Here is a 66,012-nt window from a genome sequence, read left to right as displayed (position 1 = left end):
TCTCTAATGATTAGTGATGTTGAGCATCCTTTCATGTGTTTGCTGGCAATCTGTATGTCTTCTTTTTTTTTTTTTTTTTTTTTGTGTGGTACACAGGCCTCTCACTGTTGTGGCCTCTCCCGTTGTGGAGCACAGGCTCCAGACACAGGCTCAGCGGTCATGGCTCACGGGCCGAGCCTCTCCGCGGCATGTGGGATCTTCCCGGACCGGGGCACCAACCTGTGTCCCCTGCATCGGCAGGCGGACTCTCAACCACTGTGCCACCAGGGAAGCCCTGAGCCCTTCTTGAGACCAAGAGGGGACTCAGCCTAAGAGGATATATCAACAAGCAGAAAATAGCAAACAGAATAATGGAAAGAACTAGGTCCTTGATGACTTTGTTAAGTCCATGAATTAACCAATCGATCAATTAACCAATCAGCTTCTGAGAACTACTTCAGAATTTTCAATATGTGAGATAATAATTTTCCTTTTGACTAAGTCACTGTTATTTGGGTTTTAGGTTACTTGCAGCCAAAATCTGTATGAAAAATATGCATGAACTCTTGGGCTATAAACAGTCCAGCACTTCAATCTTGAGGCTCCCCTTATCCCTTCCTCTTTCCGGGTGGCTGAGTCACCTCTGACTCATCCAGTGAACCCCCAATATTTGAGGGAGTTCAGGATAGGCGAGGAGTTCATTCCCTTTCACCACAGGACATGAATCCTGAGTTTTAGCAAATTTTTAAGCCAGCCCTCATCCCACCTTCTGACTGCTTTCATCTAAGGAAACCAGAGCTCTGCAGAGCTAAGTCCATATGCTGATGCCAGGAATGAAATGTGTGTGCAGCACCAGCTTCTGTATCTTGCCCACATCTGCCTTTCTCACAGGGCTCTACCAACTCACCTCCTTCCTCCTGAGGTGGAACCTCCTTTCCAGCTCTTTCCCATCCTCTAAGGGCGTTTTCAGATGATTCTTCTTCTATGAAGCCTTCTACCACAATGGAAGACCACGCTCTTACTCCACTCATTGACCAAACCTCTGTATAACGTGTTTAGACAACTGTTGAGTCTGAAAGATTTTGTCTTCTAGTTATTTCCTATAAACTTGACATTGTTCCTCCAACCTGACTGTGAACTTTTGAGTGCGGGGTCTTGACTAGTCCTATATCCCCAAGAGCATCAACACAGAGAAAGCATTAAATAAATGCTTGTGTTCAATGAAAAACAAAACTTTCTCTTTAATCATAAAATCACAAACATTTTGAGTTACACCTTCAAAGGCTCTCTTGTCCAAGTGCCCGACTGCCAGCCACAATGATCCTAACAGATAGACCTCAAGCTTATTCTCCAACATTTGCAATAAAGCAGAACCCATCACTTTGTGCGCCATCTGTTTCATTTCTGGACAGCTCGCATTATTGAAAAGTTATTTGAATTTTATTATCAGGCCCAAATTTGTTTCCCTATAACTTGCCTTCAGTTGTTTCACTTTTATTTTCTGGGATACAATAGAATAAACGTATTTCATCTTCACATGGATAGCCCTTCAAATATTGAAGGCAGCTATTCTACCTGTTCTAGTCTTAATTTCTTCAAGCTATCTTCAGTTACTCAAATTATTCTGTAGAAGTTGTGGTTTTCAGCATCTTTTCCATTCCCACTTTTTTTTCTCATATTCACTCACTAAGAGAGTCATTTCTCTCTTACACCTCATTTATTAATTCAAAAAGTATTGATTGAGTTCTTCCCGTGTGCCAGGCGTATAGCAGAGAATCAGACGTGGAGCTTGCAGCCTCAGGAGGGAAGACAAGTAAAAAACGACACTGAGGAACCAAGTGTGTCTGCCTGGTCACTGCATTGCACAATGTTGGGGGCACCATTCACACATAATACAACACAAATTTCACCCCTTGGAGTTGTGCAATGGGGTAGACCAGTCACTGATGGGAGCAAGAGTGCATCAGGAAAGGCCTCCCTACAAGAAAGTATATTTAAACTGAGACCTGAAATATAAGTTAATTAGGCAAAGAGAGAAAGGAACAGCCTGCTGTGCTGAGGGAACAGCAGGTACAAAGACATGGAGGAGAAGGAGGAAGGTGTGAGGGTCAAAGGCAATAGAGAAAAATGAATCTTGAGAAGTAAGCAGGAGTCAGGCCATACACTTTCTATGAGACCATGTTGGGGAGGTTGACTCATATCCTAAAGAGTGTGGGAATCCATTGAAGGGTTTTAAGCAGGGAAATAACATGATTATATTTGCATTCTGGCTGCTGTGTGGAAAGTGGATTAGCTGAGAGTAAGACCAGAGACCAATTCAAAACCTGTTACAGTTATCCAAGCGAAAGAAAAAGAAAAAGGGCTTCCCTGGTGGCGCAGTGGTTGGGAGTCCGCCTGCCGATGCCGGGGACGCGGGTTCGTGCCCCGGTCCGGGAGGATCCCACATGCCTTGGAGCGGCTGGGCCCGTGAGCCACGGCCGCTGAGCCTGCGCGTCCGGAGCCTGTGCTCCGCAACGGGAGAGGCCACGACAGTGAGAGGCCCGCGTACCGCAAAAAAAAAAAAAAAAAAAAATCAGACAGTGGCCTGAACCAAGGTAGTAGCAGTGAAATAAAAAGGAAATTATATAGACATACTTGTGCAACAGTTCAGATGTAGCATCAATTAGATTTGATGTCTCACTGGATGTGGGGAATGAAGGAAAGGGAGAAATCAAGGATCTCTGAGACAAATGGTGGTGCCATAGACGGAGACTGGAAATCCTGGAGGAGGCCCAGGTTTTAAAAAAGCAGGAAGATGCAAATCCCAATTTGGGATATATTCAGTTGAGATACCTTAAGATAGCTAAATGGATATCTAATTTGATTTCAGGAGATATTGGCACAGATTTTGGAGTCATCGGTATGTAAACACTTAGTGAAGTTGCGGGAGAGGATGTCAACTCACTCAGAAAAACTATAGAGAATGAGAATAGAAGATTTAAAGCACCGAGGGATACAGTCATTTAATGGGTGGGCTGAGGAAGAGGTATCAGAAATGGAGACCAAGGAGGAAGAGCCAGAAGGATAAAAAGAGAAATGGATTGTGATGCATGGAAGCCAAGGGGACCAGGAGGAGTGAAGTGCTGCTGAGAATCCTCAGGATGTGCCCACTGGCAGATTAGGACCACCACTCTCTTTCCCCAGGATTATCTACCATGATGCCGCCTCATCACTGTCTTGCAGATCCTTCCGTTGCAGCCACACTACATTGTTGGCTGTACTTGGTGTTGTGGGTTGAAGCGTGTCTCCCAAAAATATCTGTTCAAGTCCTTTCAATTAAAAAAAAAAAAAAGATCTGGACTTCCCCGGTGGTGCAGTGGTTAAGAATCTGCCTGCCAATGCAGGGGAAACGGGTTCGATCCCTGGTCCGGGAAGATCCCATATGTCGCAGAGCAGCTAAGCCCGTGCACAGCAACTACTGAGCCTGAGCTCTAGAGCTCGCGAGCCACAACTACTGAGCCCACGAGCCACAACTACTGAGCCCACGAGGCACAACTACTGAGCCCACGTGCCACAACTACTGAAGCCCACGCGCCTAGAGCCCATGCTCCACAGCAAGAGAAGCCACTGTAGTGAGAAGCCCGCATACCACAACGAAGAGTAGCCCTCACTCGCTGCAACTAAAGAAAGCCCATGTGCAGCAATGAAGACCCAATGCAGCCAAAAACAAATAAATAAATATCTGTTCAAGTCCTAAACCCCCAGTACTTGGAATGTGATCTTATTTGAAAATAGGGTCTTTGCAGATGTAATTAAGATGAAGTTATACTGAAGTCTTGTGTGCCCTAATCTAATGACTGTTGTCCTTATAACAAAAAGGAAATTTGGACACAGAGACACAGACACACAGAAAAGATGGCCATGTGGAGACAGAGGCAGAATTGGAGTGATGTTGCCACAAATCAAGGAACACTAAGGATTGCTGGCAATCACCAGAAACCAGAAGAGGCAAGGAGAAGTCTTTCCCAGAGCCTTCAAAATGAGCATGGTCCCGGTGACTGCTTAATTTTGGACTTCTAGCCTCCAGAACTGTGAGCGAATACATTCCTGTTGTTTTAAGACACACAATTTGTGGTGGTTTTTTACAGAAGCCCTAGGAAACTAATACCCTGGGGTCAGCTAAAATCCCAATCTTCTAAATTTGAACTAAGACCAAGTTACCTCAACCTCATACTGTGTTGTACACTGAAGATTTTTTTTTTTTTTTTTAAACATCTTTATTGGGGTATAATTGCTTTACAATTGTGTGTTAGTTTCTGCTTTATAATAAAGTGAATCAGTTATACATATACATATGTTCCCATATGTCTTCCCTCTTGCGTCTCCCTCCCTCCCACTCTCCCTATCCCACCCCTCCAGGCTGTCACAAAGCACCGAGCTAATATCCCTGTGCCTTGCGGCTGCTTCCCCCTAGCTATCTACCTTACTACGTTTGTTAGTGTGTATATGTCCATGACTCTCTCTCGCCCTGTCAAAGCTCACCCTTCCCCCTCCCCATATCCTCAAGTCCGTTCTCCATACACTGAAGATTTTTACAGTAAATTTATGGCGTGTGCTCATCCAGGTCTGCTTTACTCTTAGATATTTGGACAACTGATCTAGCTTTTGATAAATATGGCTTCTAGACTTTTGCCCAAGTTGATAGAACATTAAACATGGTGTGTCAAGGCCACAGCGCATCAGCTAACAATCAAGGTCCTTCTGTCAGCTAGAGATAATAGACAACTATAGCTTAACCAGACATTGACTTTCTCAGATGCCTTGATGAAATCAAGATACTCAAGTCTGCATAATGGAAGTTCAAATCTACCAGTCCAATGACCATAGGAAACAAATAGCTTATTTAGAGCAGAAAGACCTCAGATCTGCCCTGTCCACACAAGACAGGCACTGTGTAAAAGCATCTGTTCATTTTGTTGAGCGAGCCTCACTTTCTCTGACCCACTGACAATCTTGCCCCAGCCTTCAGATTTGAGGTACTTTGTCTCCCAGGCATGAGTTTAAGGCCCCTCTAACATATGAGTCTGCACCCGCATCTGCCGACTCTTCCTGACTCAGGTGTCTCCCTAATGACAAGTGGCATGGCAGCCTTAAAGGTGAAACCTTCAACAGTGAAAATTTACTGAATCCTAGTGACAGCTGCCTTCTCCTCCACTTGCTCACACACCATTGGTTTAATAATCTGGCATTCCTCTCCCCTCCAAAGGTAGAGAGAGGCAGTGGGGGCAGTGTTTCCACATAGAAACTGGGAGTGAGTGGGAGACTGAGAAAGGAAAGATGCTCACATATTAGGAAAAAGATGTCACAGAAGCTGAAATTTGTTCAGTAGGAGATGGGACAAATACAACTCCATGTTTACTGCCAGAAACCAAAGCTCTGGGTGAGATCTTGAATTCATAGAGAGGAGGGAGGTTAGGGAAGTTCTTGACCTGCAGCTCCCTTGGGCTTTGGTGCATGACTGGGGTTGATTTTGCTGTACTGGGTTCTTTTATTCCCTCCCTTCCCCTACTGTTTTATAACACATGATAACTTTCTCGTCCCTCTCCTCTTACTTCCATGGGAAAATACTATGAATGAATAAAGTCATATTAATACAAATAAATAATCCACCATTCCAGAATCACCACATATTTATTCCTATATCCTGAATCAAATGGCTTTCCTATCCACAATCTCTTTGATAGATAAGCAGTCAGCACCTTCTCTCATGCCAGAAAAGAAGAGATCCAATGTTTTGGGTTTTTGTTCCAGATTTCCCAGAAGCTTCTTAGGATATTAGGACATAATTAGACAGACATGATTAGAACTAGAGAGTCAGCTTTATCATCAGCTATGTTAGTTAAGGTAATACCATAATAGCTTGCTGTGACAGATAAACCCTGAAATCTCACTAACTTAACACATTAGAAATTGATTTCTCACTCCCGGAAAGAATGTGTGTAGAAGGGGAGCAGCAAGCGGGGGGCGGGGCGGGGGTGTGTGTGGAGAGATACAGACAAGAACTCTGTTCTACATGGTCATCCCTGCTGATGGAGGTTCTGTGTCAGAGTCACCCTCAGAGACAGGAGGGACCCCAAACACACCCAAAATGTGGTTCAGATGACGAGACGGATCATCACACACGCGCGCGCACACACACACCTCAAGAGGATATGGAAATGTTTATTGATTACATAATGAGGCTTTCTGTGGGGAACAAGGTGGCTTCTCAAACAGGTCCAGGAATGGCTTGGGAGAGAGCAGGGGTTTGGGGTTTCGTGATAGTTAGGTGAGGGGGCTTGCTAAGGATTCCCAGGCACAGGCTGAGACCTGCATGGTTTGAACCTCCCACCAGTGCCAAGGGAGGGTGTGCTTAAGCTTTCTTATCAGTCTCCCGGGGCAGAAGAGACAAGGGGAGTCGCAGCCTCTACGGATGTCAGCAAACATCAAAAACGGAGTCAAACTTAATTCACTTTGCTATCGTCGACCCATAGCTTTCGTGGTTGTCTTGAATTGTCGACATGGCAGCCCGAAGAGAAGGTATTGAATGGAAAGGAAAATGGAAGATTTATGGAGGTTTTTATAGGTAAGGCCTGGGAATGTGGGCATTTCCTTTCTGCCCACATTCCACTGATTAGAACTCAGTCACTGAGGAAAATGTAGTCCCTGGCTGGGCATCCACTTCCCAGCGACAACAACAGAAGGGACAGAAATCTGCAGTGCAGAGCTAGCCTTTCCTGCCACAATGAATTGCAAGCAGTGAGGGATCTAGGCTTTGTGGGGCCCAAAGCTTGAATAATTTGGAGGCTGTCTCTAAGAAAAAATAAATTAAAAGTTACAGGTATGGACTTCCCTCGTGGTGCAGTGGTTAAGAATCCACCTGCCAATGCAGGGGACACGGGTTCGAACCCTGGGCCGGGAAGATCCCACATGCCACGGCGCAACTAAGCCCGTGCGCCACAACTACTGAGCCTGTGCTCTAGAGCCCGCAAGCCACAACTACTGAGCCCGTGTACCACAACTACTGAAGCCCGCATGCCTAGAGCCTGTGCTCCACAACAAGAGAAGCCACCACAATGAGAAGCCCGTGCACCACAACGAAGAGTAGCCCCCGCTCGCCGCAACTAGAGAAAGCCCGCGTGCAGCAACGAAGGCCCAAGGCAGTCAAAATAAATAAATAAAGTTATAAAAAAAAAAAAAGTTACAGGTACAAAATCAGAAAAGGCCTGCGCAACTCAGGGCTCTGAATTGAAGCTCCATTACCTTCACTGTGAAGGCCTCGCAGGACGATTCTAAAGTGGCCCCCACTTGCCACTCTTCAGGGTCACCGAGGACAAACCAAGAGGAGAGCGTTGTGGGTTCTGACAGGGCTACAGAACTCTTTCCTGGCGGGGGGTGAGGGGTTGGGTGGAGTAAACTGTGACATTGGTGACAAGCTATAGAGTTCATGGAACTCCAGTCCAGATCCTATGAAAACAATGGCAAATGTGCTATAAGAATTGGGAAAAAATATTGTTACATATTTTCTTGTTATTATTGTCATATTATTGTTAGTGAAAACAGATAAAATGTTACCACTTTTGAGACAACAATCCCTAAAGAAATTACTTCCCTTTGGTTTTTGCTCTATATGTAGCTACTCAGTGGCTTGGAGCAGGGATACCTTTTAAGTAACAGGTTTATAAGGGTGAAGCATGAGCAACATTATTTGGTAGTCTATGATTTCAGAAAGTCTGGGAAACAGCAGTATCCCTTTGTAGGCTTCCAGCCCTGAGATTCTCTGATTCAGGGATGTTCTCAGAATGCCCATCACTCAACCTATTCTCTGATGTACCTGGATAGGAGCATGTGATACAAACCAGAGAGGTTTTATGGGGTCTTAGGATCCCATAAGAAGTGTGACCCTCCACTCTCCTTATAGACAACAGCAGGACTTTAAAGATTTTTTTTTTTAATTTATTCGGCCATGTCGGGTCTTAGTTGAGGCATGTGGGATCTTTCATTGCAGAGCATGGGCTCTCTAGTTGTGGAATGCGGGCTCAGGAGTTGTGGCACATGAGCTCCAGAGCACTTGGGCTCAGTAGCTGTGGTGCACAGACTTAGCTGTCCCGCAGCACGTGGGATCTTTGTTCCTGGACCAGGGATCGAACCTGCGTCCCCTGCATTGGAAGGTGGCTTCTTAACCACTGGACCACCAGGGAAGTCCCAACAGCAGGGCTTTAAATATCTGGGTTTCAGCTCTACTGAGTAAGAGCTTCTACGGGATGTTCTTACTACCCCACTTTTCTTTTTTCCTTGATTTTCTTATTTATTTTTATTCAGCTTTATTATACCACATTGAATACAGTTTGGGAAGCTTCTATGGAGAAAAGTGATATAAAAATAAAATACTAAACACAATAAATAATAAAGTGAAATAACCAAAAATTTGTTTAAATGATGTAGCTGCTGAAATCTAGGCAGACGCTAGGTTATTAAAAGAAATTCTCAGGGCATCTTTTAACGCTCAGCCACACCCATCCACTCACCCAATATTTACTGAGCATCTTCTGTGGGTCCGCTTCCGACAGGTGTCGGGGATTGTGCCTCCAGGGGTTCACCCTACTCCAGGGGCAAAGCGTTTTCGGCTTGCCCTCCCGAGCTGCACAAGTTTGTGGCTACTTTGTGGCAGCCCCTGCTTGGCCTGCTGGGGCATCAGGTTGAGGAATGAGATGGGTTGGAATGGTTGGTGCGGTTACTGCCACAAGACCCACTGAGGGCAGAACGAGAGGAAATGGGCTGAAGCAGCAGCAGGAGGGATGGGGGTTTGGCAGAGGGAAGGCTTCCCCTCTGTCTGGGAAGGAGGAGCTGACTCAGGTGACAGGAGAGCTGGAAGGATCAAGGTGCCAGCTGCCCTCTGGCACCTAGATCCAGGGTGGCTTTCCCTGTGTCTCACCAACCTCTGGGGGCTGCTCCTAGCCCCAGCAAGTGCTGCTGTCTCCGCCACACCCTTTGGCGCTTAGTCATACAGCGCCTGGTGTTGCCTCCTCCAAACTGTCAGGGAGGTGGGGTCTCCGTCTTGCGCTTGTTACTAGGACGTTACTAGGTTCCCGCCAACGTTCAACAAATAGGGACTACTGTGTGCCCGGTGCTGGGATGTATCATTGAATAAAGCAGACACTAATTCCTGCCCTTGTGGAGCTTGCATTCCAGTCATTATAAATAAGTTAGATGGCTTTTTAGAAGGTGATCAGATCTATGGGGGAGGGGGGGATTAAGTAGGGTAATTGTTTTGTATGTACATCATACATCAATAAAAAACGGTTTTTAAAAATAAAGCCATGGAGGAGAATCCAGTGCCCAGAGTAAGGAGTTAGGGGTGCGAAGGAAGCCGGCAGTCTGAACTAGAGCTATAAGTGCAGACGTTATTGAAAAAGTGACACATGAACAGAACGTAAAGGAAATAAATTGTGCAGATTATCTGAAGGAGGAGCGTTCCATCCGGGAGGTCTGGGGGCTGGCGGGAGGCGGGAGGTGCTGCACTGTGCCCTTCCAGCCCTCAGGTTCATGAGTGCTCTGGCTCATTCACTGACAAGCGGCCGTGAGCCTCTCTGAGCCTCAGATGACTTCACTGCCTCCTCTTTGCCTTTGGGAGGTGTTCCAAGCAAGCTGTAAACTCCTGCTGACCATGTCAGGGCCCTGAACTCCAGAAGATTTTTTTCTAGGCACTCAATCAAGTTGAGCCTCCACTTACAAGTCTATAAAATGGGGATGATAACACCACTATCTCATAGGGTTGTTGGAGGTCAAAATCCACAAGAGGAGAGGTCGCAAAGGGGGAGGGGGCCTCTGAACTGAGCTGGGCGGTTCCTTCATTCACTGTGTGCCAGGAACTGGGCTAAGGGTTTACACTGATTAGCTATTTAATTCTCACAACACAGTATGACAAAGATGCCCTTTCTGTCACTGTTTCACTGATGGGAAATTGAGGCTTACAGAGGGCGACAGCTTTGAGCTGGCAAGTGGAAGAGCCAGAACGTGACCAGGATCTGTGGGAGTCCAGGGCGCTGGCCCACACTGCCTCTCCTGCTCAATCACTCAAGCCACACTGTATTTGCTGGTGTGAGCACAAAGAACCAGGTTCTGAAACCCAACCTAGACACAGCTTCTCTCACATTTCCTTTCAGTCAGCCCCAATCTCTGTGGCCTCCTTTGCTGGGATATAACCCAGTGGTTTCCACCTCCAAAGTCAGGCACTTGATTAATTTTGTCAAGTGTGGGAGGGAGGGAAGGGGATGCATTCTTAGAACTGGGGCCGAGGCTGGGGCTGGCGGGCTCCACTTTCAGCTGATGCTAGATACCACCAGCACAGGGTTTTTGAGAGAAACCCTGTGACTCAACCTCACCTCTCACAGCCCCTGTTTCACTCGAAGGCACACCGTCTTCCCATCAGCCTCCCTTGGCCCACAACTCTGCCCAGCTGCTAACGCCCCCCCGTGACACTACCGCACCCCCCCCCCCACCAGCTACTCGCGCTGCCTCCCAGCAAGTCACGTCCCAGCATGGGCGGGGGTCCTCTTTGCGGGCTGAAGAGCAACAGATCCAGTGGGTCCGAACAGCCCTGCCCCAGACCCTATAGCAGACTTGCTCAACCAAAGCCACCCAGTGTTAATCACCTTTACCCAGGCAGAAAGCAACGGGTGCAGTCCAAGACACTGCTGGGACAGCTGCCACTGTTATGAAAGGGCATGGGTCAGCAGGAAGAGAGAGCTCAGAAGGAATAGATAAGGGAAGGGGCAGGAAGACACATTTCCAGATTCCCAAACCCAAACTCTCCGTTTTAGTTAAGTCAACCTGCTTGCACTGATACAATAATAAGACTACTTCCTATGATACATAATAACAAGTGCTGTGTGCCAGGCGTTATGCTCAAGCTTTTACATGTCTCTTACACAGTTTTTCATTTGTTCCTCACAACAACTGAATGAGGTCAGTGATATTATTTTGTTAGTCTGGGTCCTCCGAGAAGCAGATGACAAAATGGGATTAAATATGCAAATGTTTTACGAGGGGAAATGCCTTTACGAGAGAAAATAGGGTGGGAGCCAGGCCAGGCAGAGAGAGCCATCATACCACGTCTGACCCCATCGAGGAGCGAGGGAGAGGAGTCTGGGCACAGGAGGCCTAGAGGTTCCACAGAGTTGCCAGGGAGTCCTCCAGCCAAAGTCACTAGAGTTCTGGTTCCCCTAGGAACCCATGCGCCTTAGCATCCCTGCTGTGCCCAGTCATTGGCTGGGGGCAGATGCAGGGGAGGATGGCCTCAGTGCAGGTGCAACAGTGGGTTTCAGAGCAAGCAGCTGGGGGCCCTTGGATGATTATGCTGTAATTGGATATCTGTGAGGCATCTGCTCATAATTAATAACTATTATAAATATTAATATTTAATTAATAGTTGTGGGGTGCCACAATTATTATCCCCATTGTACTGGTTGGTAAACTGAGGCTCAGAGAGGTCAAGTCACCTGTCCATAGTTTGAACCCAGTTGAGTATAACTCCAAAGCTTTCTCCTGTGCAGTGTGCATCTGAGTTATTGACCATCGTGTCACAAGCCTGATCTCAGACTCGGTAATCAGCAGATGGCTGAGTACACAATCACTGTCACAGAAAGGGTTTTGGGGGGGAAATGTGGTTGAACTCCTGAATAGTAAGAAAAAATCCTTGCATGTCTCCTGTGTCCCCCATAACACCTAGGACCCTGAGTCAGAGCTATCTCCTATGCCATGTGCCTTTCTTTCCCCACTCTCCCTAGTCAGAGGGGCCATGCCTCCCAGGTAACCTCCCATGGCACTCTGGGCCTCTTACAGCACCCGCCAGTCTATCTTACGTCAAAGTCATTTGCACACTGCAAACTCCCAAGTGCTCCACCTGGGACACTCGCTTCCCAGTCTGAGGAGTGGGTCAGGTAACCTGCTCAAAGTCAAATACCAGTAGGAGGCTGAACAAGGCTGAACCTCAGAATTGTCTTTGAGCCATTCTGCCTACACACCCAAAATTTATGCAAATAACCATAACTGAGTGAGCAGAGCTGCTGATGTGTGAGGAGAGGTTTTAGGAATCCCCTTGCCCCCTCCATATCTGATTTTTCCAGTCGCCCACAATGTGGCCAATGGTATGCATCTTTTGGTTTTGAGAAGTGCTTTGAATGTCCTCTTATTTTCAGCTGACTTATTCTGTCCCCAGATTACCCCACCGCTGGCAGCAAATCCTTTCATGGACCTCTCATTCCGAAAACAATATGCAAAGTGCATTCATTCACAATCGATACTGTCTTTTTGGCAGTGCTTACCAAAACCTAAAATGTGTATACCCTTTGATGTAACTATTCCACTTCTAGAAATCTATCCTACAGAAATCCTTACACACGTGCACAAAGATATTGTACAAGGTGTTTGCAACATTAATACTAACAGTTTAAAAAAAATGAGACATCCATCAGGAGCAGATAAATTATTGTATAGCCACACTACGGGCTGTTAAAAATGAATATAATGGTTCTGAGTTCAGTCACGGGCACCCACTAAGAAACGCTAAGTTAAAAAAGCAAGTTGCGTGTTGACTGACGGTATGAGAAAGTTCTGGGGATCGGTTGCACAACGATGTGAACATACTTAACACTGCTGAGCTCTACACTTAAAGATGGTGGTAGTAAACTTTATGTTATGTGTATTTCACCACCATATTTTTTTTTTTTTTTTTTGGCCGCGCCATGTGGCTTGTGGGTCTTTGTTCCCCGACCAGGGATTGAACACATGCCCTGGTAGTGAAAGCACCAAGTCCTAACCACTGGACTACCAGGGAATTCTCTCACCACAATTTTTTTAAAAAGCAAGTTGCCGAACAATATACCTAATGATTTCATTGCTACTTGTTACAGCCTTCAAAGGAATTTCTCACCTGTGTTTCTAAGCATATATGTATGTAGACAAATAATTAGAGTTTTTGGTAAGACTGGATAAAATCAAAATAAAATCAAGCCGCTAAAAGTAGTTATTTCTGAAGAGGAAGTTGGCATAGTTAGGTGAGGAGGGGTTATAAGGAGAAAGCTTTCACATTTCACTCTGTATGTATGTGTAATTATGTGTGTATATAATTTCTTTGAATGATTGGGCTTGCTTGTGTTGTTCTTTAGACGCATTCATCCAGCCAGCAGATACTGCGCACGCACCTTCGCTGGGTGAGCTGTCATCCTCAGAACCAGGGCTTCCCTGGTGGCGCAGTGGTTGAGAATCTGCCTGCCAATGCAGGGGACACGGGTTCGAGCCCTCGTCTGGGAAGATCCCCCATGCCGCGGAGCAACTAGGCCCATGAGCCACAACTACTGAGCCTGCACGTCTGGAGCCTGTGCTCCGCAACAAGAGAGGCTGCAATAGTGAGAGGCCCGCGCACCACGATGAACAGTGGCCCCCGCTTGCCGCAACTAGAGAAAGCCCTTGCACAGAAACGAAGAGCCAACACAGCCAAAAATAAATAAATTAATTAATTAATTAATTAATTTTTAAAAAAAGAGCCTGGAATAGGCGGATGAAACTGGATTTCTCGTCTACCTCTTCTTCTTCCCTGCAGACTGGCTCAGAGAATGACCTGCCCTCGTCCCACTGTGGGTGGGTGGGGTGAGAGGTAGGATTAGAGTCTCACTATGAGGACCATTTCCATAAAGCAGGTTTCTGATCAGAAAAGGAGACAGCTGAGTGCCAGAGAGCCACTGGCCCCTCTAGGTCTTACTACAAACACCAGATCTCCCCATACCACAGGCTCCAGTCACAACTAACCGAGGCTTCGTTCTCAGAGTCAGATGAGATTGTGATTCCTTTGAAAAGTAAACCTCCGCCTGGTGAATTCAGAACCACTGGCCTCCAAATCAGAGGCTAAGGGCTGGGAGAACTCAGCTCTTTCTGAACCTTAAGGCCTCACAGCCTCAGGAGGCTCTAGCTATTTGAGGAACAAGAGACAACCAGCTGCCGGAACTGAGGAAGGAACAAGATCACGTTTCACATGGTCCCAGGCAGCAGTGACCTGAGCCAGCAACTTGGCAGGAGCTTGGGCCAGAGCCACCCAGACTGGAGACTCATTTGCATGATTTTTGCAGTACTTTGCATCATGGGGCCCGGGAACACTGTTACCCTAGGATCAGAGAGGTCAAGACCAGTATTTGGTCACACAGGGCCTGGGGAACAGAAACAAAACTCAGGGGACGAGAGGACTCATGAAGGGAGGGGGATGGCAAAGGGAGAAAGCCAGTCCCAGTACTTCACTTGCAAATACTGGCAGGGGTGTCGGATGGGGTAGGAAACTTCACTGCCCCTTAGAGCAAGAAAGTTATGCAAACGAATATATTTGCATGGCAGCCTGGCCCCTAAAATGACTTACCACATGCAGGTTCCTGGCCTCAGGAGCAGCCACTCCCCCCCCCCCAGAGCCCCACATGAGATCCTACAGGCTTGAAGGCCAAGATTTCCTGACCAGAGGCTCTGGGTACTGACTTCCCTTCAGAGCAATCATTATTCCTTGCAGAGTGTGGATGGACATTCCAAGGTAACTCCAGGCCTGAGATGCTGGTGTGTGACAAAAAGTGTGGAAGCTTAGGTACACTAAAATGTGTATTTGTTACAGGGAAGCTCCTAAGGGCTTCAGGTTTAATACACATGGAGCCCATGGTGTAGGGACCACGGTGAATGGAGATGAGAAAGACCTGCAAAGAACTCTGGCTTTTCAGTGACACTCAGAGGGGAGAGGGGCAAGGAAGCCCTTGACAACCATTCACTCCAATTTTCCAGGACCCCCTAATCTCATGTAACGTTATCCTTTTCTATAATGATCTGTAAAATGCATAACTAAAAATGATCTAAGTTTAACGTATAACCTTGTAAGGATTCTTTAAAAATTAATGAACTTAGGGCTTCCCTGGTGGCGCAGTGGTTGAGAGTCCGCCTGCCGATACAGGGGACATGGGTTCGTGCCCCGGTCCGGGAAGATCCCACATGCCGCAAAGCGGCTGGGCCCGTGAGCCATGGCCACTGAGCCTGCGTGTCCGGAGCCTGTGCTCCGCAGCGGGAGAGGCCACAACAGTGAGAGGCCCGCGTACCGCAAAAAAAAAAAAAAAAAAAAAAAAGAATGAACTTAAGAATAGGTGGTCGTGGCGGGGTTTGGGGGGGACTTCCTAGGTGGTTCCAGTGGTTAAGACTCTGCGCTTCCACTGCAGGGGCTGTGGGTTCGATCCCTGGTCGGGAAACTAAGATCCCACGTGCTGCGCGGTGCGGCCAAAATAAATAAATAAACAAATAAAATAATTAACTAATTAGTTCAAAAGACTGGGCCGGGGGGGGGGGGTTTGGGGGTGAGGGGTAACAGGCGGCACTTCCCTGGAGGTCCAGTTGTTAAGACTCCAAGCTTCCACTGCAGGGGGCACGGGTTTGATCCCTGGTTGAGGAACTAAGATCCCGCATGCCCCACGGCACAGCCAAAAAAAAAAGAATAGGCGGGGGTGAAGAGAAGGAAGGAGCAAAGGGCAAGATGGAGGGATTAGGAGGTGCAAGCTACCATGTATAAAATAAATAATCTATAGAGCAGCACAGGGAATACAGCCTACATTATATAACTATAAATGGAGTGTAAGCTTTAAAAATTGTGAATCACTATGTTGTACACCTGAAACTTATATGATACTGTAAGTCAACTATACCTCAATTTTTTAAAAAAAAGGAATATGTGGGGAAATCCCTGATAGGCTAAGTTTTGGTTTTGGGGGAACAAACATGGCAAAAGAGGGGAATCCAGGTTGAAGGGGCTGAAAAGAGAAAATGAACAGAAAATACCGAGGACCCCCCACTGAGGAGAAGTCAGGTTTCCCATGGACAGATCTGATGGCTAAAGGTCCAGCTGAAGTGATGAGCAGACAGCAGTTCAGACCAGAAGACAGAGGGGTGAAACCAGAAAGGAAGAGCTGACTCTTACTCCGCAGAAACCGGAGCAGAAATCTGACGGCAACACCTCCACCATGCTGCTCCCTCATTTTCTACCATCAAATTTGTCAAATTTGCCAGCTTGAAGGCCTCCTGAGTCTCCACCAGAAAAGCTCTACCCTCCCCACTGAGGCCCCCTGCTCTGTCCCTGTCCCATGAAAGCGTTGATCCTCCCTGCCTTCCATCATATTAACCCCCACCTATGCCTCTGAGTCCCAGGAGAGCTGGACCCACTTCTAACTCAGCTGTGTCTCCCCAAAGTCCCAAGCGCTGGGTGTGGCACATGGCAGGTGCTCGAGACGAGCTGAATGGGAACGTGGCATTTCTGTTCCTGGAGGGAGTCTCAAAGAACAGCTCGGGCCCAGGAGGCCAAGGCACTGACCCTGCAAAGCGCGGCCTGTTTGGGGGAGGGGCCGTAGCCCTGCACACCCAGCCGGTGCTTTCCTCCTCTTGAAGTCCTGGCATGGCCACGTGTCACCCTCCTGTGTCTGGGTCAGGAAGGACCGACCCTTGCTGTCCTGAGCAAGGCATGCATGGAGGGCTTCGTCCAACAGGAGATGAGGATCCAGGATCCAGGACCTTCTGACTTCACTCATCCCTCCAGTCTCAAACCCTCTAGGGCCCTAAGAGGCCACTTGGGCTGGGGCAGTCTTGAACGGATCGACTCAGACCACAAAGTATGTGTCCAGGCCTCCGGATGCAGAGAAAGAAAAGACAAGGCCTCTGATGGTTGCACGCAGATTTTGTATCTCACTGGGCAGCAACTGGGTCTTACACTTGGTTTTTCCCAAAGCATAGCACATATAGTAAGTGCCTGGGTATTTATTTGGTGATTTAGTATGTTGGGTCCGACTGAGTGCAGGGAAAGGAAAATGAGTCCACCGAAAGGCCCCACCAGAGCCTGGTGCCCCTTCCAAAGAATGGCTACTCCCCAACTCAACCAGCCTCCCCCTGGGGTAGCCCCTAAACATGGGCTTCAAGAGACAGAGCCGGGGAGAGGCTGTATCCCTGGGGCTGATCAGAGGCTGGCTCCCAAAGCCTCCTCCAGCCCCCTCTGGCCCCCTGGAGAGCACCCAGCAGGTTTACATTCACCGGGGGTGGGTGAGACAGCCACTTTCCCCAGCCTCACCAACTCCACCCTCCTTCCTTGAATAACTGAATTTCCTGCGCACCCTGAGCAGGCCAGCCTACCCACTCTACCCACTGTCATTCCCAGCCCTCCGCGTTTCCTGTCTCCAACCCAGTCAAAAGAAAACCCCAGGGCTTCCCTGGTGGCGCAGTGGTTGAGAGTCCGCCTGCCGATGCAGGGGACGCAGGTTCGTGCCCCGGTCTGGGAGGATCCCACATGCCACGGAGTGGCTGGGCCCGTGAGCCATGGCCACTGGGCCTGCGCATCCGGAGCCTGTGCTCCGCAGAGGGAGAGGCCATAACGGTGAGAGGCCCGCATACCTGAAAAAAAAAAAAAAAAGGAAAACCCCAAATTTTCTGTTATTGTTTACCAACCCAACTGCCTCCTCACCCCAAGGCACAGGTGATGCCCTCAAGCTGACAGAAACATGGACTCAGCCTAGACCACCAACTCCGCTCCAAACCTGGGCTTCCCTGTGCCCTCTGGGCAGGGCAGCCCACCAGAGAGTAGGACACCAATAGTGATAAAGGCCACCTGGCCCCTGACCAAACATTTAAATCCACCATCTTGCTGCATTCCTCAACAGTCACAGGGCCTAGGAGTGCCACCCCCATTCCCTAGAAAAGGAAATTCACCTCTACTCAGTGGAGAAGAATCCAGCTGTCTCCCTGCTTGGCCTCCCTTCCCCCCTCCCTCATCAAGAGGACTTTGGTGGTGGTGGTGTTTTTTAAAAAACTCTAAACTTGGAAGCAAGAGACCCAAACCAGATTGACCTCTGCTTAGTCATGAGGCCTTGGGAGAGTCACTTTACTTCTCTGATGCTGAGTTTTCTTACAGGTAAACTGGAGGCTAGACTGACTCTGTCAGAGGGCTTTTATGATGGTGATGAGATCAAGGGAAAGAGCCCAGCACAGCACCAGTGCTTCCTAGGTACCTGCAAGTGTCCATAAGCCCTCTTTACATCTCACACCGCTGAAGGGTGTTCAAGAACCATCTCCTGTTGCCCCCTGGAACCATGCAAGCCAGCATCTGCCTTTAGGCACGGAAGTTCCACTGCCATCCCACCTGGGAGTTTAGCAGAAGGAGCTTAAGTTCTTCCTAGAGACAAAGAATCACAGGGCCACACCAGTGTGGAAGGTCAGGGGTGTGGAGAGAGTAGAAAGTCATGGCAAGACCCCACTCACCAAGCCAGGCCCCTCCTGCCCTTCATCCCAGCCACATTCCCTGAATGTCAGATCCAGTTTTGTGAACTGGGCTGACCTAGATGGAGGAGGAAGGAAAACACAAGTGTTAACGCGTGGGGCAAGAGGATGAGAAGGCTGTGAGATGGGCCTCTGTGGCAGAGCAGCGGCCCTACAGATGCTCACATCCCAATCCCTGGACCGGGGAACATGTGGCCTTACATGGCAAAGGGACTCTACAGGTGGGACTGAGGTGAAGGACCTCCTGCATTATCTGGGTAGGCCCAGTCTAATCACACAGGTTCTTAAAAGTGGAGACTCCTTCCTGGCTAGGTTAGAGAGATGCGACAACAGAAGGTCAGAGAGATGCGATGTTGCTGCCCTTGAAGATGGATGAAGGGGGCCGTGAGCCAAGGAAAGGAGAAAACTCTGGAAGCTGGAAACGCAAGGCAAGAGAATCTGCTAGAGCCTCCAGAACACAGCTCTGCTGAGACCTTAGATTTTAGACCAGGGAGACTATATCAGACTTCTGACCTCATAAATCTGACATATTACATCTGTGTTTTAAGCCACAAAATGTATTACAACAGCAACAGAAAACTAACATGGCCTCCAAAGAGAGCAGAGCACTGATAACGCCCTTCCCCTGTACCCCAATTCCCGCCCTACCACCCCTTATCCCCTCTTCCCCCGAGTTCTTATCAATCACCTCTGATACCCACATAAGCACAGACAACGTGACTGGATTTCTCTGAAAGCAAAACCTCATGCTGGTTCGTTCGAATGGTGGTTTCTAGAGTGATGGGTAGAGTTTCAAGGTAGGAGCCAGCCACATTCAGGAGTTGTGAGGGGGAGGCCATGGGACCCCAGGCATGCCCTGCCTCTGCCACAAACCCGAGCAGGGGGGATGCGATCCCACTGATGACTGGGGGGATGAGCAGGCCTCTCCTCCAGGCAGGAGACCAGGTCCTAGGGTGCGACCACCCCAGGCCTTGGGATCCTGAGTTCTAGTCCAAACCCATTAGCTCTGGGATCCCCAGCACATCCCTTCACTCCCTTGGTCGGTTTCCTCGCTCATAAAACAGGGATAACCATCCTGCCTTGCCTTTCTCCCCGACAGCTCTGAGGATCAAGAGAAAATGCAGTTGAACTTATCGATGACCATTTTTCCATCTGACTGGGAGGGAGAGCAGTGGGGTCAATAGACCGATTTCTACCTTGGGCCCCACTGCGAACCAATTCACTGTGCGTCTCAGATACCCCACCTCTGAGCCTCAGCCTTCTCATCTGTGAATCGAGGGGAATGGGTCATAGGAGCCCTGGGGCCTCTTCCAGGTCTGAGGTAGAGTATTCTGGCTTCTGCCTGACCCCTATCACCTCCTCCTGGAACTTGCAGGAACTACGCTGACCTGCTCCTCTGGACTCTTTCCCAGGATTTGAACCAATTCACCACCAGCAACTTCTTCACAATCCTCACACCAGCCAGCCCCCCAGGCTGAGGGTGTCAGCTCCTGCTTGTGGCTAAACAAGTCGAAGAACTGGGCTGAGAAGCAGCTTGGCTCCTGATTCAATACTTGGCAAAAGAGCATGGGCTCCCCGCACCGTGGTGGGCACCGGCCCTGCTCTTCGTGTCCCCATACCAGGTCCTGGCCAGGCCCTCAGTGGGGCGTGCGCTGGCTCCCTCTCGCCCGGGAGCCCTCCCCTCCTCTCCCAGGACACACGGACTCTGCCCTCCCAACTCACAGAACCGCTCTCCACGTGCGGAAAGAGGACAGGCGGGGGGTCAAGGGGCTGAGCCCCACGAAGGAAGAGAAAGAAAACCTTTCAACTATTAAATCTGTTTAGTAAAGACAATTTTGCTCATACAAAACAATAAGAGTTTACAACAATCTGAGTGCTGGACACGCCATCAGAGACGGGAGGCGCCGCGGGCACTCGGAGCCCTTCCCTCACACCCAGAGAAGACCCTGGGTGCGCCCCCCAACCCTGCCCCTGAGGGAGATGAAAGCTGAAGCATTACTGTCACCCCTGTCCCAAGGGACCATGGCACAGAGGACCTCTCCCCACACTGCTGCAGATTAATACTGGGGAGGGAGGGCCCTCCCCCTCCCCCCTCCCCCCCACTGGCCTGGACACATGACGCTGAGTTGTTTGGGGTCGGGGGGAAGGGGCTGATGGGGAGGGGGCAGGATCGGGACATCTTTGGTGTGAAGCCTCCACCGCCCACCCGCTAGGCCGCACGATGGAGATCTGCAGGAGGGCCGCAAGAGTGGTGCTGTCTTTGCCCACCAGGGGGTGCTGCCGATGCCCCAGAGCCCGGGAGGCACAGGAAACGCAGCAGCTCTGTGTCACTCATCGACTGCCCAGGCTCACCCATGCGGGCTGAGAGTGGGCCTGTTGAGAAACAGCAAAAATGTAAGAAAATAAACACGAACGGGTTAATAGTGGCAGGAAGGGGAAGCAGAGAGATGACGTGGCAGATGAGCGCCTCGGAGGACCAGGACCAGCACTCAGCGGGGAGTGGGGTCCTGGGCGGGGCTCCAGCCTTCCTGGTCGCTGTGCCAGTGCTAAGTCACTCCTCTCCACCTCCCAGGACCCGCTCACAGAGGCAGGCACGGACGGCCTGGCTCAGAATCTGGACACGCTTCCCAGGCACTTTGGCAGAGCCAGCGCGGGCAGGGCAGGCCTGAGGAGGGAGACAGTTCCTGAGCCCCAACGGAGGCCCTCCCTCTGCAGCCCTGCCTGCCCCTGGCCCCTCAAATGCACAGGCCCAGGCACTGATCCACGCACACGGGCACGGGCACACGCGCACACACACAACCACACTCACTCCTATCCGTCTGGCACACCGGTGACGTCTGAGGGCTCAGCAGAGGAGGTGGGTGGCCTCCCGGCCCCAGCCCTCCACGGCCTGCAGCTCCCGGAAGGCCTCAGCCAGCGGGGACCTGGGGCTGTAGTGGGGAAATTAGAGGGCTGGTGGCACGACACAGGGACGCCCCCTACAACAGTTTCCACAAATACCCTTTAACAAACCCCAAACCCTTGTAGTATCCAGACAGGAAAGGGTCTGGGGGGAAGGAGCAGGAATGAGGGCAAGAACAATAAAAGAAGTTTCATAAAAATTCTAAGTCAAATTATTGATAAAACTGCAAAATGAGCACAGGTTCAAGAGCACCTTGCTCCTTCTCTCCACGCCCTCTCAGCCTTCCAGGCTCTCCCTCTCAGGGGTGGCCAGAACCAAAGGCAGAATTCAGCCTATGACGAGGTCCGGGCTCCATGAGGCTGAGGAGGAGGGGAGGCGGGAGTGGACAGTTCTGTGTCTCTTCATTTAAAAACTAGATTCAGGTCACGAGTTATTGCTTGTCCTCCAGTGGAGCAGGAACGGGCCCAGCGGCTCAGTGAGCGAGGGCCGCAGCCTCCAGGGCCCGAGCTTTCTTCCGCCTCTTCAGAAGCAGAGGGTTGGATGCGTCTTCAATCTTTTTTATCTTGATCTGCTCATAGTCGACCCGCATCGTGGCCAAGGCACTGGTCATCTCCTCCTGGGGGGGGCAGTGACCGAGAGAGCCGTGAGAGGCGACAGGCAAAGCAAGGGCAGGATGCGGGTGACGGGCGGGAGCAGAGGAGACAGAGGGCAGGCTGGGTGATGGGCCCAGGGCTGGGTCAACAGAGCCTGGCCACCGTGCTGCCAGCGCTCTCCTAGAGCCCTCCAGCGGCCCCACGGGAAGGCAGAAAGAGCGCCAACCAGGAGTCAGGAGACCTGGGTTCATGTCTGCCCCAGCCGATCACTAGCTGTGTGACCTCGACCAGGTCACCGCCCTCTGGGCGTCAACTTCCTCGTCTGCAGAGTGAGGAGATGGTACCAGATGACCTTTCAGGTCCCTTTAGAGACCCAGACAGTAGAGGGCTTGTAGAAAACAGCCACGGCCAACTTTAGACCAAACACAGGACCTCTGCCCACAACCCGGCAGGGAAGTGGCTCAGAGCCACTGTTCCTGTTGTAACAGAGCCCCCCTGGGGTCAGCGAGTACAGAAGCGACCCCTCTGGGCCAGCACTGCCTCTCACACCCAAGCACCTCGGCGCGCACCCTCTGAGCCCCTCTTGGCCCGTGGTGCCCTCACCTTGACGTCCTCCCACCTCTCCTTGTCCTCCTTCAGGACCCGGCTGGTGTGCAGTGGGGTCTGAGGGACCTTTGTTGATTGCTGGGGACAGAGAAAAGGGTCACGGTGAAAGCCTGGGTGGGGTGGAGCCCCAAGGGACAGTCCGCATGAACCCAGGCCCCTCCAGCCCGCCAGGCTTACCATGATCCAGGGGTGGTTCATGAACTCGGTGATGGTCATCCTCTGGGTGGGCTCTGTCTTCAGCAGGTTCCGGATGAGCATCTTCACTGTGGGGGATAGCGAGGTGCAGGGAGGGGACAGAGATGGCTAAGGGGCCACCCCCCTTCTGCTTCTCCTTCCCACAGTTTTCAGGGAAAAACCTGATTCAAAGGGGCATGGACACAGACCACCCAAGGAGCTAGCCTTGAAGACCATTACGGCTCCAGCCCTGACAGCCCCACGCGCCCCATACCCCAGCTCTGCCACAGGCCCTTCACACAGACAGGACGTACCCAGCAGCTGTGGGCCGGGTGCAGATCCACAGCCACGCCACCCACGTGAGACCGCCCCTGCACACGCACACACACCTGCACACACGCACATGTACACGTGGGTTCTCTACCTTCCTCTGATACTTCTGACCATTCTGGGTTGGGGAATTCATACTGGCCCATTCGGATGCGACTCTTCATGCCCGGAGAGATGGCAAGGCCATGGTTGGAATAGAAGGGGGGATACCCACACAGCCTGAGCCGAGAGGAAGTGGGAAGAGAGGGACAGAGCTGATGTTATTTAGGGTCCTGCACCAGGACTAGAGCGCAACACAGGCTTCTTCTTGCAAAGGTCGCAGAGAAATTGGGACTCACTGACTCAGGTACAATATACAAAGTCAAGGACAGGGAGGGCCCGGGAATGCAACAGTATGTAAACCACACATTTTCCTGCCCATAAGCTAATTTATAGCATTTAGCTGTCAGAATCCACTAAACGCAGAGAGATGGGGACATGCGGGGGATTCTCAGGGCATCTCCCATCCAGAAGGGGAACGCTAATCTTTGCCTCTTCTTCTCATCCCACCCCTACCCCAGCCCAGCCCAGGCCAGCCCAGCCCCACTTCCCCCAGGCCCCTCCCCACGCACTCACAGGATGTACATGATGACACCCAAGGACCACATGTCACAGGACTTGTCATACTTCTCTGGGCCCAGCACTTCTGGAGCTGCAAACCAAAGGTCAACGTGGGTGGGCCTGGCCCTCAGAACACTGGGATCCACCGCAGTTCCTCGGCGGCTGGTGCTCCCCATCCAACCCTTCAGCCCATCTTGATGGGACCTTAGCTGGGCTGGGAAGGGGAACAGTCATAGCCCAGACCCAGGGCTGGACAAAGGAGACCAGAAGACCCTTCTCCAAGAGAGCCCTAGGGCTAGAATCTCAAGATAAAACAAGTCTTGAACTGCAAGAGCATCTCAGACTGCCATTTAATTTGACAAACGCATTTTGAGAGTTTATTCTGTGCCAGTCAGCTGGGGCTCCTGAACCAAATCTGCATCCCAGACTCCACTGGGAATCTGATGGGAATGGCAGCTCTACTCAGGAAAAGCGTGCACGTGTGCAAAATGCCGCCCATAATCCAGGCAGATGATTTCCTGCAATGCTTCAGTCCCAGCTGAGCTCTGACGAGCCCTAGTTTGGGTCAGGTCACACCAGAACCAGTGCTAGAAAGGGCCTGAGGATTCAACTCTCCTAGGACCTGTGGCCCTGGGACCGGCAAGAGGAAGGCTTGAGAAAAGCTCTGGGGAAGACAAGCTCCCCAGGCCTCCTCTGGACTTACCCACATAGTATGGCGTGTAACAAGGAGTGGTCAGAGAGTTGTGGCTGGTGGTTTCCTTGGCAAAGCCAAAATCAGTGAGTTTGAGAATGGCGTTGGGCCTTTTGGAGGTGTATAAGAGATTCTCAGGCTACAGAGAGAGAGAAATAAATAGAACCTCTGCTGAACCTGTGAGGGGCTATCACTCCCTCCCTCCTTTCCTCCCTTCCTTCCTTTCTGCCTCCATTCAACAACCATTTGTCCAGCCCCTGTGATCTGCACAGCTGACGGTGACGACCCTCAGCTCCCTGCCTCCCAAGAGCTTACAGCGTGCATGGGAGTCGGACACTGATGCAGAGAACCGCAGTGAACACTGCAGTGACACAGAGACCGAAGGTGCGGCGGTGAGGTGTGGCTGAGGAGCACCGCAGGGTGAGGGTGGCCTCACAGGGCTTCATGATTGGGGTGGGGGTTTGCCAGCAAGGGCAGGGCCTGTGGGGTAGAGAGTGGCACTCCGCCCCACTCTCGCTCAGGAACCAGGCAGCGGGGACGCACCGCAGGATGACTCTGGGGACCCTCCCTAGGGTCACCACGACCCTGACCCCTATGGCCTCCATGGCACCTGAGTTCGGGGGACTGAGGGGGGGGACAAAAAGAACAGCTGGTACCTTGACATCCCGATGCGCGATATTGATTGAGTGTAAGTACTGGATCGCCTCGCCGATGCTCTTCATGATCTCTGATGCCTCTGCAGAGAAGAGGGAATGGGGGAGCGGGAAGGAGAGTCACAAGATGTGTCATTAGGTTTGAACACCCAATACACCAATCCCCCCACACAGCCTAAGGCTCCCTACGTCCACCGCCGCCCCCCAGAAACCAGGGAATGAGGAGCAGCCCTGGCTCAGCTGAGGAAGAAGGCCCCAGCGGTGAGCCGGAGAAGGCAGCAGGCCTCCGCACCTCTCACGAGAGCCCCTTCAGACACCCCGTGCCCCTGCCTGCCCGAGCCCAGGCCCCACAACAGACCCTTTCTACCTCTTTCTGTGAATGCCTGGTCTCCTCGATCCTGGATTCGGCTGAAGAGTTCTCCACCATCCAAACTGAAACAAAGCCACAGTCAGATCTGAGGACATAGCATCCCACTAGCACTCTCCCCACTGCCCCTCCAAAAATCAGGCATCTACATTTTAAGCTTCAGAGTCCCCATCCGGCAGTCCTCAGAAGGTGGGGGGCCTGGGTGGGGAGTGGGATCAGGCTGGGCCAGGAGTAAAGCGGAAGGGCTGCTCACCACTCCATGACAATCAGCAAGCACTTCCTCCCCGCGTACAGGTTCTCATAGACGTCCACGATCCGCACAATGTGTGGGCACTGGGAGGCCCGCCAGTGCAGCTCCACCTCCCGGCGGGCCTTGGGGCAGTCCTGCAGCATCTGCAAGCCGAGCGCCTCCTGAGTAACCTCAGCGGGGCAGCCGCACCGCCTGCACCTACCGGAAGGCCTGGCCCACGCACTCGCCCGCGTCCCCACCGACACACCACCGACTCTCCCTACCTGGGTCCAACACCAGCCCTTAGCACTTTCCCTGCACTTCCTTCTCCTAAGCCCCGACTCAGAGCTCTGCAGCTCCCTCATCTGCTCTAAAAGGAACCTCAAGATGACCCCTCGTGGGGTCTCGACAGCTACTCTGAGACCACCCTTGACCATTCAGGAGAAAGGCCCAGCTATGGGCATGAAGTCTATTCCAGAAGGCGAGCAGAGTTGAGCATTGGGAGACAGAGGGTAAAGGACACCTGGGCAGAAAGACAGACCGAGAAAAACCCAGACAACAATGGAAAGGGGCCTAGAGACAGGGGAGACTCCAGATCAGTTAGAAAAGGTACCTCCAAGATCCCTAAACCCAGCATATCAAATCCCGAGCAATGTCCTTTCAACAAACAGATAGCCTCAGGAGTCAGCCCGGTGTGGTTTGAATCCTGGTTCTTACTAGATCTGCAACCTTGAGCAAGTTACTTAACTCACGGTCCTCGTCCTTGTCCCCTCTTCTTCCATGCACCAGGTGGCCAGGGGTATTAAAGCAGCCTGGCGCCCTCACCTGCCTCAAGTGCTGAATCTTTTTTTTTTTAACATCTTTATTGGTGTACAATTGCTTTACAATGGTGTATTAGTTTCTGCTTTACAATAAAGGGAATCAGCCATACGTATACATATATCCCCATATCCCCTCCTTCTTGAGCCTCCCTCCCACCCTCCCTATTCCACCCCTCTAGGTGGACACAAAGCACCTAGCTGATCTCCCTGTGCTACGCGGCTGCTTCCCACTAGCTATCTATTTTACATTTGAGAGTGTATATATATGTCCATGTCACTCTCTCACTTCGTCCCAGCCCACCCTTCCCCCCCCCCCCGGTGTCCTCAAGTCCATTCTCTACGTCTGCGTCTTTATTCCTGTCCTGAAGGGCTGAATCTTGACTAGTCTAAGCCAGGCCCTTTACTAAGACCCGACACTGGTCAAGAAGAACTTTATAGGAAGTCTGCTGAGAGGCCTCTTAAAAGGAGCACAGGAATGCACACCATCTCTCCTGCATATGACACCTGGTGCCATGGCAGTCATCTTGGTACCAAGAGGTACCCTGGGGTGGTGGGTGATGCATCAGGAGCACTAAGAGACCTTCTGGAAAGTGCATGAAGCTTGGTGAGCAAGATCAGATGGCCAGGACGGAGCCAGATTACAGAGGGCAGGGAAAAGCAAACACAGGAATTTCCAAAAATAAAACTAACATTCAGTTATGCTATGGTCTATGATATGCTGGTCCTTTCTTAATTGTACAATGGCTGCCCATTTTACAGGATGTGGAAACTGAGGCTCAGAGAAGTAGTGTGTCCCAGGCTCAGTTCCTGGGGAAAGGCAGAGCCCGGGGTTGGAAACCAGGCCTGGTGGATTCCAAAGCGTAAACCTTTTCCACGATAACACGCAACTTTCAGAGGAGGGGCAGAGACCGAGACTTGTCAGTCTCAGATCACCAAATGCAAACTGGCTTTGCAGAGGCAATCTCCCAACAGGGGCCAAGATAATTCAGTCTCCTAGGGAGCAGGCAGAAGACAAGGTCGCCATGGGGTCACACTGCCACCTGGTGGCCATATAAGGACACTGCACAGGTCCTGAGTTTTGCCACCTTCAACTTCATTTATTTGGATGGACCAAGGAAAAAGGTTATTTTCCTTTCCCATGCACTATGAGAAGGAGGAGGAAACGTTGGCCAATCTCATTTGCATGTATTTCAATTCAACAAGCATTTATCGAGCTCCTACTAGGCCACACACTGTGCTAGATGTCAAGACCAAAGAGAAGAGTCCCAATCTGAAAGAACTCAAACTGGGGGGTGAGGGCATGAGGGGAGGTAGACACACAGAAAATGCTTCTAATCCAGAGATAATGTGCTATAAGACTGATAAGTTCAAAGGGTTCAAGAGAAAAAGTTCTCAGAGCACCCAAAATAGAAAGACCTCTATCGCCCCCTACAGGCACATAGGAACTGAAGCCCAGAGAGGAAGAATTGAAGTTGTCAAATTTACTCAGAGGCAACATGAGGTCATTGGATTTACAATCATGAGAGACTTGGGCTTGGTCTGGAATTTGTCAATTTCTGGTTGCATAGCCTTGGAGAGGCTATTACCTTTCTAAGCCTGTTCCACATTTGTAAGTTGGGGGTGAAAATACCTGCCTGGCCCCCTCCCTCAGAGAGCCATTGCAAGCATCTAATGAAAGAATACCTCTAAGTGTGCTTTGTTATCAGAAAGGCACTCACCACTGTAAACCATCAGCATAACTGCCACTGCACAGGGGCCCTCTCCATCACCTCTGAGTTGAGGCTGGAACATCCTGATACAACCAAGAAACCCTGATATATACAAGTCACCAGCAAGACTATAGGCTGGGTTTCTGTCTGCAGCCCTGTGCCCACCGCCTGGAAACCAGCTCTGTGCTGTAACCAACCACAGCTGTGCTAAATGAGGACACACCAAGGCCCAAACCCAAGTGCACGCCCCTCGGCCCCTCCTAAACTCAGAGCACGCACCGCAGGTTCTGCTTGCTCTCTTTGCTATAGACACGTTAGCGTGTGTGGCATTAGGTAACAGAGAATCTACAGCCAGAACGCCTGGGTTCACATTCCACCTCCAGGTTTACACACAATTCCTTACCTGGCAGAGGAGCTGGATTGGCCTAGCACAACAAACCTGGTCTTGGCAATCGCACACAATTTGCATCCCAGTTCTGCACTTCCCAGCTTGTCAGGCAAGCCAATCTACATTTCTGAAAAGGGTTTCCTCATCTGTAAAACTAGATTCAATGTGGCAAAGTAAGAAAATTGGAAAAAGCAAGTATTTTTAAATTCTAAGAGAAACATAGTAAGAATTTCCCGTGAAGACTGGTAATTGACAGCCAGGTATGTATTTATCAGAAATCCTTGAATGGATATAAAAACCAGCCCACGCAATGAAGGCAAGACCTTCAACCCAGTCAGGAGGACAGGCTGGCTGACATCACAGGGGCAAAGCCATTAAGAGCCAAAGAGACTTTGTAGACAGCTGTGGGGTACAGAAGCCTGGAGAGAGGAAAGCAAGAATGTGCTAATCTGGAGTACCGGGCTAAGTAAAGATCAGCAAGGGGGCTGCTGAGCTCTGAGCCAGAGAAGAGTCACGGAGAGAAAACAGGATTCCCCGGGTGCTGCCAGGGGCCACCAGCAGAGGAACATAGCAGGTTCAACCAGAAGCCAAGAGAGTCACGTGGGAAAGGCTCCTACCTCTTTGGCCTGGACAAGGACAGTGGGGGCGAAAGGGCCCAGAACCACAGCCTTGAGGGCTCACGTCTGAAGGAAAGAAGGGTCTTCCCACCAAAAAGCCACAGGCCCTGAGACAAGGAATGCCTGAAAGGGATTATAAAATATTTTAAGCCCATGCTAAGCCTGGAATGGATACTGCAACTTGCCTCAGCCCCCCTGTAGTTTGCATCTGAAATTCCCTTGCTCTGTAGAGAAGGTCAGCTGTTGCATGTGCTAGATAGCAATGCAATAGGCAAGGTCACCTACCTACCAAGTATGGCGGGGGCCAGGGACCAGGCCACAGAGCCCATTGCCTGGGGAGGAACCTCTAGGGTAATGGTGGCAATGAGGGAGCTGTGGGAGCTCTCCCAAAATACTGTTCCATTACCATGCAATCCAGCAATCCCACTCCTGGGCATATATCCAGAAAAGAGGAAAATTCTAATTCAAAAGATACATGCACCCCAATGTTCACAGCAGCGCTATTTACAACAGCCAAGACATGGAAGCAACCTAAATCATCATGCCAACAGATGAACGGATAAAGAAGATGTGGTATATATATGCAATGGAATACTACTCATCCATTAAAAAGAACGGAATAATGCCATTTGCAGCAACATGGATGGACCTAGAGATTGTCATATTAAGTGAAGTAAGTCAGAAAGAGAAAGACAAACATCATATGATCTCACCTACACCTGGAATCTTAAAAAAATGATACAAATGAACTTATCTATGAAACAGAAACAGACTCACAGAGAAGAGACTTGTGGTTGTCAAGAGGGAGCGGGGTGGGGGAGGGATGGAGTGGGAATTTGGGATGCAAACTAGTATATATAGAATGGATAAACAACAAGGGCAGCACAGGGAACTCTATTCAATATTCTGTGATTACCTAAATGAGAAAAGAATCTAAAAAAGAATGAATACATGTAGATGTATAATTGAATCCCTTTGCTGTACACCTGAAACTAACACAACACTGTAAATCAACAATACACCGATAGAATTAAAAAAAAAAAAAAAATACTGTTCCATGCCCGTCTTTGCCGGAACGTGGAGGGCAGGGGATGGTGCCCCTTACGTCCGCCCCCAAAGCTTCCATCATGGGGCCACATGCAAAGGCTCAGGAGTAATCAGTTCCCAAGCCTAGGTGAGCCAGAGAAAAGCAGAGAAACAGCGGCTGGGGCCTGACGCACAGCTACCGGCAAGGCAGCTCTGAGGACAAGGCAGGAAGGAACAAGCCCCAGGTCCCAAGGCATCACCCCCTTCACAAGCTCCGCCGCTTACCAAGTGTGTGAACTTGGGGACGTGTTTAATCCCTTTGTGCCGTAGTTTCCTTACCTCTTAAATAGGATAATAATAGCACCTACCTATATTAAATGAATTAATACATATGCATTATGTAAATTACTAAGAACGGTGCTTGGCACATAGTAAGCACTGCATTAGTGTTTGCTAATATATTGTTCTGCCCCCCAAACCACCCCCCCCAGTGTGCCAGAGTCCCACTGGGGTGGGCAGCTGGGATCTCGCTCACACCCATCTCATTTAAGGTGCTATTAATAGCTCCAGGCGCTGGGTGGAGGGGGACCCAGAACACTGGGAGAGAAGCGGGCTTAGGCATCCCTAAGCCTCCTTCCCACACCACCTAACTAGACAGCTGGGGGTGGGGCGCACATGTCCTGAGAGAATGAAGCCATCCATCCCTTCCCAAGACTGATTTGGTGCCAAGAGTGATGCAAAAGTCTGAATCAGGCAGAGCGTGGTGCCGGGCGTGTGGTGCACCTTGGTAAATAAGACCTCCTCTGCACTCCCAGCAGGAAGGGCACCAACCCTGCTGTGGGCCAGGCTCACCCACTCCCCTCCCCACCACAAGGAGGGGGCTGACCTGGGCACTCTGCAGGCCAGAAGAAACGAGGAGGACTTGGGAAGGAGAGGTGCTGCTGTGGGCTGAGTCCTAGCAAGCTCCTTAGCACAGAGCTGGCAGCAAGCAAGGAGCAGCCGAAAAGGAGCAGGGAGAAGGGAGCCCCTGCTTCCAGGGAGCGCTCTGAGTTAAAACGTGTGCTAAGCACTTCCAACGGGGAACCCTCAGACCCGCCCCAGGAGGACGCATCCTATTTTATAAATGAGAAAACATAGGCTCAGAGGAGCTACGCGATCACTTCAAGGTCTGAGCTGGCTGTCCCCAGCAGGGCTGGAATCTGAACCCCATTCTCACCGCTCCCAAAGCCTCTTTCCCACCACCCCGTGGTAAGGCAAAGGGTACAACATCTGCCCAAGACTGTCCCTGATACCAACAGCCAAAACGGGGGCTGTACACAGGCCTTAAAGTACAAACCAACCTTTAACTTTGAAATTCCAGAATTCAAGAACTGGAGAATTTTAGAACTTACCCTATGGCACTAATCATAGGTGGAGCTTTAAGGCTATGTATATTCTAAGAGTTGTTTACCTTAACTAGAAATGGCTAGCAAACCGAATGCCCAGCAACAAGCAATAGAGGTTGCTTTTTCAAAAAGAGTTTATCTATACACTCTTCAATCATTAAAATGATGTTTCGGAAGAATATTTAATGCGAAATGGATTCCTAAATGTCTCAGTCACCTTGTCGCTATCAGCAGTAGCACTTTATTTTTTTTCTTTTGCAGCACAATTCCCAATCTGAAATTTCCTTAAATTTATCTGACAGTATGTGAAAAAGCAACCTACAAAGCTTTATGTACAGTACAGTTCTATATGTATATCTATCTATATTCGTGTGTGTATGTATATGTACACAGATGTATATAGTACGTGTATGTGTGTATATATATACACATATATGGAAGCGCATTCACAGTACAATGTTAATATTGGTAATTATATATCTGAAAGATAGGATTACAGGTGCCTTAATTTTCTTTATTATAACTTAATTTTCTAAGTGACTTACAATTAGCATATATACTTTTAAAGAGGCAAAGAAGCTTACTCTCCCAATTTTACTTGGAGGCTGTCACCCATACCCCCAGGCCCTGTGGCCAGGGAACAGCAGCTATGGGCTTCCAAGCAGTTCTGCCAGGTGGCTTAGCCACAGACCAGGGGCTGCCCAGTCGAGTCTTGAGCAAGAAAGCAGCTCATGCCCAGTGGGCGCTGGATGCTGCACAGTCCTCCTCTAAGGAGAGGAGAAGAGCAGAACTGTAGTGCAACCTACACAGTCACTCTCTGTCCTGCTCCAGCTCCACCTGGCCCTTGACCTAGCCTCCCCAGCTCTCCAGCTAGGAGTGGGGCATCCATGTCTGGCTCAAAAATCCCTGGACCCCTACTTTCAACCTGAAACCTACAACACTGGGCCCCCAGAGCACTGAACAGTGAACAAGGAGGTTATGAGGAGTCACAAGGCTGCAGGACCAGGACATGCTGTCCTGGCATTATGTGTTATCTCTCTAAAGAGCCAGGTCCCTCCAAAGCCCCCGTCCCTGGCTCTGCAGCCATCCAGGGGATGGAGAGACATGTGGCACTCACAGCACTTGACCTCACCTACCCAGATTGCCATCACTTGGCAAACCCGGAGTGCCTGGCACGTGCCACACGCTGGTTTGGAAGGTGCTGGGAAACAACAGAGAACACGACAAATAAGGCCTGTACCCCCATGGAGCTTACATTTTAGTGCAGGAAGTACACAACAAGATTTTTTTAAAAATTTTTTAATTACACACCATGTTTTGTGCTATAAAGGACATAAATTGTGCGCTGCCACAATATCTCCCAAATTTCAGAGAGACGAAACGCTGGAGAGAGGTGTCACACCTCTTTTCATCTAGCCCAGCTCGGGAGCATAAGACATGACAAACAGATAAGTCTTGGTTGAAATGATGGTTTTCCTCTACATCTATAGGGGCAGCAAGAGTATGTCCCTCTTCTAGAACCTCTGCACAGCTCAGAGAGGAGCAACTGATGGGCCTCCCCTAGGAAGTGATCTAAGCAAACAAATCTAACAGCAGATTTTTTTCGATCTTAGAAGGTCACTGAAAATAAAGACACACAGAAGTACATCACCGGGTCCTTCATGTTGGCACACACATTCCCAAACATTTGGTTGGGAGGTAAAAGCGGTTTTCTATTTTGCTAACTGATTTTCATTAATGTGATGGGGGAAAATCCCGACCTAAAACAAAGCTAAAACTTAAAATGGGGAAGGAACCCAGTACAAAAAGCCTTTAAAAGCACTGAGCCACACTGCCCAGAAGATGAGCATGACCTTCCCTGTGGTCCCCACCCTCGCCCTCGCTCTTACTCTCCAGGACCTTCCCTGGGGAGCCACAAAGGACCAACCTTCAACCAAAAGACTTAGAAGTTACACTGTAAATGACAACGTTTTTTAAATACTTGCAACACATGACAGATAAAAGGTTAACTTAACTCTGGCAAATCAATGGTAAAAGATTAACAATCCAATATAAAAATGGCCAAAGAATAAGAACAGGCAGTCCAAAGCAAAAGAAACACAAACCAAAGATGCTCGATGCAACTCATTAAAAGAGAAATGTTTATAAAAAACAGTAACAATAACTTCACCAGAATGGCAAATTTTTTTTTAATGTTTGACCAAAAACGAAACAAAAGAGGAACTTCCCTGGCTGTCCAGTGGTTAGGACTCCGAGCTTCCACTGCAGGGGGCACGGGTTCGATCCCTGGTCGGGGAACTAAGATTCTGCAAGCCGTGAGGCCAAAAAACAAACAAACAAACTCCTGAGTTTACGCAAAGATTGCTGAGGAAAAGGCACTCTCTCATACACTCAACAGGGATATAAACTAGTATATTTTTGGCTATATCTATCAAAATTGTAAATGTTCAAACCTTAGGCCCAATAATTACTTCGCTAGGAAATCATCCTACAAATACGTTCCTAAAGTATCTTAATGGCAAAAAAGCTGGTCAGAACCTAAACGTCTGCCACTGAGGAGACGGTCAGGTAAATGGCAGCATCTACATGTAACCGAATGTGGCACAGCCTCTGCTGGAAGAGCGCGGCAGGGTTGCATCCGCCGCTGTGAGGGGAACTGGGTGTTAATAAGTGGAAAAGCAGACAAAGAGCATGATGATACTCTGGCTTTTTTGTTTCTGTTCTAATTTTTTTTTTTAATGGAGCTGCGTTCACATTACTTAAGTAACTTTTAAAGTATGTTCACATAGACAAGAAGCAAACACACCAAAAGGTTCATTAGTGGTTATTCATAAGTGGCGGTAATATAGGTAGCATTTTCTTTTTTGTGTTTCTTAAATTTCCAAAAATAAAAATGTACTAAACAGAATGTAAAATATACCACTTGGGTGGTTTTGTTGTTTTGTTTTGTTTTGTTTAAGGCAGAGGGAGAAGATATACAGACACGTCGATGCTTAACATTTTTCTGGAGGTATTTACCCCCTAAAGCATCGACAGGGTTGACCCCAGGGGAGTAGGCACTAGAGAGAAGCTAGTACCATTTTCCATTTTTTCCCCTTTTCATTTTATATCTTTCTGTATTGTTTGGGTTTCTACCATCTGCGTGTATTTCTTCTTAAAAATTAAGTCTAGGGATTCTCAGGGGCAGTATGCTTTGGTCCTATGTTTGACCCCCAGCCTGAGTGCCCCAGAAGCAAGCTGACCTGCTTGTTAGAGCAGGAGGTGGGTGGAGATGGGGATACCATGCTGACCTCGGAGGGGGAAAGAGGACCTGCTGGAACTCAGAGTATGAGGGGAACCCAGGTGACAGAAAGACCTGGAATCTTCCTGGAGAGTATAGCCCAAATATGATAAAGAGCAGGCTGAGGCCCCAAACCGCTACTGCTGACCACTTCCGACTTATTTGGAAATGAGTCCTGCGCACAGCAGGGATGTCAACCACGGTGGCGTCTTGGAAAGGAAAGTGAAAGGCTACAGGACACAGATATTTCTGTTTCTTCCAGCCGACTTTGAAAGAGAAAGAAGAATCTTCGTGTATACCGCACCAACCATGCGTCAGGTGCACTTTATATATAGAAAATATGCTATATTTAAGCCTCCTAACAGGCCTCTGGAATAGAGCCAATGGCTGACTCCATTTACAGGTGTGGCAACCAGGGCTGGCGAGGTAACTTGCCCAAGGTCACACAGCTAGTGACTGACAGAGCCAGGATTCAACCCAATTCAGACTCTAACCTCCAGGTCCCTTTTTTCACTACAAACGAGGCTTTGACAAACAAACCCTGAGCTGCTGATATTAGTGTACTGTTACCCTGTCTCCTTCCTCCTAAAGGCCTCCTTTCCCTGCTCTGTCTGCTGGTCAGCCCCATTTATCCCTGCATCCGTCAGGCCCAGCACAGAGCTTAGTGCAGAGGAGCTGCAACACACACTTACTGATTAAATGGGCAGACTGTGTTATCAGAACAATTCTATAGGCCATGGCTTACAGCAGGATACAAGGCATCTTTCCCCAGGACACAGGGTAGATGACGGGAGGAAGGAAACACACTAGGCTCTCCAAGTTGGCTGTAAGCTAAAATCTGAGTGGCAGGGAGAAAAAATGCTCTGCTCTTTGTAGTATGTAGGTATGACTTTACGAAACCCACAGAGATGGACTATTAAGAGAAAATAAGACAGAAGGAGGTCACGAACACAGCTTCTGGTCCACACGTAGCTCCCATCCATTTGACCCTATACAACTGACAAAGCAAATATAAATTTTCAATTGGAAGTGATAAATGCCACTCATCTTCATCACCCCAGTTTAGCGGAATGAGACTCAAGGCATGTATACCTTAATCAACAGATCTAACGGGAGGTGGAGGGAGTTGAGAGAGAAAGTAGAGGAGAAGGGTCTTACAAATCACACACACACACACACAGAGACACACACACACACCACCCCTGACAACAATTCCACACACCTAAGACTGGAGGACAGCTGCGTGAAGAGAGAAGGAAAAAGAACAATAAGTAGCTATTGTGGTAACGTGGTAGAAGATATGAACCACTCTTTCCTACACAGTTTACAAAATGGCCCAGATGCAAGACAGAACTCAAATCACCCACCATGAGCACGAGGACATCTGCGAGAGAGACTAAGTCTTTTTCTGCCAAGAGCAGGGCACCTGATACATTCCTGTCTTGCCTTACTAAAGAGTTTGCCTCTCACACAGCTGAAGATGGAAGAAGGGAATTGCTACCCAGAACTTGATTCTGACCAGAAAGCAAAGTCTAGTAAATTATGTTTAAAAAAACAAAACAAAACCTTAATTAGCAAAACAATAACAAGAAGAATACCACATTGGGAGGAAGTAACCTTGTCAATTCAGAGTTCAAAGGAGGGAAGAAAAAGCCTTAGGACAAAAACAATTGTTTAGCCTAGACTTCCAGAAAATCAGTATTTAGAAGTTGAGACAAAGGAATAGTATGATCAGAGATCCCAAAAGGGAGGCATTTTGAAGGACAAGGCCTGGCCTCCAACAAGTGGATTCTGATCATCTAAAGCATGATAATCCCAGAAAAAGGAACCAGGAGGAAGCAGCTGCCAATGGCAAGGCCATGCACAGGGGGCTCTAAGGATGTGTCCAAAGACACAAGCACCTGCCCATAATCCAGGACAGACCCAAAGACAGTGGTGTGGGCTCATAAAACAGCATAAGCAGAGCTTGTGAAAATGCAAGAACTATGAGAAATGTGGCTAAAGGCTACATGCAAAGCTGTAAGAAGCAGCAGGGAGGAAGTGGGCCCCTCATGGGGACAGAGGCTCTAATCTACCAAAATGACAGAGAAGGGGGGAATGTTCATCTCCAAAGTGTTCCATCTTTTCTAGCAAGGAGAAAGCACTTCAAACTGGGACACACTTAAGGGAAACCTCAAATCCAAGATGGCCCAAGAACCAACCAACTTATAATCACCCAAAGATGACTGAGTTAAAACGCCCGCCTTAGAAGAATCACATCCCAGGATACAGAAGGAACCTGCAGGTATGATTCCCGAACCACCGTTGGTAATCACTGAGGGGCCATGGGGAAAACAGGCAACGCCCTGCTTTTTGGCAGCTAGCATTCCCTCAGTACCCACTCTGCTCCAGGCACCAGGGGGTTCAAGGAGTTCAGTCTAGTGAAGGAAACAGAGTCAAGGCAAAAGAAACAATATGTACACAGAACTGTTAAGAAGAAGAACTGCTTAACTTCACATCTGCCTCTGGCAGAGCTCTGGAGCAGATCATGAATTGGACCTTCACAACGCAGCCTGCTTCCCTAAGAAGCCATGGCACACTAGTCTTGTTACCTTTTCTAGCAGGGTTACTAAATTATAGAGCAAACAAACAGCAGATACCAGGGTCCTTGACTGCTACAAAGTACATGGACAAAGTCTCCTGCCAGACCTTTGGGATGACAAAGAAAGAGGGGGTGAGATGAAAAAGCATTTTGATATTTGTAATTGTTATAAATGACCAATAATAAAAGTGTTATTTAATGGACCTAGGACAGGCTGAACATGCACCAAATTGAACTCACTGCTCCCTCTGACTTGTTGCCCGGTCTCAGTAAATGACAATGACATCACCATGTAGCCAGGTTCCCACATATAAATCCTGAAGTAGTCATCTGCAGCTTCTCTCCCTCCCTCACCCACAGAACCAATCCAATTTTGTCTACAGAAATATCTCCCAAATCTAACCTTCCCTTTTCCAGTCTTGCTGCCACTTGCTTGGTTCCCTTTTCTTTTATGTGCTTTCTAACTGGTTTCTAGACAGTAGACTTAATCTGCTCTCCAATACATCCCACATCAATCCCTGAAAGGCAAATCTGAGCAGGACATTTTCTTCCTTAAAGATGTCCATTGGCTAAGAGGATAAAACCCAAATTCCTTAGCTTGGTCTTTCCTAACTCCTAGCCGTAATATCTCTGCCCCCACCTCCTAACACATTCTATTTAAGCTACACTGAACTTCACTGTCCTCAAACATGCCATGCCTTGTCACGACTCCACGTCTTTGCATCCTTTGAGCGCCAGCGCAATGTCACCTCTTCTGTGAATCCTCCCTGGTGCTTCCAGGCACAGTCAGCCCTCTTTCCTCTCTGCTCCCACAAGGCTCTTGTTAAACTCTTACTGCAGCACTCACTGGTGTTATTTACAAGACTGGTCCTCCTTCTGCTGAATAGACTGTGTGCCTTTTGGAGACTAGGACCATGTCTTGTTCACCTTCTGATTCCTAATCCTGGGTCTAATACATGGCATTATGGACGTACTCAATATTTGCTTGTTGACTAAACCCAGAGAACACCTCCAGCGACAAACCAAGGCATGCAATCTTTGGCTTTGCCTAGAATTTTACCAATAAGCTGGCTGAAGACATAGTAGACAGCAAGCTCATCAGACTCGCAAGTGACTCCAAAATTGGAGTGTGCCAGGTAACAGATTTTTTACAGATCACAGTAGGTGAAAATATGGGCCAAGGTGACCCCCTAAAAAAGCCACATGTTGGGGCTCAAAAAATCATCTATAACGGCCTGTGATGAGAGAGACCTTTCTCAAGTCAGATCCATACCACACGATGAGTGAGAGCAAAGGCTCTGAAGCCAGGTTGCCTGGGTGAGTCTCAGTTCTTCCATTAACTAACCATGAGATCCTGGAAGTTTCCTAACTTATACCTCCAGTTCCCTTCATTGTAATACAGGGATAATAATAGTACCTACTGTATAGGGCTGTTGTTTAGTAAAAATAACAATAATGTACTTGCACTTAGAATTGTACTTAATTCAATCAACTCTACTACTGTTTGTTGGTGATATTGTTGTTTCTGTTGTTAAAAGCTACTTCTAAGAGAGGAGAAGCTATAGAGCACTGTTAAAAGCAAGGGCCCTGCGATTAGACTATCCTAAATTCAAGCCAGCTCTAAGCTTAGTAGCTGCCTGACCTCAGGCAGTTATTTCGCTTTCTTTCTTCCTTTTTTTTTTTTTTAAATAATTTCCCTGACCAGGGATGGAACTCGGGCCCCCCTGCCGTGGAAGCACAGAGTCCTAACCACTGGACCACCGGGAACTCCCTTCACTTTCTAATCTCCATTGTTTCATCCATTAAATGGGGCTAATGATAGTATCTGTCAGAGATACTCGCTTTAGCATTACGGTTGATCCTTGATCAACATGGGTTTAAACTACACAGGTCTACTTACATGCGGATTTTTTCCAATAAATACGTACTACAGGACTACAGCATCCCCAGTTGGTTGATTCCACGGATGCAGAACTGCAGATGTAGAGGGCCGACTGCAAAGTTATATGTGGATTTTTGACTGCATGGGGGTCAGCACCCCTAACCCTCACATTGTTCAAGGGCCAAGTGCATTTCAAATGGGGAAAAAAAAAAAATGAGATAAACTAAATGCCCATTAATAGATACTGGTCAAATAAATATGGTATACCCATAATGGTGCATTAAACAATATGCAATTATAGAACAGAAGGAAGTAGATCCAGACAAATGAGATCAAAACTTCTCCAAAAAAGATATTCTTCCGTGAAAAAGGCACGCTGCAGATCGATACATGTAGTCTGGTCCCATTTTTGTAAAATGTTTTGAAAAAGAAAAAGCAGACGTACGTGTGTGTGCACGCACGCATGCGCGCACATGTATTTACCCAAACTTTTGTAACTATAGACAGCCTTTGCTTTACTTAGTAACATGGAACCATACAAATGACCACACAAAGCAATCTTAATCATCAATGGGGAAAATTAAGATTGTTCCATGACCTTTAGAAATTTTTGTCAAAACATTAAAAACTCTTTTACTGCCAGCTATAAATGAATAGAGAAATGAAAAAAAAAATTTAGTATAAAACTAATATTTATTTAGCACACTGTAACTGAAAAATATCAGACACTGAGAATGAGTGTTTTGTTGCTTTGTAAAGACTCATCCAGAGCCCTCTGAACAGGGCTTGCCTTTTTGTTATTTAACACACAATACCGAGCAAGCATCGCCTTTGCAAACTGCCACGCTCCTTTCTAAGTTTGGATCAGTTTCCAACATTTTATCCTTTGTGCTTTCAATGTTGCAAAATATCTCCAAGAGTGCCTTCAACGTGAAGTTTTTTTTCCCAGTGTCACTTCCTCTGGAACTTCTTCATCCTTTGCATCACAACCACTGTGTCAACGAGTTTGCCTTCACCGAGTTCCTCTGGCTGCATACGCAGAGTCTCAAACAGCGGCAATGTCAACATTCCTACAATCAGCTGTTTACTCTATAATTTCACTTATGTTCAGTTACGGAATTTCACTTTTCATTTCTTTGCTGAAATTTCATCAACGGTGGGCAATTTCCTCTTTTGATTATCCATTTTTGTAAAATGTCACACGAGTTTATCGCTAGGGGACAAGGAGGCAACACGACTGCACACTGTCCTGTGTATGTGTGAACTCAACAACAGATGGGCGGTGACCACGACCAACAGACTCTGAAAGAAGGGCTGTGACTGGTCACTGATCATAACAAACACCTGTTAGGTACTTAGTGATTTGTGGACTGAAGAGCTAGTAGCAAAGTTTGTACTCTATGCAATCACTCAGAGTTCATATACCATGGCAACTGGAATTGGAACCATGCTGTTGGGAGACTGGTGTTATTTAACTAAACTGTGATAAATGAAATTCATGTATATTGTAACTGTGAAAAGCAAGGACTGCCCTTACAAAGAACATAATAGGGAAGTATATATGCTAAGGTGTAGCAGCGGTTACCCTTCAGGAAGAGCTACATTATTTAAATTATTTCAATGACTAAGTTCTACACCGTGGCAATGGTTCTCAACCTGAGATGATTTTCCCTGACAGGAGACATCCGAAAATGTCTGGAGACATTTTTGATTGTCGCAACTTGGCAGGGCACAGAGAGGGCTGCATCTGGGATCTGGTGGGTAGAGGCCAAGGATACTAATTCCTAAGAAGCACAGGACAATCCCCACAACAAAGAATTATCTGATCCAAAAGGTCCATAGTGCCAAAGCTGACAAGCCCTGTGTTAAACCAAATCGTTTTTATTAAGTTCTTTTTAATAGCACCTTTCTCATAAAGTGGTGGCAAAGATTAAACAGGATGATGGCAAGCAGAAGGTACACAGTAGATGCTATTAATATCAGAGGCTCTGTCTAAACGACTTTGAGCTGCATGAGTACCTTAATATCACCTTAGATTTGCGGTATTTTTTTACGAACATTAACTCGTCTGATCCAACACCATGATGTGGCTGCCAAAGAGTCAGCATCACCTTCAGTTCACTAGCAGATCAAGTACCTAGATCAAGACAGGAGTCCAGATCCAGCCACACTCTGTACCTCTCAGACCACATCTAGAATCCAGTGTCACCTGCTAAGCAAAAAAAAAAGTATTAAACTTCCAAAGAATGATGAGCAGTGCATAAAAGGTCTCAGAAGCAAGTCACAGGAGAAACGGGTCAATAAACTGGGACAATTATCCTGAAGAAGAGAAACCCCGAAGGAGCAGCTGAGGGACTGAATGTGATTAACAGTCCCAAAATTCTATAGGGCTGTCACAGAGAAGAAGGCTAAATTATTAGACTTGCCCTATGTGGCTCCCCAAGGCAGAAATTAAAAGGAGCTATCCCCCAATAGCAGGGGCCTGTAAGGTAGTAAGCTCCCTATCCCTGGAAACACTCAAGCAGAAGCTCTCAGGTGGGCTCTCAGGGGATTCCTACATTGAGTGAAAGAATCTAGATGAGCAATAAGGCACTTTCTAATACTCACGATCTTGGGTGCAGAATACAGGGTGTAATTTCAGGAACAAGAAATTAACAGCCTCCTTTGACCCAGCAATCCCACTCCTAGGTATTGACCCAAGAGAAATGAAAACATTATGTCCACAAAAAGACCCGTGCAAGAACATTCATAGGAGCTTTATTCATCATAGCCAAAAACTGGAAATGCTCCGAAGAAGAATGGATAAGCAAACTGTATCATAACCATACAACGGAAAACTACTCCATATAGAAAGGAACGGGCTACCAATGCAGGTAACCAGGTGGATGAACTTTACATAAAAGAGTTCATCGTGATTATTCTATTTATAGGACATTCCAGAACAGGCAAAACTAATCTCTAGTGAAACAAGCACCAGAATTGTGATTGCCTGGGAAGGAGCATGAGGGAACTTACCAGGGTAATAAAATTTTTTGTTCTCTACCTTGACACAGGTTCGGGTTGCACAGATGGAAGCATTTATCAGAACTCGTCAAATGATACACTTAAAATCTGAGCATTTCACTGCTATATAAATTTTACCACCAAAAAAAAATTACTTAAACGCATGAACAAACATTGAACTCTAATTAATGCCTACGTATGCTATGTTTAAGGGCGAACGGTACTGATGTCTGCCACTTACTATAAAATGCATTCCCAAAATAAGATAGGCTGATAAATGGATAGGGAGATGGAAACATGGAGAAAGACATGAGAAAGCGAGTAAAATGTTAATGGTAGAATCTAGGTCGTTGTGTATATGGGTGTTCACTGCACAGTTCTTTCAAGTTCACTGCCTTTTAAAGTATTTCATAATAAAGGCGGGGGGGCGGTGGAGGAAGTAACAGCCAATAGGGAGCACTAGGGAAAGAAGAGGTGGCCGGGAGGTCATGGGAGGACAGCAGCAAGGGGGAGAAGAGGGCCTTCAGACAACACAGGGGCCTCTCAAGGGCAGAACTGCAAAAGGCGCAGCTGACCTGGAGACAGGCAATCTTAGCCAAGATGGAGGCTATGTGAGGTTAGTGCTCAGACCTTTGCTGTCGTAAGTTCTTGTTCCCATGGGACCAGCTCCATCACTATCGGGCTCTAGCCCTTCCCCTCTCTGGCCTTGGTATTCACCCCCGGACAGTGAAGGGACCAGCTCTGACAGTCAACTATTCACCACATCTTTGCGAACCATGTTTCTAGACAGGAGCCAAAGGATGCAGAGATGCAATTAGAGCTGCAGCAAGCTCCAGCCACTTTCCTACAGGCAAGTTTCCTACAGCAAGAAGATTGCTATCATATCAGTATGTACTCAAAAAAAGGGACTGGGTACAAATAGCTCTGTCTGAACGAGAATAATCCACTTTGTGGATTATCCACCACAAACACTGAACCAATGAGCAGAAGCACCCTGCCCCCCAAGACCCAGCAGGTTTCTGGGACACAGAACATTATGGAAACCCGAGAGAATTAAGGAGATATATTTGCTGGAGAAAAACAAAAAAAGTCACTGATATTTTGAAAAGTCCAATTTCAATAATTTGAAGATTATCTACTTGACTATCCCTGCTCCCCTGCCCACAATGGCATAGACCATGTAAACCTGACTGCATACAAGACTGTCAGATTTTCTGTGGTATGATTTGCCTACTCTGGCTCTCCACCCGGAGGACACATGTCCTGGAGTTGGCCAAGTGAAAGAAGGAGACGCCGGAAAGCTGACTGGCCTAGTTCTAGTCCCAGCTCTACAGTTAGTTACCTTGCTGAGAACCTGCACTCTGTCTCCTCCTCTGTGGAATCTTAGATAAGCCTAGCCTACCTGAGGGCAAAGGTTTCTTCTGACGCTAAATTCTTTGATATGATTCTCTCTTTCTAGGTAGGTAATATAACCTGAAAATGTGTTCAATTTTCACATATTCCATAGCCCTTTAAAGTCACAATCCGGTTGCGGCCGACAAGATCCTCACTCAGGCACGTGGAAACTAGGGTGCAGAGAGTTTAGGATGTTTGCCAAGGTTCCACACTGGCTGCTGATGGAGTGAGGGGTACAACCCAGGGCCCTGAGAAGACCACACACATTCCCTGGAAAAGCACAGGAGACCCCAGGAACCCCTCTTAGATTTCAGTACCTACAACCAGTCCCTTCTTTCTCTGCCTTATCCATTCTGGTTTCCCTGGAAACCAGAGAATCTAGTACTTTTGGCCTCAGACCTTAAAGGGAAGGAGGATATGTTATGTGCTTCTCAAACCAAAGACAGTTACCTCACAAACCAAAAAACAACTTCCAGCAGGACTTCCTTCCTACCATTCTCCTTGTGGGGAGGGGGTGGGGGGCAGGCTGCTTGGAGGTCAAGACTCTTATAGGAGCCTGGAGTGCCTGAGGGTGGGGGAAATCCCACTCCTCCCCTGGAGTAACTGTGGCCAATCACCTAGGGGAAATCTGGAATCCTCATCATGCAGGACAACAGGACACCCTGTCTAGCTCCAAACGCGTCCCAGATGCAAGGAGGGCCATGACAGGAAATGGAGACCCAACAAGGCTAGGACCTGTGATAAAGAGGAACACCAGGCGTGCAGTGCCACCCCTCCCCCAATCCATGCCTACTACGCACCAGGCTAGAATCAGGTGAAGACAGAAGGACAGGTGAAGGGAGAACAAGAAGGAGAGATGACAGGAATGGGGCTCAAACACTGCCCTGCCTTCTAGCCTTGAGGGGGCAGCAGGTCAACAGCTTAGTGCCTCGCTGCCAGGACCTGGAAAGAACATACCTGAAGATTCTTCTAAACAAGGAAAGCTCCACCCTGGAGTAAGAAAGAATTTCCACAGTGACCAATTTGCCTAGAAGTGGCGGGAGTGCATTCCCAGCAGTGGTGCTGCATCCCAGCTGATGTGAGAGGGAGGAGTCACCCCTCCTCCTCTCCTACTGCCCGGCCCCCCTCCACCCTTACCCAAGACCCACCAGAGGTTCCTGGCAAGGGCTCCCTCCCTGGGGGCCGCCAGTCCTCAGGGCTCAGAGCTACTGGTCCCTCTGGGGACGCCAGAGCCTGGGAGTCTGCAAACACAACCCCAGTTGGCGGCAGCCTCTAATACTCCTGCTTCCCAAACCAAAGCCCGGCCCACCCAGGCTTCCTGTTCGGGGGAACTGAGGGCAGCATCTGCCCTTTCTCTACTCCCACAGGCAACAACCAGAGGGCCTGGGTTTGCTCCTCCCCCCATCTGAGCAACGCCAGGCCGCCGCTGTGGCTATGGCTGAGGAAGACAGGGAGATGGCCAGAGAAGCTGGGAGATGAGGGACAGCTCACCGTAGTTCCTGAGGACAGACTACCTCCCTTCCCTTTGGGGAGGTCAAAAGAGGAAACAGAACATAAAAATATAAACACATACACACTTACAAACAGGAAATCCTGGGCCTGCTTTCATGACACTGAGCTCTACCTACATTGGAAGTGCATAATCTCCAGGAAGAGGGACTGATTCCCACTAACATTCCCTTTTTCCCTCAGTGGTTAATTTCCTTGTAAGCAACCATGACCTCCGTGCAAAGCTGCACCAGGAGGCTGCAGAGGCCCACAGTGGGCTTGGGAACTCCCTGGGCCTGGGTTTGTTCCAAGTGAAGAAGCCAGTGAGGCCTTCCTCGGGAGCCGGCCATCAGGGGGACCACCGACAAGTCACCAACGGTCTGAAAAGAATTCTAGCCGAGACTCTTGAATTTTAAAACTCCACAAACTTTATTTAGTAAATCCACTTCCCAATTCTGAATTCTTCCTTAAATTTAAACCAAAATGCCTTCACCTCAGTTCCCCTGGGTGATGAAAAGCCAAGTGCCTTTCCACCCTGGTCTGCCCTCCAGATGCCCTTGGATGGTGGGGAGGGAAGGAAATATCCAGCCCACCTGTTTCTCCCACACTGCCACCTCAAGGTTCAAAGTCCTGCCCCATCAGACAAGGAGAACGCACAGAGGTAAGGGAGCTAACTCCTGCGCCCTCACACTTCCAGTCCTAGCAAGCAGCTGCCTCCGGATCAGCAGGCCCTCCCTTCTCCGATGGTGAGGAGCTCTCAGCAGCCTGGGCCTCAAGCAGGGGTGTCTGCTCACTGCTTGTCGTCGCCCCCCTCCCCCCTCCCCCCCCCCAAACTGCACACTGCCACTTCCCAGGCATGACAGATGTAACTGCTATTCAGTATGTTCAAGCCAGGACAAAAGCCTTCTCCAGAAGCACAAAGCCAGCAGGAATGCAGACAGGCCAACTTCAATGGAAGCCACCTGCCAGGGGCCCTTCTCTGCCACACCCCCAGCATGCACACACACAGTTTTTTAAGCCTCTCAAACCTGTGTTAACATATATGTTAACACATAGTCAGGTGAATTTTTCTCTGAATCACTGGACAGTTTTCCCAGAGCATGGAGACTGTACTGCCATTTCTCAAATAGTATTCTGTAGGATGTTAATAAGTGATAGGTAAAAAGGGGGCCCTAAATGTGTCAGAAGCACCAGGTTATACGAAGTCAAATAGATTCTTTTACTACAGAACTTCTCAGAGCCTTTAGAATGTTAATGTGCACTGCAGAATGTTTCCCAGATTCATCTGATCACAGAGTGTCTCAGGGTTGGTGACGCACCAACACATTCCAAGACTGTCTGGTGTTTGGAGAAATGGGTGGCTCCTTCTTCCATGCTCACCCAGTCCCCAGTATGCAGCTCTTCTACCGTTTGGAATATATAAGAAATATTTTGCTTACATGTTCCCCCCTCAATAAGCTTCCAGTGAACAGATGAATGAACAGATTCACGAGCACGCACACGCTGTGGTATCTTCACAATTCAGTTCAACCGGTGACGAAGCTTCCGCAAGGACCATTAGAACTTCATCCAAAAGACTGAACCTCTGCACACACTCAAGCCAACACTGGCTGTGAATCATATGTGCTTATGTCACCAAGGACAAGGGTTCAACGCCAGATAAGCCAGCTGGTTTTATTCCCTTACCAAGTCTCCCCCTAGACTCCCCCAACTGTTTTGCATTTGTCCATAATGGTAACTGGGTGACTGCATTCAACGTACACACCTGTGGTTAGGGAGAGGCCACCACCATAAGTCTCACACATGGTCTGGGTGAGCTCAGCCACTAATACCACCAATTCCCAAAGAGAAACCTTAAAAGAATAGCAGGCTAACCAAGCTCGACTAGCAAGGGTTCTCACCCAACCTTCCTCTCATCATGAGAGTGACAAGACACTCAGACATGACATTAACTGTCAACATCTCCCAGAAAGTACAGTATTTTTATATTCAAACTATATATCTCAGACCATCTCTTGGACCTGGAAGTAGTGCCCCCCGAAAAAAAAATGGTTTGTCTGACAGATCCTTCCTTTGCGTTGGAAAAATAGAGGCTGTGTACGCTGGGGTGAACTTGTAGAAAAGCCCCTTCAGGAGCCTCTCTGGTTTCTTGGTGTGGGCTTTCTGTTTCATTCACAATAAAGCAGACTCTGAAAGGGCATCACCCACTGACCTCTGCAGCTGAGCACAGAGGCAGGTGCCCCCTGATAGCAAGTTGAAGGCACTCTCCAGCCCGCCACCCCTCACACAGGAAGCCTCTTAAAACCTCTGCCCTTGTTCTGAAGCCACGGACTGCTCCTGGCTTGCATATTTCTTAGAACACCTTCAGTGGAGATGCAGATCGTGGTTAGTATCTGGGCAGCACCAAGAGGTTGGGGAACTCCTCAGGCTCTGGTTCTGACCCAAGAAGGGAGGAAGCCCTACGTCAGCTCTTCCCTCCCAACCCTAGTAGCATCAGAAGGAAACAAGGTGAGATCCCACGAGGTAATACTGAACAGTCTCCGTCTATCACCGAATACAAAAGTGCATGTTTCATCACCTTAGGAAAAAGTCCAGAGTTTATTCCTACCCTACCTTTCCAAATTTCTCTTTTTGCCCACCTAGCAAAATTAGTTCAATCTATAGAAACTGGGAGTGAAAGGGAACACTGAGAGCTCTTTCTAGTGAAGCATCCCCCCATCTCCCCAAGCAATCCCAGACCCCACCTCCAAGAGCAGAAACAGAAAAGCCCCTTTCCCGCTCCTGCCACCACCACCCCCATCCCCCCCGAGCCCCCCACCCCCACCCCAGCCTCTTCCCCCTGGACTCCTCAAGGCTACAAAGAATTCTTTGGCTCCATTATTCCACTTACCTTCTCTAACTGGGAGGGCTTGTGTTTGGATGTAGTGGCTTCTGAAGCTGACACTTTAATTCTTGATTTTAAAAACTTTATTGTTTAAATACCAGTTTTGCCTCTGAGGCAGCCAAGGCTCTGCTCTGCTCCTTAATTAACAGCTGCTAAACAGTACTTTTTTCATCCAAGCTGATGAGGCCCAAGGCCACTGGGGGTAAAAACGCTGGTGCTGGAAAAGAGGCTTCAGCTCCTCTGTGGCAGTCTCGTCAGAATCCAGAAGAAGACAAACAGGCAAGAAGCTAACCCACTTCTGTGGGTACGGTGCAGCTCAGCTAAGAGCCTGGCACTGTGCTTGCACTCGCAGACACCAAACGAACGAGACACACTCTTGTCCTCAAGGGGCTCAGAGTCCAGCAGGCCGAGATATGGGAGTGACCATAATTTAAATTCAGAGCAGTCACAGAGCTCGTGTGAGCTACCACTAGTATAGGGCAGAAAGGTATTCTGCCTGGAATTGGGGGTGGGGGGACAGGTAAAATCTAAGCCTCGAAGGAGAAAAACAATTCTACCCGGAATAAAAGGATGAAGAAGTGAAAGGTGCAAAAGAAGATCTGGAAGCAGAAGAACGCACTGCAGAGTGGGATGGAGCCCTCTCCTCTCCTGGAAGGAGAGAGAGAGAAAGAGAGAGAGAAAGAGAGACGCGCGCATACATGCATGTGTGTGCGTGTGCGTGTGTGTGTGTGTGCGTGTTGGGGGTGGGGGAAGAAAGAAAGGTCAAAGCCAGCTTGCCTGAACACCATGTTTAGGAGTTCGAGGGACACACTGGAGGCAAGGGGAGACCACTGAAGGTCTCTAAATAGAAGTAATGTTTGTGGTCACATCTGCCTGGGTACAGATGGCTGAGTCTCTCAATGCCTCTGAAGAAAACCAGATCAGTGGCCTCAAAAAGCAAGCATTAACCATGCAGAGAAACAGCGACTCCTTCCTATGAAGCAGGATGTAAAGAGGGGGAAGGTACGCACGGCCTGTACCAGCTGGATGACCCTTAGGACTCTCCACTGTCGGGTTCCACTGAGATGTGGACCTTTCCTCAATCTCTCAGCAAGGCCTGATGATCAGAAGAATCCTGGGAATGATGTCACATCCCTGCACCTCTCTAGGGCCCCTGGCAGGTCGAGTAGGCTGAAACCCAGCCATGACGCTGGGGCAGCAGAGGAGCACGCACAGCCCTGCGCAATTATCTGCAGAAGGCCGAGTGAGGAAGATGTGACTGATGCATTCTGTGAGGCTCCAGAAAACACCACTAGCACCAAGGGATGATACAACTTCAGGGGACTAAATTTTGACTTGATGATCATAAAACTTTTTTTTTTGCATTTTATATATTTTTTAATACAGCAGGTTCTTATTAGTTATCTATTTTATACACACCGGTGTATACATGTCAATCCCAATCTCCCAATTCATCCCACCACCACCACCCCCCACGCTTTCCCCCCTTGGTGTCCACACGTTTGTTCTCTACATCTGTGTCTCTATTTCTGCCCTGCAAACCGGTTCATCTGTACCATTTTTCTAGATTACACATATATGCGTTAATATACGGTATTTGTTTTTCTCTTTCTGACTTACTTCACTCTGTATGACAGTCTCTAGGTCCAACCACGTCTCTACAAATGACCCAATTTCGTTCCTTTTCATGGCTAATATTCCATTGTATATATGTACCACATCTTCTTTATCCATTCATCTGTCAGTGGGCATTTAGGTTGCTTCCATGACCTGGTATTGTAAATAGTGCTGCAATGAACATTGATTGGGGTGCATGTATCTCTTTGAATGATGGATTTCTCAGGGTATATGCCCAGTAGTGGGATTGCTGGGTCATATGATAATTCTATTTTTAGTTTTTTAAGGAACCTCCAAACATAAAACTTTAAAACCAGAAAAAAAAAATATTTTAAGAGTAAGGTTTTCTTGAAAAGGGATAAGCTCCCCTAACACTGGAGGAATTTAAGAATAGATTCAAAAGGTTGCCAAACACAGATAATTATCACAGACAAAAACACACATTCCTGAACACCACCTCTGTAGTCTTGTACAATAAGATACAAAGAGTGGAGTTCAGGAATCTGTATTTTCAAATGTTACCCACAGGTGATTCTGACAGTCGACTTGGCTGGGAGCAACTGGGCTAGATGACCATCTGCTGGAATGCAGCCCTAAACAAGACAAACAAAATACTATTGAAAGTCCCTTTCTAAACGATCACCTTCTTTTTACCCTCTCGACTGGGCCCCAAAACCTCTCCTCATGCTCTTACACAAATCCCCTTCCAGCTCCGCTGAATCTTTACCAGGGTGTAGAATGATGACCTCAGAGCCTGGTGCTGTCTGAGAGAACATTCTGCAATGATGGAATGTTCTCTTATCTGCGCTGCCCAACACGGTAGCCACTAGCTCTATGTGACCCTTGAGCACTTGCAATGTAGCTAGTGCTACAGAGGAACTAATTTTTAACTTTATTTAATTATTTAAATTTAAATAGTCACATGTGGCTAGTGGCTACTGGACCAGCCAGTGCGGCTAGCTATGAAAGAGGGTTTATGTATTCACTCTGAGATTTACACAAGCAACAAACTTGTGACTCTGCTCCTTCCACCACCACCTCTTGGAGCTCATCCCCAGCCTGAAGAGACCCGCCTGATGACAGGGAGATTAAATTCAAAGAAAACAGCAGGAAAGGAGGAGCTCTGTGACAGCTGTACCAGAGACAACAGGTACAGAGAACCAAGAGCCTGAACAAAAATCTTCACCCCTCAGGGCTTTGCCCTTCTCTGCCCAAGAAAGCAATTAACACCAACAGTGCCAGCAGCCGTCACCCCATCCCGGACAGCGGGGCCTGTTGCCTGGTGCAACCACCCAGCTTCCCCAGAGCAAGCAGACCTCATTCTCAAGGATGACCTAAAACATCCCTTAGCTGACTAAAGCTGGAGTCTCAAAGCTGGTTTGTAATGGAACTTTTTGGCTGTTCTGGGGTACAGAAATCCAAGGGAGGAGAAATAAATCTCGCCAAGAAAAAAAAAAAAGTTCCACTACTTTTCCAGACCTCGGAAGTTTTCATCAGGAAAATATATCATCCGCACACTAAAAACACAACTGGATTCCTGCCCGGGTGCAGCACAAAGGCCAGGTTCCAGCCTGACCAAGGACTCCAGCTCCACGCGTGTGGCCCTGCAGCCTTGGTTCCTGCTCCCAGGCTTCGGGACCCTTTTGCCAGCATCTGCCTGGACACACACTCACAGTGGACAAGATGCTTTCTCAAGGCTCCCTCAGACCAAGTTACTGACTGCCTCCGCTCGGGAGAGGTGCTCAGCCTGCTGCAGAGACACAGGCCCTCAGAGAAGAGGGACGGTGGCAGGGATGGCGGGTGAGGAAGGATGGGAGAAAGACTACAAACTAAAAAATCCCTGCGGGGGAGGGGGAGAACAGCCATCCTTCAAAGACCAGATCTTTTTTCTGAAGTTTACTGGAAGACTTATCTTCCCCCCTTATTGCTCTATAAAAAGAAAGAGAGAGAAAAAAATGTTGCAACTTCCTTTGTCACAGCACATGCTCAGGAAAAAACAGACCTGACCCATTGCTTCACTTTCCCATCTTCGCTAACGGTCAGCTCCATCCCGAGCCCTGACTTCCGCTCGCCCAGCTCCTGAGAGGCTGGAGGCAAAGATGGCCAGAGCTGGGGCTCAGAGAGCACCCTGAGTGTACCTGCCCACTGGTCTACCTGGGAGGCTCAACAGAGGAAGGATGCAACTCCTCAGAGCAAAAGAGAAACCCTGGGAGGGCCCAGAAGAGGACAAGAGCCTCAGCCACAGCTGCAGCCCGGCCAGCCCTTTCTCATCACCCCTTCCTCCCCGGCTCCAGGCGATAGCCAGTCAATGTAATCCCAAGCATTTCCCATTACCAGAAACATCCCTAGGGAGACCTTGGGTCTTCCCTCCTCAGCAAACAGAAGATGGGAGCCCCAGTGGAGTCCCTCAAACTACTCCTCCCACTGGCCAAACTTCTGTCTGCACTGGCCCCGGGCCCTATCACAGGTGTGAGTCCATACCAGGCAAAAGTGACCGCACCCCGGAGCTCTCCCTGAGTCTCTGTATCCTTTGTGGCCCTGATTCCACCACTTTCCCACCACCGGCTCCCTGAACCTCTTTATGTGTAAAACTTGGAATCAGACCACCTGGACTGCCTCTGTCAGAGGTACTGCCTCTGTCAGAGAGGGTCAAGAGGGAGGACATGTGAAGGCACACAGTCCAGATTTGGGGGGTCAGTCTAGTTTTACTCCTTTTATACACAAGGGTGTTCACTCCTCCTCTAAATTGTAAGTTCCCAAAGGCAGCACTTCCATCTTATCATTGCAGCAATTTGCACAAAATAAGCATTCCATACATATTTGATGATAAAATAAAGAGGTGAATCAACTAAGTACTGAACTACAGCAGAGTCAGGGAAGAACTATTAAGAGAGGCAGTTCTGCAAGCCATAGGGAGCCAGGCATGCCCATCATTAATAGCCTCAGGGCTCTGCACTTTTATTCCTTCCTCCTGCCCCCACCCCAATCACTTCCAAGGCTCACTCAAATGTCACCTTCACAGTGAAGCCTTCCCTGAGCCCCTATTTGAAATTTCAACACCACACACAAGCTCCTTGCCTTCCAGGGTCTCCTCCCCTCCTTTACTTTCTCCTTTGTACCTGTCACCATCGGACATTTATCTGATTATATTCTGTCTGTCTCCCCCTGCTAGAATGCGAGCTCCACGCAGGCAGGATCTTTTTTTTTTTTTTTTTTTTTTGGTCTGCTTGGTACACTGATGTATCCCCAGAGCCTGAAATAACACTTAGCACTTAGTAAGTGCTCAATAAATAATTGCTAACGAGTGAATGATTCTGAACATGTTTCCTCTTCTGTAAAACGGGGACTTTTACTTTGCAGTATTATTTTAAGGATTAACAAGAGTGTACGTGAAACACCTAGTACAATGCCTGATACATATAATATCTGCTCAATGAAGACTTGTTACCAATCTGGGAAACTTTCACAGTGTTGCTAAGCTTTCAACAGTGATCTGAAGGAGACAGAAGATAGAAGATTGTTGTAGGTATCAAAGTCATTCTGCTGTTCTGATCTATCCTTAGGGAGGCAGCAAAAGTCATTCTTGGCATTTCTAATTAATTTTCTTGAGTAGTGGGTTGCTTTGGATCTCAGAGGGCTAGAAGGCGCCCTAAGGCAAATCCCACTTAGAAAGGCAGGGGTCTAGTCTAAGCTGCAAGAAAGAACCAACCCTCATTGTTCTAAATCCCTCTCATCTCATATAGCAGAGGTATTAAGGGGTCTAAACCCAAGGGGATGACCCTGACTAGTCGACCTTCTAGGTTAATCTTGACATCTGGGCCTCCTGATGGCCAGTCAGCAGGGAAGACAGGAGGTAGGCACAGAGAAGAATCCATGTCTATAAACATCGGTTGAATGCCTGAATGAATAAAAATACTACAGCCCGGAGAAGGGTGAAAGAACACTGGCCTGCAGAAAGTGAGGACAGAGAGGATGGCTCCCAATCCCGGGATCCCTGGAACCTGGGCTGACCACCTCTTTCCCAGCATCAGGTTCTTTCCCAGCATCGGGTTGTTTTCCCAGCAGTAGGGTTGCAGCAGCAGTAATGAAAAAAGCCCTTCAATACAGGAGAGCCCTTAGATTTACAAATGAAGAAAATAAGTGAGGCCCAGAAAGGTTCAAGGACTGCTGAGGACCACACAGCCAGGTAGGTCTCTCACATGCCAGTCCAGTTCTGTTTCCCCTGCATGGAATTAACTGGTCCCACGAGGTTCAAACCTCTGACCTCAGTCCCAGCAACATGAGGCTCAATACTGGTCCTCTTGCAACACACAGGAACAAGGCCAGCAGACAGATAGATCACCTTGGACTGCATCTGTGTGTCTCTGCTGTGTCTGGAGCTGACTCGAAGATGCCAAGAACCGTAGGAGAGCTGGCAAGCTCCACATCTGTCCCTCCCTCAGTTAAAGTTCTCCAAGGGGCAGAAGGGTCATCTCCACAGCACAACAGGAAAAGGAGGGGCTCTGGAACTGGGAGGAAGAGGAGAGGCATCAATGGGAAACTGTGGTCAGGGCCCTTACAAGAACGAGAACTCCGTTAGCAGAAACATAAGGTGACAGCTTGAGTCAGCAGATCCGAGTGGGTAAAGGGAAGAACACCCAGAAGGCTGTCCTGAGAATGGCTTTTTAGCAGACAGGAGGAAGAGCAGGGAGAGACACTTAGGGGGACCCTCACTATAGCCCTGGCTCATTCTCAGAGAGCCCAGGCAAATACTGCCCCTCACCCAGGGCCACCCCCCTCCACCCTGAGGATCACTGCTAGTACCTTACACTTATGTAGGCAGCATGCACTATTACTCAGTTTTCCCACCTTTGTGAGGCAGCTAGGTATAATGCACAATGCCAAAATACTCTCTGAATTTTTTTTTTAATGGCGGCATATAGTCTCTACATAGAACTGAGAGGATACAAAAATAATGGAGACGTGGGTCTTCAAGGAACTTACAATCCAATATCTCCACTTCACACATGGAGAAATACATTTAAAATGTGAAAGAAAATGTAAGAGTGTCTTGGCAAGTGTGACAGGGAGGGATGGCGGAGACCTGCTTCTGGCATGAAAGGCTTCACGAAGGAAGGAGCAGCATGTGTACCGGGTAGAAGGGGCAGATACAGACGGGCTGGGGACGGGGAGCACGGGGTGGGGGTGGTGAGGGCGACATAGGACGAATGGGGTACAGGCCACGGGTGAGGGTGTGGGGCTGGAAAGAAGAGCCCCATAAGGAAACAGCATATATAAGCCACTTAAGCTGAGGCACAGCACACACTCAGAAAAAACCAGATTGGGGTCAGATCTGAGAAGGATTTGGAAATCTCCTGAACTCTGCGTCCAAAGGGAACCCATGGAAGGGTTTACGCTGGGAAGCTACATGATCAGAGCTGGGCTTTAGGTAAACTAATCCCCATGCTCTCCAAGGAACTGAGGGGGCAAGACCTCATTCCAGGCCAGGGTCCTCAGGGTCGGCCACATGTTCGAAGGCCCAGCCCACCCCCACCTCTACTCTCTAGCCCTTCCTTCTCTAATTACACCTCCAACTCAATTTTATTTTCTTTTAAAAAATCTAAAGCAAGGTAACCAAAAGAGACCATGAAAGCAGGGGAGATGAGGCACAGAGGAAGGGGCACTCACAGCCCCTTCCTCCTCCCTAAGAGCACAGGTGACTGGAGTGCGGCCAGGGGGAGGGGACACAGAAGCGAGGAAGTCCCTGGGAATCCCACATGGGCTCCAGTGGAAGGGATATGGTGCTGGGGAGCCTGGCAGTCAAAGGGAATAGCAAAACGACATTTCTGTAAGTGTGAGAGTTTGCAAAGCAGGTTACTCTACGCACTCATTTTGCCCCGTGGCCTCCAGCCTTCCTCAGATCCGGGGGCCAGTGAGGAGAGAAGCACAACGAAAGGTACAAGAAGACCTTGCTCCCCCAGGCAGCAGCCTGACTGCAGCAAGCTCCAGGGCACACTGGGCTCTTCACCAGGCCACCTGCATTCCTAGGATGCTCTAAGTTCCACACACGTGGCTTCAAGCGCCCAGGGCTCCCCCTCTTTCTCCTGCCCCACCCCCCAACTCCTTGAACTCTGCAGAAATCAGGCATGAAGAGCAATCTGTAGATTCTTCACTTAGAAACGCTTCCCTCGCCTAAGGCTCCTGTGAAGCCTGCCTTTAAAATCCTTCCTTTAAAAATCCCTTCCTCTAAGAATTACAGAAGCCAGGCAAGGAGGCCCAGGAGAGGGAGAGAAGAGGGAGGGCATGGCTACTCCAAGGACAGGGACTCCTTCTGTCAGAGTTAAAAATAAACTCTTAGCAATTTACACCCAACTCCTCCCCTCCAGAGGCCAATGGGCCTTGGCAGATAAATCTCTCCCTGCAGAGGAAATGAGGCCCCAGGGGGAAAGACAGGAGTAGGCAGTCATGGAGACGTGGTCTGGGTATGTAACTCTAGCTGAAAGCAGAGGGTCCCCCAAGTCCTACCTCGGCTCTCTCCCATGCACTCCTTCTCCCAGATAAACCCTAATACCAGAAAACACAGAATTCTCCTATCCAACAGGATTAGTACCAACACCTGTCCAAGGATTACAAAAATCAGAAAGAAGAGAGTGTCAAAGTCAACTAAAGGAAATACTCTGCCCAGTATCTATCAGTTAAGTAGGTATCTCAGCTACCCGAGCCCGTTTCCTCTCCTTGTTCTATAGTGCCCCAGGATCCACGGGCAGTAGGAGAAGAGGCCACCTCGATGGACCTCAAGGGACACAGATCACCAACAGCCCTGCCCCCCACAGTCAGGAGGCAGAAGACACCCATGCTCTCTGTGACATCCTGCAGGTGGCCGAGCTGGGAGGGCCAGAGGGGCCATGGCCTGACTCATGAAACAGGCCCTGAGAGCCAGGACCCAGTTATTCTTGGAAGCCAAAGAGATGAGGTCACACTTTTGAATCTGGTAACCTGAAGCCCCATGCTGCGGAGGTGGAGAGTACAGCTTAGCAACAGGGCAGGAGTCCTGGGGCAGGTAGCATGCTCAGCCACAGGGCGTGTGGCTGGGTGAGGGCCTGGAACAGCCGTGCTGGACTCCTCTACTCATCCCCACACTCCTTCTGCCAGGGAGGCTAGCTTGCGGGTGGAGTCTGGAGGAAGCCAGATCTGGATGCAAGCACACACACAGTCTAACGGTGCCAAGCCCGCTCACCTCCTCCCTGGCTAATTCATCCTTCCCCGAGCTCCACGGAGCCTCCACACATAAATCTCGACACCTGGAGAAGCAGCAGCCACGGCTCACTCTCAGCACTCAGAAAAGCCAGTTGGCCCCAAACCACCCACCAAGCTCAGGCTGGAAGAGAAGGGGGCCAGTGGGGAGGGCGCGCAAGTGAGTGTGAGACACAGCTCAGCAGTGTGGCAGGAAGACCTGGGACAGGCGTCAGGGCCTGGCTGTGGGGGGAGACTGCAGCAGTGGCAGGTTTATTTTTAGCCGTTGAGACAGAGGGGCTGAGTGACAGTTCTGGGCCCTGGGCGGGAGGCCCGGTTACACATGTCCAGTGTGGGCTGGGAGCCTCATAACAATATGAATAATCAAAATGGCAGCAAAGTGATCAACTCAATCACCTCCTGGGAGGGCCCGGGAGGGTAAGGAGCCCCACAGGAGTATGAAGGTGGAGAAGCTGGCGGGGCCGTCAAGGGCTCTCCTCCCACGCCCCTCTACCTGCGACTAGAGAGATTTCGCCTTTGCTTCAGGTTCAAAAGAACCATCCCGGACATAAGCCAAACAGAGATGTTCGCCACACCTTCCCTGAGACAGAAAAGGCTTCACCTTCACTCCTCACCTCCCTGGAAGAGCCCTGGATGGACACTGGCCCTGGAGATGCCTGGAAACGTCCCTCAAGAGTAAGATGCCCTTTCATACGATCCTTCTGGACAGCTCAGGTTCCTGGCGGAATGAACACACAGCTTGGCTGGTCTTAGAACGGAACATCAGTTACAGATAAAGTTGACCTTGGAGCCACGTCCCAGCCTATACGACCTGGCAGATGGCACATTAAGGTGTTTACCGGTTCAGAGAATAAAGACCCCCAAGAACTCTGCACTGCCAGAGGGGAGCACCACCCTATCCCCGCTTCCACTCAGTCTCCTCTTCCTCCAACAAAGTCTTGTGGCCTGGCACTCAGGACCTCAGTCCAAAGCTCCAGGGCTAAAAGCACTGCTTTAGCCCTGAATGGCAGGAAGAAGAGAAACGAAAACAGACCTCGCTAGGCATCTCCCACTCCTCTTGCTTCCTCAGTCTCCTTACATCCCTTAGTACCCAGTCCTACGGATAAGAAGTGGTACCTGGATGTACATCCTAACTTCCCCATAAGCTCTGGGAATCAGTCCCCAGCTCTCACCTCAGAACAGCCCCAAACCCATACTACAACTCCAAGTGAATTAGAAGAAGGCACCCATCTGTATGGACCCAGTCACACACCAAGGCAAAGCCTGACAAATGGACAGTGAGTTGGATTAGAGCCCTCCTCCTCCCTCAGCCAGGTGCCCTGTGCCGGGCACAGCCTGCACAGCCAACCACAGCAGCCACGTTTGGCCCCGTAACTTCAAACGGGAAGGAGTTTCAGATGGCGAAAAAAAATGAAGAGTTTCCATCTCTACCCTGAGCCACCAGAACGCTAAGATTCTTCTGATTTCAAGGAAGGAGAGGATTCACACCCCACTGAGTTACACAGTCCATCCTCTCTGTTGAGGCACTTGCTGGAACACTCACCAAGTCTTCACACAAGAGAAGGCACAGCTGGTCAGTGATGGCTATTAATTAAGTGGACGGGAGCTGCCCTGCAACGCAGCAGCGAGCCTATCAAAAGGGCATCCAGGCTGGCCCAGACGCTGCCGATGGTCAGACGTGCAGCAAGTCAGCAAGCTCTCCTGCCTCCTGCCTCCAGCACAGCCCTCCACTATCCACACTGCCGTGTCCCAGGAGCCACTGGCAGCCTGGCCCTCTGATGTGTACACTGAGGCCTAGAAAGTTTAACTGACCTGTTCAAAGTCACACAGCTAGCTAGCAGGGCACCAAGACTAGCTCTATCTTTCTTTCTTCCTTTCTCTCACTCTCTCTCTCTCTTTCTTTCGAATCTAGCACATAACCCATGGTATCGGGTTCATCCCTAGATATTTATATCCATACATAGCTTAAAACACAAAATATCACTATTCCCCTAAGGACTAGAAAAGGTATAAAATCTGATTTTGGTTACATATCTGGTGTACATCAAGCTGCTCAGTGGCATGGTCCCATCTTAATGCCAATGTCCCCGTTTCTAAGATGACTAATGTAGAAAGATCCTAGTGACCAGTTAGTAGAGATGAGTTTTGCACTGCCAGGTCCACAATCCCCATACTCTTACCTCTAGCAACCAAAACACCAAAGGAACCCAGACCAAGAGGAGGTCCCAGTGAACCAGGTCCCAAGACACAGCTCTGATGCTGATACCAGGTAAGACCTTGGATATACCACTGAATCTTTCTGGACTGGCCCAGCCTCTTCCTCGGTGAGGTGGAAAGGGTCAAGAAAGATAAGCAGGGAGTGTTGTGAGCTCTAAGGAACTATGAGCTGTGGGTCCCTTTGCCACTGAGCCTTATTTCATTACCAAGAGCAGCTGCAGCCCCTTCATACACGAAGAACAGCTCTGCCCTGCCCACCCACTTCTGTCCAGGACACTGCAGCAACTGGAAAGGTGCAGCACAGGGAGGAGGGGAAAAAAGAGACCCCACAGGATCCTTGGGAAGGCCTCATGCAGAGGAGAGGGAGTAGGAAAGTATGAATCCTGTGCCACAGATGTCGAGCTACCAGGGAGAGTCCTGCATCAGAGCACAGGAGCGCCACTTGGGAAGCGTGAGAGGACTCAGATGCAGATACTGATGCCCTGTCTTCCCCGCCACGGCTGGCATTCCTCTTGGCACAGACTCCACACATCCCTGGGCTCTGCAGGGAGGGAGGGGGCCTCCGTCATCCCCAGGATGTGGCCAGGGGTTAAGCTTGCCTCCAGCAGTCGTGAAGCTTGGCTCCTCCAGGCTTCTCCCTGAACGCCCTGCACCTGCTTCTTAAATAAAACCGCCAACTGATGATGGCCCAACTCCTCACATTCCAAGCAGTCAAAAAATCTTAATTATGAATACCAATACCGTCATCCTCTAAAAAGGACCCCTTCATTTCCCAGGCACCCATCAATATTTGGTCCTGAGGCCTGGGGCTGCTTTTCTCCCCCTTTTGTCAGCCACTGATGCCACATCTTAGCTGGAGATTATTTTCAAGCTCTATCAAAGCCCAGAATTCATAAGTGAAAAAGAACCATGAGCCGCCCCAGCTTTGATCCTGCCTCAGTGGATGTCAAGAGCCCTGCTGCAGTAGACAGCAACCAGGGTAGGGCCCAAAGCAAGGAACAGGGTCTCTGAACCCAGAAGCTACACCTTCCCTCAAAAAACCACAAGCCCCAACCTCAGAGATTTGTAACCTTTCTTTATAACATCCTGTTAGTTTACTTCATGCTCCTCAAACACTTTAAAACCTGCTTTTAACACAAAGATCGGTTAGGCTCAATTCTGAGTCACCAGCCCCACTTGCTCCTTACCAACTGACCCACTCTCCCCTCAGCTGCCCCGAGGGCAACGCCACCATCACCTCCTGCAGATGTGCTCATTCCTCAGAGACTGCCCTCAGCTCCTTCGGTCCTCACAGATTGCCTCTTCAAAGTTCTTCTATTCCCAACCACACAATTTAACCCCTAGACCAGCAAAGTACAATAGAACTTTCTACAAGGTCAAAAATGTTCTTCTCCACTGTTCAATTCAGTAGCCATTAGCCACATGTAGCTACTGAACACCTGACATGTGGCTAGCAACTGATTTTTAAATTTAGCTTAGCTTAATTTAATTAATCAATTTTAGCTAATTTTAAATAGCTATACATGGGCATTGGCTACCATACTGGACAGTACAGCCCTAGACTACATTTGTTAATTTCACCTTCTCCAAATAAGCTTCCTGACCTCCAAAATTTTAAGGCCACTTTCAATGTCTGTAGCCTCCATACAACAAAGCATATGGTAGGATGCTCAGAGAATTGTTAACTACTGTAACAACAGTGGAGATAAAAGAGATTGGTTGATTAATGAAACTTTCCTCACCTTGTGATTCCATCCAGCAAACTGCCCCTCACCCAGCCACAAACTCTCTTGCTCCCTGACTGGTACACAGCACGAGGCGTGCTGGAGAGGGTGCAGCCTGCACTGTGGGGATGTGGGAGCCCTGGCTCTCCCTCTCAACCATGAGAGGTTCTGATCAGCTCCCCTTCAGAACACCAAGGAAGCCACATGGCGGTGACACAAAGTCACCTGGAGAGGGAGGATTGCTGGAGAAAGGCAAGGAGAAGGAACAGAAATCCTCTAATCCACACAACGGAAAGACAAACAGAGATAAGTTATGACAACATTCTATATTTTGTAAAGCAACAATATGCTTCACCGAATCAGAGTCACACGGCAGAGAGGGACAACGGTGCTGGCCTTAATTAAATTTGTTCAGCTAATACCTAGGAGTCACCATGACACAATGAAGCAGTAAGCAACTGAGGAACCCCACAGGGAATAGGACCAATTACTGCACAAGTGAGCTGAGGCCAGGCATCCCTACCAAAGAAATAGTGAATAGAATTCTCATGTTCTTGCACAAAAAAATAATACTAGTAAATAAGGTTTCTAGCAAACACTTCCTAAAAAGGGGAGGGTGTGGTAAAAAAAAAAAAAATGTTTGTTACTGAAGATTCAAAACTCATGGAGCTGCTGAGTTGGTTTATAAGCTGCCTCTCCAACTCTGGCAACCTCTGCTGGGAAGCCGCTAAGTCCCTACCCAGCACCCCCTGGCCGACAGTCAAGGAGGGCCTGCGGTGACAGTAGCTCCTCGGGCTTGAGAGGCTCTGGAGCAGCAGCCCGTCCCAGGGCCAAGCATGCTGATGTCAGTGCAGTTCCCAAGTGGGAAGCGGTCAGGCATCCTGGGTGCTAATCCTGGTTCTGCCCAGTGCATGGCTGTATTACCTCAAGCAAGCCTTTGCTCTGGGCCTTGGTTTTCTCATCTGCAAAATGAGGGGGTTGGATGAGATGACCTCTAAAGTCCCTTCCGACTCTGAGAGAAGTGTAAGACTCAGATCTTCGCAAAAGCAGCCAGGAGAGATGGTGAGGCAAGGTCATAGCACCCACCAAAAAGCATGTAAATGTTACCTCTCTCAGGTGGAGGTAGAGAAATAGCAGGGCGGAACGGGACTATTTTTAAAGCACTGATTACATTTAATAGGACTAAGAGGTCACCAGACCACAGACAGGGAGCAGGGCATCAAGGCAGCCGCCACCTCTCACCAACTCTCAGGGCTGTGAGATAGCAGATATCAGAAGCCCCATGACAGGCCCTGCTGCTACTCTACAGCTCTTTGACCTAACTCCCCAGGAATGGCCTAACACCCCGGGTAGAGCAGAGGTCTCCTCCCTTTTTCTTCAGGCACCTTTCCGATGAGGCAATCCCTCCTGCCCCACCACATCTTCCTCCCTTGCTTAATAATCAAAACACTCCTGGTTTTGAAAATCATTTCAGTACTCAGCACCTACGGTTAAGTTAATCAAGATTCAAGATCTAGAAATCTCTTTGGTGTGTGTCTCTGGAACAGAATTCTTTGAACCAGATTCCCCCCACAGCTATAATTATGTCTCAGCCAGTATTTGGATATTGGAAGCGCTGTTGACACTGCTATCAGTCTCTGAATGCCTCATCCCTTCTGTCTTCCTCTATTATTAAGTTTTTACACAAAGATATGTGGGAAATCTACAGTTTAACAGTTGAGTCAACTTGTAAGATCTGGGAGCAGGCTGCCTGTCAAAACACACTCTGACTTCAATCTTCATCCACTTCTAACCTGAGAAGGACAAACTATGAGTGTTATTTAAAATACTCCTGGATCTTTAGCACAGGGAGATCAGCTCGGTGCTTTGTGACCACCTAGAGGGGTGGGATAGGGAGGGTGGGAGGGAGGGAGATGCAAGAGGGAGGAGATATGGGAACATATGTATATGTATAGCTGATTCACTTTGTTATAAAGCAGAAACTAACACACCATTGTAAAGCAATTATACTCCAATAAAGATGTTAAAAAAATAAAATAAAATAAAATAAAATAAAATACTGCTGGATCTTTCCTTTCAAAACCATTCAAAGGGAGAAAAAATCCAAATCTCTCTCCTATTAATTACAATAGAAATCTGAATTGCCACCCAAAAGCATTTTAGAGGGTGGTTTTCTGTGTCTATTAAATAGAATAAGGAGCAGAAGTTGAGAGCTTTTGTTCTGAAGTCTTTATACCATATTCCAGCTATCCAAGAAGATGAGCAGCCAGTGTCCCCAAACTGCTGATGGGTGAAGGCAGATGGCGTCTCAGAGGGGATAGAAAACTCTCCTGGAAAGAATGTCTGTCACTTCCTCAACAGTACAGGTTAACTGTGGTCAAACAGTATTCACTCAACTCCACTCCCCGAGGTCAGAGCCACGGGGTCAAACAACCACTCTCCTTCCCTGCCCCCAGTTATGAGTAGGCAAAGAACGGTCTAAGGCACAAGTATTAAAGGGTTCAGGATACTGATATATTCCTTCTCCAAAAGTCGACACCAAACAACCAAAAGCCCTCAGCAACAGCTTATAGTAAAAACCAAACAAATCTGACAGTGTTGAGGCTAGCTGAAGTTCTCCCCCAAAAGGGAGGATGAAAGCAGCAAGAAAATAATTTCAGAGGCCTTAAAATCTGTTAAGTTGAACATGCTTGTCTTCTACAACCCCCAAGTACCAGAGTCTTATTCTATCTAATTATATATTCCAACATTTCCACCCATAACACATATCTGAGTTTTGTATGAATAGGTGAAACACAGCTAGCCACAGGGATTGAGGGGGAAAAGAAAATATAACACAGGAAGTATTTTTCTCCTCCTCCAATCATTAAGACACCCCAGGGGAAAAAGGCGTTTTTGGTCACCTTTAGAGATGTGGTTTGATCTGAAACCCCTCTTTGGGGAAAACCTTTTTCATGACCCTGAACATTGGCTCACACTGCACTGGCGACTCATCAGACCTCCAAGTCCATTCTGTTTAACTTCCGAAGTAGATACTCTCACTGAAATCCACATTCTCCCCCCTACCAGATCCCCTTAAAAAAGAAAAGAAAAAGAAAGAAAGAAAGAGGTTGGTTTTCCCCAGCTCTAGGAAAACGCTCCCTCCTCTGTCCACCAATCGCCCTTGTCCAGGACTCAAGTGGCCATCTCCGATTTGCGGAATCAGCACTGGGCCAAGCCGTGGTTTACGGACCCGGTTTACAATGATCAATGGAGCTATGGAAACAGCAGACACCGCAAAGGAGCCTGCTGGCCTCCCATCTGGAGCCTCACAGACACTGAAGGTAGGAGGGGGCACGCTCTCGGATCAAAACAAACCCTCCCCCGCGCCCGGGGCGGTCGCGGCGGGGATGGGGGGGTGTCGGTGTCCCAGCGGAATCTCCAGCCTTGCACCTCCCCGGCCGGCGCGCCCCAAGGCAGCACAGCCGCACTCGCAAGGCCCAGGGAAGTGAAATCACACATTCCGGCTCCCAAATAAGGAGCGAGGCTAAATAAACCTCTGAGATGCGACTTCTCCAAACCAACCGACCAACCAGCTCAATGAGTAATGGGCCTTTTGTGCCCACAGAAAGAAAGAAGGGAGGAGAGGATAGGGAACCACAACCCTCGAAAATCACTTCCTTGAGACTAGGGGGAAAATTAGCAGAAGTGGTCCCGAAGCCAACCGTTGCGACTCGGCTGGATGCCGCTCAAACCCAAAATGGCAGGGTCCTCACGAGTCCTCTCGAGTCCCCGGCACTCACACCCGGAGGTGACCGGAAACTCGGTCTCGGCTGTGTGGTCCGCCGGGACCTGACCTTCCCGCTGCCCCCCGCCCCCTGCCGCGCACTTGGCACCCCCTCACGCGCGCGGGACGGGCAGCCCCGCCGCGGCCACTCCTCCGCGGCTCCGACGCCAGACCGAGGAAAGCGTCGGCGCGACCACGCTGAGCCACCGAGAGCTTAGGCCGCTGCGGAGTGCCAGGGGTGTCCCCGGGAGACCCCATTCGCCCGTCCTCCCCTCCCTCGGGCCCCAAACCTACTTTTAGGGCGAATTTCTCCTGGGTCCTCTTGTTGAAGATCTGCAAAACTTTCCCGTTGATGCCCAGTCCCAGGACCTGGGTGGTGACCTTGTAGTCGTCGATGATGGCGTTCTTCTTGATCTGCAGGCTCGACTTGACGTGGAACTGGGGGAACTGCTGCGGGGGCTGCGGCGGCGGCTGGGCCGGGGGGTGAGGTTGGGCCGGGGCGGGGGGCTGCGGCGGCGGCGGCGGGTTGGGGAACATCGCCGGCGTTGGACAGCATGGTGCGGTGGCGGCGGCGGCGGCGGGCTGGGGAACAGCACCGGAGTTGGACAGCATGGTGCCCGTAGGCGCGAGAACAGCGGCGGGAGGGCCCGCGGCGGGCCCCTCCTCCGGCTCCGGACGGGTTCCCCGCCACCCCGAGTCCGGCTGCGAAGTTTGGTCCGGGCTGGAGCCGGCTTCCCCGCCCCGGCCCGGCTCCAGGCTCGGCGGGTCGCGGGGCTCCGTGGGTCCCGCTGTGCGCCGCTGGCGCCCACCGGCCCTGCTCCCTCCCTCCCACCCTCCCCCCGGGGGCCAGGCGCTCGGTGGAACGCGGGACGGAGGGGCCCCGGCCGGGGGGGAAGCGGCCGCGCGACGAAGTACCCAGCCCGAGGGCCGGCGGCCGCGTCACAGCCTCGTCTGCGTCCGGGGCCGGTCCTTAAAGGGGAGGGTCGGAGGGGGCAGGGCTTGGGGAGGCGGGACGGAGCTGGGGAGGCGTGGGCGTGGGGGAGGGGCTGGCCTTAAAGGGGAGGACGCGAGGCTTCCGGAGCGTGAAGGGCCAAAGCTAGGGACTGGGGCTGGGGACAAGGAGCGGGGACCGAGAAATCTTAGTTCTTAAATAATCAGGGCCACGCAAAGGGAAAGGGGAGGCGTATGAAAGTAGCTGCATAATCAGATAGATAATCCACTTTTCTCCAATTGTCTGGCTCTTTTAGAGAGCAGCAGCTGAGGGTGTATTTCGAAGGCGGGGGATGACTAGCAAGTGTGCGCCAGATGAGACCTCCGGGGTGACCTGGAATTACAGAGGCCACTCATTCTCGGAATAGGGTGAGGCAAATATGGAATATTTTAACTTGAACACTTTCCTCTGAGTTTTGCATTTCTTTTCTCACAAATTCGGTGCACCTCTCCCAGTGGGAAGAATAGGGTGTGGAGAGAATTCCCTGAGACAATGTACCAAAAAGGGAAGGTCTGGGGAATAGGTCCTGATTT

General features: G+C 49.2%; 1 protein-coding gene across 6 annotated transcripts; it reads right to left on the bottom strand.

Moving 5' to 3' along the window:
- Positions 1-20,128: 20,128 nt before the first annotated feature.
- On the bottom strand, positions 20,129-65,327 carry MAPKAPK2 (MAPK activated protein kinase 2). Of its 6 annotated transcripts, none has more exons than XM_089908757.1 (10): positions 64,783-65,327; positions 25,497-25,636; positions 25,235-25,308; positions 24,880-24,959; positions 24,236-24,362; positions 23,548-23,623; positions 23,006-23,151; positions 22,606-22,691; positions 22,426-22,506; positions 20,129-20,700 (listed from the first exon to the last, which is right to left on the bottom strand). In XM_089908757.1, exons 1-10 carry the CDS (start codon positions 65,098-65,100, stop codon positions 20,659-20,661), a joined length of 1,170 nt encoding a protein of 389 aa, XP_089764883.1. In that variant the 5' UTR covers positions 65,101-65,327; the 3' UTR covers positions 20,129-20,658. The 6 variants fall into 6 exon arrangements, with proteins under 6 accessions (XP_089764883.1, XP_089764890.1, XP_089764874.1 ...); XM_089908764.1 differs by having other exon boundaries at positions 20,129-21,845; positions 64,783-65,320; XM_089908748.1 differs by having other exon boundaries at positions 20,129-21,845; positions 23,027-23,151; positions 64,783-65,318.
- Positions 65,328-66,012: the final 685 nt, after the last annotated feature.

The sequence above is a fragment of the Delphinapterus leucas genome, chromosome 1 (assembly GCF_059928025.1).
Source record: "Delphinapterus leucas isolate spDelLeu-1000000601 "Yukka" chromosome 1, BTC_Dleu_Yukka2, whole genome shotgun sequence".
NCBI classification, from domain to species: domain Eukaryota; kingdom Metazoa; phylum Chordata; class Mammalia; order Artiodactyla; family Monodontidae; genus Delphinapterus; species Delphinapterus leucas.
Note: the sequence above shows the minus strand (reverse complement) of the source record. Positions and strands in the feature narration are given on the sequence as shown.

Coding starts and splice junctions, on each gene's coding strand:
- MAPKAPK2 (XM_089908764.1), bottom strand. CDS start 65,100: ATGCTGTCCAACTCCGGTGCTGTTCCCCAGCCCGCCGCCGCCGCCGCC. Junction 24,960..25,234: donor CACAGAAAGAGGTAGAAAGG/GTCTGTTGTGGG, acceptor TCTTCTCTGCAG/AGGCATCAGAGATCATGAAG. Junction 23,152..23,547: donor GGTGTCATCATGTACATCCT/GTGAGTGCGTGG, acceptor CTCTCGGCTCAG/GCTGTGTGGGTATCCCCCCT.